We start from the raw sequence: 60,058 nt of genomic DNA on the forward strand, positions 1-60,058 counted from the left end.
GTAGTTCATACAGAAAGTAAATAAAAAAGATACAGTAAAAAAGACGACTTGTTGAACTCAATAACGAAAATACAGCTGCAAAAAGGAAATATTTATAACAGCTTTAACTTAAAAACAACTTATTAAAAATGCTTACGACACCGTCCTTCCATTTATATAAAATAAAGAGATTATAAAAACGTAAAGAGCGTACAGGCCCCGCGCCCACTTAATTTACAAACCGCACAAAGCGAACCGTACCGTACCGTACACAAAACGAACCGTTCCGTGCAAGAAGCGTACCGTACCGTACACAAAACGAAACGAACCGAACCGTGCATGATGTGGAGTAGTAGCACGTTTTAGGGTCTGTAATAATAATAAAAAACCTTAGAGGTATTCCGTAGACGACAGAAGACCTTGATAATAATAATGACCAAAAAAAAAAAAAAAAAAAAAAAAAAACCAAGAGTAAAAGCAATAACAAACCAATAGCTGTAATCTCATTCAAGTACTCTTGCTCTATCGGGTAAACTTACATGTATCGTTTTTCCTTATACGATTTTAGAAAAATTGAAAATAAAAAAAAAGTTTTTACGAAAATTATCATATGGTTCATTTAGATCTGGTACAATTGTGAAAATATTCTAGAGAAGAATCGAGACAAACTTACAGATGATTTGAGAAACATAATAAAGAAAAGCATTGACCAGCAAATTTCAGCAGACCTTTCGGGAACTTTATCAAGGTAGGTACTCGATCCATGTCGTAGCTTCTATGTATTTTAACAGTTTGTCATGATGTCTATATTTACTCCAGAAAAAAAAATTATTATTCATGTTTTTTTATTCTTACAATATCAATAAATATGACGAAAAGTTTCAATGTTTTGAATGATTTTCCATTCTTTTCTGAATAATTGTGACTAGTCATGATATAGTTCTTTTTTTTTTTTTTTGCTTAGTTATTATCGTGTCAAAAATGAATGATAAACACAAAAGATATATTTGTTCAACCCTGGGATAAGAAATCGAAGGGGCAGATAATTCTTGTCTTTCATACAGATGTTTTTTTGCAGATAAATGTTTTCATATGAAAGATGAAAGTAGAATATTTGGACAGCAAATGCATAGACATTCATATGTTTGCTAATAAATATATGACAAATTATCATTCTAGAAACCATAATGGTCCCAGAAGAAAGTCAAAGACTGCTCTTGACACTTACAAGGTATAATGTTTATATTTTTTCACTGCACATTCTAGATGTAATTTTCAATATCAACAGAAAACGCATTGCATGGTTTGCTTGTGTTCACATGTTTTTATCATTAGTATTAATGAAATATGAAGTTAAAAAAAATAAATCATAATATATCGTGGGAGTGAATTTAATGGATTTCTTTTAATAAAAAGGATTTATCAATTTCCTCAGGATACATGTATTTGAATGTCCATAAAAAAGCTACATCTAGGAAATTTTAAAAAAATGAGAAATCCCGAATAAATGACTGTTGCAAATTTATTGACCTAATAGTATGCAAGTTATATTTTTTCTGTTTAATAACCAGCTTTCTGGTATATAAAAGATCTAATATTGAAGTGACTTTTAATTTTCAAAATGTATTACAATAAGATAATAGTTACGAAGACTTTAGTACACAATTCCTTTTTTTTTCAAGGAGTCATTGAATGAGCTTATGAAGGAACTGGAACGTTCAACGCCTCACTTCGTAAGGTAGAGATCCATAGTCTACGCTTAACATATACGCATGAAGAAAGTACATGCGGTTTTCCTTTCCAAAACTGTTTATTGCTAATTTAGCGCAGTCCTTTTTATTTTGAACGTGTAGGTGCATAAAACCAAAGGAAGAACCGAACAGCTGTTCCTATGACAAAAGGGTTGTTGGAAAGCAATTGATGTACAATGGAATTTTGCAGATAGCAAAACTTCGAAATCACGGATTTTCTGTTCAGTTAACAGTGACGGATTTCATTAAAAGGTATGTTAGGTAATTAACTAAGTAGGAAAACATTAAACATAGCGTAAAACATGGCGACATATTATTGAATGTGAACCAAAAATTGACGGCTTTGCTTGTTTGTTTGTTTCTTGTTTAATGGCTCTTTCGAGAAATTTTCACTCATATGGAGACTCCGCCACTTGCCGGTGGAGGGCTGCAAATTTATACCTTTACTCGGCACTCCCGGCCATTGAGGAGTGAGGGATCTTTTTTGTTCCACGACTACCTCGTACCTCAACAGGGGACCTCGGTTTATACGGTCTCATCTGAAGGACCGGTCTCCACTTCCCGCAGTGGATTGAAATCAGCGACCTAAGGATAAGCTTCTTACTCTGCGACGCACTAACCACTGCCCCATGCGGGAGACCCAAAACCGATGGCAGTTATTTCTCATCATTTTTAATTTTGTCTGCCTTCTTGCCTTTTTGCAAGATCTTAGAAATATCAAACGGTCACGGTGGCCAAGTCGGTAGAGTACTCGCTCCGTGATCGGAAGGTCGTACTTTTAAATTCTAGCTGCGACTGACCTAAGTCGATGAAAAATAGATAGCAACTGTTCTTCGACAAGCGCTCAGAACGCTGGAGTAAAAGATTCGGGTATTTAGATGAGACTTTAAAAAACTGAAGTCCCCGTTTCACGACAGGCCTTGGCATGATAAAGTTCCCTCACTGCCCAGTAACCCTGAGTGCCGAGTATAGTTCTAAATGTTGGCATAGGGTGACGTCTCTTTATGAGTGAAAAAAATATCGAACGGGACGTGAAACAACATAAAATCAATCAATTAGAAATATCAATATACACTTAAGGTTGAAATATTTGGTATTTCCCATACGTGGGAGCTAAGTAAATGCAATTCTCCTTTTATCAACACTTGCATATATATACATGTACATATCAAAGAAAGGACTGGACGCTGAGTAGAATATCTAGGTTGATAAAAGTAATTGTGTGGAAAATAAATATTTCTTTCTGATGTTTTTTTTATTATTTCTTACTGGGGTCAATGTATAGGAAAAATGCTCAATAGGCTTTATCTTTTTTCTTTCATTTCACCAAACCCCTTTTATGTATTTTTTATTCAGGAATTTTCTTTCTATGTGTTCAACTTTGAACAGAATTTTGAACGTTCAATTCAGTTATTTATAATTTGCCTAGGTACAACATCCTCTTTCCGGAACTGCATGCAGGGTCTACTAAAGAAGATTTAGAATCTATTATCGAAAATTTACTTCCCTCTGAAATGAAAGATTGCTTTCAACTTGGACAACACATGGTATAAACCTTTAGATTTTACACAGCCTATGGTCCTGCGAAAAAAAAAAAATCGTACACAAATTTTCTAACAGCTAAACAGATTTATTGGTATGTCCAATAAATATTTTGCAAAGTTTTTAAATATTTTGCTAGATTTTCTTGAAAGAGGAGGTAGACATATACATTGAGAAGAAATTATTTGAGAAAAAAAGGAATGATGAGGAAAATCCAGGTCAAATGAGAAAAAGAAAAAGACAATCAAAGATAACAATTGAAGAGGACAAAGTGAAGGCACCAGGAAGTGTATGATTACTTGCTCAGTACAAAATATGTTTCATTAAAATAATGTTTTGAGAATTTATTGGAAGCTCGATTTTACCCGCTTTTATTACGTCACTTATTACGCCACTTAAACGCGAGGTCATTTCCCTCGTGCAGATCTGACAAAATATTTACCCTCTTCATTTCCTAAGCTTGTTGATTTGTAATATTTTGAAATATCCGCAGATATGGGTTGCAAACATTGGTTTACCATTTTTGAAAAAAAAAATCCTAAAAGAAAAAATGCCTTTGAAGCGAATTTAGAATTCTCACAAATCTTGCAGTGAATGATATACACTGTATCATTTACTTGAAGTTATTTTTACGAAATATCAGTATTTGCATCAAACATACATTGTATACTGGAATATTATTCTATTTTAAGCTCACCTTAGCCAATGGATCAAGTGAACATTTCTGATCACATTTTGTCTGCCGTCCGTCAGTCTGTCTGTCCGTCTGTCTGTAAACCTTTCACATTTTCAACTTCTTCTTAAGAACCACTGGGCCAATTTCAACCAAACTTGCCACAAAACATTCTTTGGTTAAGGGGATTCAAGTTTGGTCAAATGAAGGGTCAACTCCCTTTTCAAGAGGAGATAATATCCAATCAATGAAAAATCTATTGCATCTGTTAAAATATCTACTTCTCAAGAACCACAAGGCCGGGGAAAATGAGTGGGCTCACAATGGGTGAACAAAGTTTACATAAAAATACATAGGAAAAATCTTTAAAGATCTTCTTCTAAAGAACAGAAAAGCCACGATTTGTCATATTTATGCAGAAGCATCCTCAGGTAGGGTAGATTCAAGGTTCTTCAAATCATAACCCCCCCCCCCCCCCCCAGGGAGGAAGGTTGGGCCACAGTGGGCTATCATTATTTATATACAGGGGAAAAAAGATTTTCTTCTCAAAAAATAGCAAAGCCTTGATTAGTCATAGTAATTCAGAAGTATCCTGCGGTAGTGAAAATTCAAATCTGTTTAAATCATGACCCACTGGGGTAGGGTGGGACCACAATGGGTGATTAATATTTATATTTTAATATTTTGGAAATATCTTTAAAAATCTTCTTCTCAAGAACAGCAAAGCAATGATTAGTCATTATTATGGAAATTTCCTCAGGTAGTGTAGATTCAAATTTGTCCAAATCATGACCCCGGGGGTAGGGTGGGGTCACAATGGATGATCAAAGTTTTACATGCACATAGGAATACACGGGAAAATACATGTATTTAGATATTCTGAAGAACTGAAAAACAATGATTAATCATATTAATTCAGCACTATCTTAGTATAGATTCAAATCTTGTGTATTTTTTTTTTTTTTATCAAATCTTGACCCCTGGGGGGGGGGGGGATGGGGCCAAAATGTTGATCAAATTTTTGAATTGGTAAATTAAAGGAAATATATTTAAAAATCTTCTTCTCAAGTACAGGAGAAAAACATTTGTCAATAAAATTTGGAAGCATCCTCCATATAGTTTCAAGTTTGTTGAATCATTTCCCTTCCCGCACCACCCTGGATAATAGGTCGGGAACACGCATAAATTTTTATCAATGTTGAACTTTTTTTTTTGCCAAAATGCTCAGGTGAGCGATGTGGCCCATGGGCCTCTTGTTTATATAAGGATTTAGAAAATGAAGACAATGATCAGACGAATGTCAAACAATACCAGTCAAACTCTCTAGCAAAAGACAACGAAAACATAAATACGGTAAATGAGGTATATCAGTACCCGTGTTAATATAATTTTTAAATTGTGTTATTTTTCTGACCATTATAATATACAAAAATATACCACTAAGAGTGGAATTTTTTAAAGGGGATAGCTTGCATCCACGTGTTTCATTGACGGAAAGGGATTAAATGAAATTTGAATAAATGAACCAGGATGATACATTTTGAGTAAAGTTATTTTTTAGCACTAACTATTGCAAAATGAATTAACAAGGTTCATTTTTTAAGGCAAAATTAAAACACGTTTAATATATTTTAGCTCACTTGAGTCGTAGGCTCGAGTGAGCTTTTCTGGTCAAAATTAGTGCGTTGTCTGTCGTCGTCTTTCTTGTCGTTGTCGTCGTAAACTTTTCACATTTTCATCCTCTTGGTGAAGGGAATACAAATTTCTTCAAAAGAAGGGCCACATTTTCTTTCAAAGGGTGATAATTAAGAATAAACTAGGATTTAATGGCATCATAAAAAAAATATTCTTTCTAAAAATCACTAAGCGAGAAAAGTTGAGATTTACTAGCAAGGTTCATTACATAGCGTAGATTCGAAATTTGTTTAAATCATGATTCTCCGGGTTAATTAGGGCCACAGCAGGTGATCAACATAGGAATAATTAGGAATATCTTTAAAATTATTTCTGTAAAAACATCGAACCATCGATTAGTCATATTTATACAGTAACGTCCTCAAAAATTATAGATTCATTTTTTCTTTCAAATCAGGATCTCTGTGGTAGGGTTGAGCCACAGCAGGGGATCAAAGTTTATATAGGAATGTATAAATAAAAAAGTCATTAAAATCCTCTGAAGAACAGCGTGTATATTCATATTAATATGGAGGCAAATTTGTTAGAATCATCATCCCCCATTGGATATAGTTGGGCCAACTGTGTTTCGTAAACTTTTCAATTATGAACTTATTTCTAATTTTCATCAACCAGAGTGCTCAGGTGAGCGATGTGTCCCAATTGTATATTGTTAGTAGGATTGAATGAAAGAAAATAAACTTTTTTTCCATTAGGAATCATCTGAACAGAACGATGACATGACATCTTACAATTTGAAGGCAAAGTAAGTAAGAATTTAAGCATTCTTATCAAATATGCATTAAATAGACATGAATATTCGTCAGTTTGTTTATAAAATTTCAAACTTTATGAATTTGCATGATTTCAGTATGTCATATTTATTTCTTTTCAAAGTAACTTTATCGATCTTTAGTTTTATTATTTGAAATTAAGCCCCATTATTTTTCATCTATATTAGAGGTTATGTTTTTCAACAAATTTTGAACATCATAAGTTACTATGGATGATAATACAAACACATTGATTTGCTATCAGAGTCCCTTGTTACAACGCGAAATGTAATATAACAACGCAAAATGTAATAATTTGGGATTATTACATTTTGCGTCGAAATCAACGCAAAATGTAATAATCCCAAATTTTTAGATAATTACATTTTGCGTTATTAAAATTTGCGTTGGGACTAACGCAAAATGTAATAACGTACTTTTTTCGTTGTTACATTTTACGTTATTTAATTTTTGCGCCGAGGACAACGCAAAATGTAATAAAACAAAATGTAATAAAACAAAACATATTTTTTTCGGGGGGATTGGGTTCAACGCAAAACATCATAAAATTGATTTAAACATATAACCATGGGGAAAATCTTTTTACAAAATAGTCAGACAGAACTATGACAATGAGGCAAACGTAACGGATTTTACGGACATTACTGAATCTAAACGACAGGATCTTTTTTCTAGCTCTGTTATATATATATATATATATATATATATATATATATATATATATATATATATATATATATTGAATACGTATGAAAAAATAACTTCACTTTGATTGACATGTCTATTCATAAATCAATCTGTATTATACATCCAATCAATGACATTTTTAATTTCCAAAGATTGACAGTGGGTCCATTTGAAGTTCTCAATATGCATGCATGACATGCATAGTACATTGGTTAGGAAATAAGAAGTTTATGTGTGTGTGTCTGCCGAGTAGAGGCAGGGATGGGGTGGGGTGTTTACTTAGTATGTTGATTATTGAATTTCTATGCACATGCAGAAACCATCCATTTTATTGTTGGAGAGAGAGAGAGAGAGAGAGAGAGAGAGAGAGAGAGAGAGAGAGAGAGAATTTTATCTTTGCTGGTCTGCACTGTACGTGATTTGCAAAAGACTATAAAATCATAATTGCTAATAAACCCCCTCCCCGCTATATTTACACCTGTCAGTACAAATTAATAGATCTTTTTCTAAATTCAATGCATGTGTCTATCAAAAAGCAAAAGTACACTGTTCAACGAAATTACATGTACCCCCACCCTCGCCCTTGCAAGCACGTTTCTAATTTTCAACACCTATGACTTGAAGATTAAACTGATTCTAAATAGTTAATGAAATCCAGCATATTATAAAATCCGATCTTATGGAAGAAAGGCATTTGTTTATTTTTTGTTTTGTTTTATTTTCTTTCCGTTTCTTTTTTTTTCATCCACTACTCAATTGAAAATTATTCTCAACCTGACTGACCAAACGTGTGCTATTACATTTTGCATTCTTGCCTTTTGCTAAATCTCGACGCAAAATGTAACAACGCAAAATGAAATTATCCCAAAAGTGTGTTATTACATTTTGCGGTGTTACATTTTGCGTTGATCTCGACGCAAAATGTAATAACGCAAAATGTAATACTCCTAAAGAGTCAGTTGTTACATTTTGCGTTATTACATTCTGCCTTGATCTCGATGCAAAATGTAATAACGGAAAATGCAATAATCCTGGTTTATTACATTTTGCGTTGTTATTACATTTCGCGTTGTAACAGTGCCTATAGGTTTCAAAAACTATGGAATGTATTTAAAAATTGTCTTAACTTTTGCCTAAAAGATTTTTTTTTATCTTTTAACTTTTAAAAAACATTTTTTTTCAAATTGCTTCTCAAAAATAAATAAATATATAAATAAATAAATAAATGCTTACAGATAGCTATACAATCATTTTATAAATAACTGTGTACGTAGTCCACTTTCTAGATGCCGTTACATGTACCCAATTTCTACATTTTTGTACTATTCACTTGTACAGTCTTGCATCATTTCAATTTCAAATGTATCTAATCATGTCTCATACATTTCATCAACAATGTTTTGATTTGGCCAAAAATTATGAAGCTCTTACGTAAAACAAATCTCTGCTGCGCAATAGATGTAAATAATGAAGATCGAATGAGCCTTAAATATACCCCTAATTTTCCTTTATTTTTAATAATATCACTTTGTTTTCGGGACAAATTTAAAGGAAATTTTGAATCAAATGTATTTATTCCGGGATGTATTTATAGATATTATCGGAAAAACAACTAATGAAAGATTTGAAGTCATCCAAAATGTTAAATGTCAGAATCATTTCTAGCATATACACCTTTTTGTATTCCTTATCTTTCCCCTTGTATTAAAAATGTCTCGATACCTTGATATAAAGATGTGTTTCTGATTTTGTAATCGGCCTCTTTCTCTGTACATTGAATAATTCTTATGATTCTTATAATTCTTAATAATGAAAAATATTTACAGTGTCAAGATATATTATATATTAATATTATATATATATATATATATATATATATATATATATATATATATATATATATATATATATATATATATATATATATATATATATATATATCACTACTGGATTTATTATCCCCTGATATTCTGATTTTACTCTGAAAATCGCTGTCAACCTTTGTACTTTCACTGCACATTACTGTACTTACCTCTGTACTTCACAGTACATAACAGTACAACTCTGTACAGAGGCACAGCATTTCACAGCAACTCCCTGAACTTCACAGTACACTTCCTCTGTACATCACAGTACCCCACAATACTCCACAGTACGCAGCCACTGCTTACCACTGTACGTCACAGATACTAGCTGTACAGATAACTGATCTTCACAGTACATTGCTTGTTATTCCCTGAACCCTCATACTGTACATCACAGTACATCAAAACATTCTACAGTTTATTCAGTATATACCAATGTACAACCAGTTTTACTCTGTCCTACCCTGAAAAGCTTTGTATCCTAGGAAATTTATTTAATATTTAAAAAAAATCTTATTTTATTTCATGGTTCCTTTTGAATACATGTATTTCTGAGAGATTAATTTTCAAAATGGATAGAGGGCCCTTGATTCTAGATATAACTGAAAATGTTTTATTTAAATGTTCTATTTTCTTTTTTTTAAATACTTTTGTAAAAGTATTTTAAATGAGTTTCCATTTAACATCTGAGAAATGAGTAAACGGACATTTTAAAGAGTTTTACAATTCTTTTTAATTTATAGTTAATTAATTATATTAATCTTTTCTCCACATAGTATTGCATGTTTTTTAATTCTACATAATTGTGTACACTGAAAAGCAGGTTAAAGTCCATGTCATGATTAAGATTTCTGATCTTCAATTAATTCAACTTTTCATTTTCCCTGAATTATCTTATATGTACGGCGTACATCTACTGATAATTTTCTCTTTATATTCGTTATGAAAACAACTAGAATTAATTAATCCCTAATCGCCGTCAAACGTACTAATACCCAGCCCCCCCCCCCCCTTTTTCTCGACAAACTGAGAGAAATTATTGAAAATGTACCGTCTTTACTGCAATAAGTCGATAATCCTACGGCCATGTAATAAATTTAATTCAAGAATTAATTATCATTATATTCTATTCAATACAATGGGTACGTATATCCGTATGCATGTTGCTTGCTTTATATCCTTTTACTATTGATTAGAAAAACATGTTTTTAAATATTTCTCAACAAGACAAGCGCCTCTGAATCTTTTTCTCTATGTACAATTTTTTTAATGTAAAATTATAAAGACTTGGTTTAAAATTAAGGAGTAATTGTACATGTAATTTAAATATCCCAGCTAACCCCTTTTAAGATTTCCTCGTATCCTCAGACAGATTTCTGAAATGGGTAGGAATAATGATCGTATGACGTTTGTCAGCTGTTTGTTACAGCTGATGTGGAAACACACCTCCCGCCAACCCCAACCCCGCTTTCCACCCCCACCCTTTTCAAAAAACACTAGACACTTGGTATCAATACTTCATAATAAACGAGGTCCTTACTAAGCTTCCTTGCTGATCGAAAATAGTTCTTGAATTTTTAAATACTATATCAAACAATTGTGTCCTTATTAGTCTCTAAACCATTACATATAAGAAAACCTTTAAACGCTTAAAATATGAATAGAATTCCCCGAATTACATAAAAACCCTAAATATCTGGTATGCATCAAAGAGATCCAATTTTATGTGTCGTTTACTTTAAATTTCGTTGACCACTTGGCACAAACATATTTATCATATCATTTTGTCTCAGTTTCATATCTCATTCACTGGCCCAAACGATAATCAGCGCAAAGTTTTACCGTCATCTCTCTCTCTCTCTCTCTCTAAAAATAAAGTTTTACATGTATATACAGTGCGTATGATTCCGACTGAAATTTGAGTTTTTTTTTTAATTTCTTCTGAACATTTTGCATGTAATTTATTTTCAAATTATGAATTTATTGAATTATTTAAATAATAATTGCAAGTTCACACAATGTACCCCATGCACATAAGAACAAGGTGTGTATTAAGGTCTTTCGTCACAACGGAAGACCTTCTACTGATTCTGATGGTTAAGATTATTATTCTTTTTTTTTCTTCTCCTTTCTAGACGCCAACTTTGAGGCCTCATATCTCGCTCATTTCTCAACGGATTTTGCTCAAATTTGCAGGGTTTATAGACGTTACAAAACTCCATCAGAATGCTGTCAAACATGTCAAAAATCCACTTCCGCTTTTGGGTTATCTCCCTTTAAATGAAAATTTCGGGGGTTTCGTTTCCAGACAAAGGCTCAGAGACTAAAAAAGCTGGAGCAGAAATACTTCTGAATTTGAATAATAGAAGCATTGAAGTTGTGCACATCTATTTTTGTTTTTTGATTTCTGCGTTCAAAATGGTGCTAGATAGGGGTCAAAAATTAGAACGCCTAAAAGCGCGAAAATTTACATATATTTTCCTATGTATCTTTTAAACTAAAAATATTTTGTTAAGACATGTTGAATAAAAGTTGTGCACAATTTTAAGGTCTTTCATTTGGCACTACCAAAAAGGGACTGGTCCCTAAAATTAGGGATCTAGGGTCCTTGAAAGTTTTCGTTTTATAACTCAAAAACGGTAAATATTTCGAGATAGCTGTCGCTTAAAAGTTGTTCTTTAACATATTATTGATCTCATGAACTTGTTATTTTGTTCGAGTCTTGTTTAATAAATGAGCTAGAAGCTTGACCCATATACAGGTAACTAATTTTATTAGACAAGTGAAGGTGAAATCTTTATGCGCATAACTGAAATAAACTTGCTTTTATAATGATAAACCTATCCAAAATAAATACTAATATTACTTTGTAATAAGTTTTTACGTGTTCTGTGTCTTCATTCCAAATTATTGAGTCACACATTTTCAATACGTCTCGGGATTTGTTTTTGTTTATAATTACGTAACCGATCACGCGTGACCTAGATCCAGTGATCAGTGGCCATACCCTAAACAGGCAATGCCGTTCTAAATCTATTTTGCAAACTCAACGATGCACGGATAATTGTGTTTTTTAATCATATCGGATCTTTCAAATTATCTCATTTTATCTATGTTGGTCAAGTTGGTGATATACTTATTAAATTATTGTGGCGGAAATCACAAGAGATCCATTGCATGTGAACCAGCGACCTGCGTCCGTAAACAAAACATCTTTTCGTCGTTTAATGTTGAAACATACACAATATTAAATTTTAAAAAAAGTTAGCAAAAAATAAATCAGTCTTTAACAGCATTTAACCGCATTTCACAAACACCCCGGGTTTTGTGTTTGTTTACAATTACGTAACCTTTCCCTCGATAGCATATGGCCGAGGAAGCAGCTATTAGTGCTCAAACACAAAACATTGTCGTTCTATATTCATTTTGCTAACACAATGATTTACAGAAAATTATTTTTTAAATCATATCGGATCATTCAATTAAATTATTTAATCTTATCTTAATTTGATTTAATTTAAATCCAAAACATTTTATTAAGGGCGTATAAAGGTCCCCGATTTCATGAATCCTAATCTTAAAACTGCATACATGTACATGTATTTAATAATTTCTCAGTTATGTGTTATTGTGTGTTTAATTTCGGAGATTCATTGTGGTTAATTCTGCAGATAATTCTAACTTCACACACAAGGTTTGTAGACAAAGAATTCAAAAGAGATATATTTTGAAAACAATAAGACGCATTGCTTAACACTCTGACATATATTTTCATTTTAAAATGGCTGTCTTTATGATTACACCAGCTCTGAACATGCTATGTGAAAAACTCTGTCGACTAAAGTTTTGTAACTCCAGCATATGGCAAGTACCTGTGCTTTTATTAAACACCCAATTTTCCATTAACGCCCACGAAATCTACCTAGCTTAAGATCGATAATATACCGCCCGTCAATCATACAAAAATTAAACAATAGCTGCTGATTTGATTGACAGGCCAGCAACCTGTGCTACCTGATAGTCTGAGTTTGCATGCTTTGAAAGCAATTACATGTACCTGGTCACGCGTCAAAGCTTTCATGTACCGCTTGAAAAGTCGCGGTAAAGTAGTTTTTTATACACTCCGGTAAAATGAAAACTTATATATTGGTTGGTAATTATATTTCAAAAAATAATTGAGAGAAGAGAATTAAACTTTGAGTTCATTATTTTTATTTTCACTGCTGTTTTGTACTCTGTTCTTGTACGAGATTTGTCGTCCAAGATAATTGTACAGCTCTCCGAAGAAGAAAAAAAAAACTGGCGGCTATTCGAACCCCTTTTCGCCTTCAATGTCTACCTGTTTACAGAGAAGAGATCGTCATTTTTCAATAAAATATTTCATATTATATGTAATTTGATTTGTATGTATAAGTATCTGAAAGGCTATATTGTGCTGATTTTTTTAAAATTCATGTTTTATGTTATACATATTTTTTAGCATACGATAAAATATCGGCAACACTATAAGCTTATTTATTTCTAATGTCCAGAACTGTGTAACGTAAATGTCATGCATTTAAGAACTATGTTAACTTTTACAACTTCATTTCAATGATGAGTTACTCTAAAACTTTACTTCAAATGTCAGAAAGGCCAGTACAGCCAAACTACTCTTAATTGTCTCTGTTTTAATTACAATGTCAATCACAATAACTCTTTTCTTTAGATCCCTTCATTTCTTTTTGGTACATAGTTACATGAAATTCGTGCACGGCGCTTCACCTGTCAATCAAAATTGTAAACTTCTGGTGCCACTGCTTTATAAACACGTGCTTTATACGACCACGTCGCCCGCGTGGCGCAGTGGTTTGAGCGTTTGCTCTAGAGTCGCGGAGTAAGGAGTTAATCTTTACGTCGCGGATTCGACTCCCTCTGCGGGACGTGGAGACCGGTCCTTTGCATGAGACCGTATAAACCGAGATCCCCTGTAGCAGTAGATGCTGGCACGGAAAAGATCCCTCACTGCTCAATGGCCTTGAGTGTCGAGTATAGGTCTGAATTTGCAGCCCTCCACCGGCAAGTAGTGGCGTTTCCATATGAGTGAAAAATCTCGAGAAGGACGTTAAACAACACACAAACAAACAATTCCACTACAGAAAGTGGAGTATGGCCCTTCGGATTAGACCGTATAAACGACGTCCTGTGTAGCAGTAGGTTCTGGCATGAAAAAAGATCCCTCACTGCTCAAAGGCCGTAAGTTCCGAGTACAGGCCTAAATTTGCAGCCCTCCACTGGCAAATGCTGGCAGCTCAATGGACGTTAAACAACAAACAGACAATCAAACAAACACTTTTGTGTCGCCTGCAGAGCAGAGCAGCACTTAGCGATCAATTTGCCTGGCGTCTGTCTGTCTGTCTTGCTGTCCGTCCGTCTGTCCGTCTGTCTGTCACACCTTATATCTCGAGAGCTGTAAGAGGTATGGATTTGATAATTTGCACATATAGCTTGACACTATGGCTTTTGTATTTTACCATGGCTTCCGACCTAGATATCCGTGAACTTGACCTTAGACCTACTTTTCAAAATAACCAATAATGCCGATATACAACTCCTTTTTGATATTTTTAAAAGAGGTAAGTCTGTGCTATTTAGAATGTGCAATGTTTGTCATAAAACATTTTGAAAAATACCAGCGTTACAGTCCACTTGACCTTGGACCTATTTTGCAAAATATACTGCGGAGGGTTAAATTTAACTTAAGTCTTTTGAAATTAGAGAGGCAGGGGTTTGATAATTAATATTTATACATGTTTATGAGCTCATGACAATGTATTTTGACACTATATGAAATAAAGAAACCACAAAAACTGAAATTTAAGTACTATGAAAATACAACGGGATCGGTATTCCAAAATGGATGGTGTAGACTGACAACTGCGGATATGATAGACTGAAGTCTCTTTTGAAGGATTGTTGAAATCACGTACTTAATTAATTTATAAATATTTATTTATAATAAATTTATTCAAATTTCATTACCGGTAATATCCATTTTAGCTTTGAGGGATTAAGGATTTGTATTTTTATTTGATTGTTAGGTTCTATCGCAGTCTTACTACCCCTGGATTTTTTTTTTGCATGAACAATATGCCATGCCGTAGCAAATAAATAGATGATCACTTTTAGACTTAGTTACATCTTTAATGAAGCTAAAAGCAGGCAACACATGCGTTCCTTGGAACACTCTTAGATCTAGTTCTGTAAGAAATCGACAAAGATAATTATGCAGAGATTTTTAATGAATAAAATGGTTGTTTTTTTTTTACCTTTTTATAACGCTGACTATATACTCATGTATGGTCTGCGTTATAAAACATGGTGTGATAGGGTTACGTAATGCACATTGTACACATACTTAAAGACGTCGACGTTTTTTAATATCGAAATAGGACATAAAACATATTTACAATAAAATTTGAAGCCAGCGAGTTAAACGTAATAAATTACAACTATATGGAAATGAAATGAAAAAAAATATGTGTAAACTTGTCAAGTCGGAAACACTCAGAAGGGTATTGTTGGTATCATACAGGCTGTGTCATGGCCTTGACTCAAGTTCAAGGTCACTAAGAACAAGATGCGTTTACTGGATGTGTGGTCTGAAAGAACATGTGTAAACTTGCCAAGTCGGTAACACAGATACGTTTGCGTCATAAGCAGAGTGTGTCATGGCTTGACGCAAGGTCATCTGGACAAGTTCAAGGTCACAAAATAGAAAGTGTACATTATTTTATTGTCTTTCTACTGGCGGAAGATTGCCAGTTGATAGGTCCCTTACAAGATTATTTATCATCTTAGAATATGGCATGACCTTAACTCAAGGTCACTGCTCCAACGGAAGACCTATTCGTTGCTCTGCAACGAGCTCGGCTCTAGTTTAAACTATACTCATGAAAAAAAGACTTTATTAGACTCTGTTATACCACTCTTTTTGTTGCTTGATATTGCCCACCCAAACAAAAAATTTATGGACATGCCCTGTCGAACCAAGTAAACAGGTTTTTCGCGGGACTGCACTTGTTTTATTTTATTAAAGTTTATATCCACACTTAAAGTTCGTTTTCTTTTATATGTTTATAGACCTATAATTAATGTAGTTCAGACGACATCACAATAACTTATTATTGTGCGATCTGTCACTTTTCAGTCCCGTAAAATGCGCATCGCACACTAAACCGATCTACCAGAAAACGGGGGGGGGGGATGCTAAAATAATTTTCTTTTTTCCCTTAAATGAGGTTCACATTATCAGAAATCATTTCTTTTAATATATATATCTATTGTGAAGGAAAGTGATTGATTATAAATATTTCAATTGATAATGTGTTCAATGGCTCAAACTTGTGTCCTTAACCTCGCTGTGGCCGTAATGTTGCGTAACTAACTTCATGTGAACTCCGGCGAGTGCCTTTCTGTATAATGCAGCAGTGACACCTATTGTCTTAGTGTCTCGCTACCGTACACACTCGCATCACCTCAGTCGATTCTATCTACACAAATAGTAACATCACAGACTTTCCGATTGTTTGTTTGATAATTCCGGTATTCAACAGACTCGAAACATTTCGTAATTAGTATTACTGAAAATGAAACTTGTTTATATACATAACGAAGATTCCGACTGGACTATGAAACATCAATTAAATTTTTTATAAAAATTTTGGTGTAAACCTTTATGAAATTAAAACTAATAACCGTAATAATTGAAATAAATAGGAACGTTTTATCATGTTAAAAAAAGAAAATATACAAATGTTACAAATCATGCCACGTAAAATAAAATGAATTCTTCTCTACATTTTAGTATAAAATATAGTATGTACACTATTTAATTCACTATATTTAGATTAGCGTACAAAATGTGGTCACATTAATACGACTACAATATTTTGCTGTTAAATCAGGCGAGAAATTATAAATTAAAATTATGATACAATACCGTAGCTATTGGGGGTCAGTCGCTCACACACACAGTAAAAAAAAAATGCATGATTGTCTGTGTGTCAAAGTTTTGAGAGATCTGAAAAGTTTTCGCCTTAGATAGTAATTAGACACTTGTTCATTATACTTCCCCGTCCATGTATTTTATTTTTCAATTAAATCAATAACAAAATGGCACATGCACTTAACGTTACGTATTTTTTTTAATTATTTGTTATCTTCTTAATCTCGCTGGGCTTTACGCACGAATGAAAATGGACGACTAATTTTTTTTTCATACTTCCCGGTAATTGCTAGCTATTCTTTTTTTAAACAAATAAATAACTTATATGGTTTTTCTAAGATAGCCAGGTCTCTAAACTTTCATTATAACTTTTACATCATACATGGAATCCTCAATGATCAAAATGTTATTTTTAATTCCGAAATCATTGATGGCTTGTTCGAGTTGTCTGGAAGATGTCCTTGAAACTTCACGTTTTTTAGTCACATTTCTCTCCTCCTCTAGTTGAAGATTGTTAAGTGCGGAAAACGATCTCGATTTTTATTTCATATATTGAATGCCAAGTGCTATCGTATTCTGTATACGGATCTGCACATAGATGTATTCTTACCTGTTTGACCGATGAAGCATTTCTTTAAATGTGAATGCATTTTCTTATGAATATATATATAAATCGTAAATTATATTAGCTTAGGGTCATATTATTGATAGTGAAACATTTGGTTTGTACAGCTGATCATGAATAAATGAACTGAATTTTCATGCATAGTGTACGATTTTAAGGTATATGTCATAATATGTCCACTAGATTGATGTCAGACCCCCCCCCCCTTTTTTTCCCATTGAACTGAGTTGCCGATGGGGACATATTACTTTTAAAAATTCACTAAATGTAGTAATTATAAAATTTCAAAAATTAATTTTATTTGTATTTTGGGAAAAGAAACAAACAAAAATTCATCCAACACTTGATCTGCGGTTTGCATTTTTCGACTTACAATAACCCAAGAAAAATTATGATAAATATAGTATGTCAGCTTTTCAAATTAATCTTGGATATATTTTTCCTCTACATATATGGTCATGAAATTGACAATGATCAACTAATAGCAATGGCCTTAAATGTATATTTACAGGCTCAAAGTGCTAAAAATGTGTTTGAAGCAACTAAAAATAACTAATTAAAGAATATATTAAAAAAAATATGCGAATTCAACCTTTAAAAAATGGAATAAATAGCAATACAGCAAAATACCCTAAATAAATTTCATATTTCACGGCACTTGCAGCAAAACATAAATTAATTCATCTTTCCTTTAAAATTTAATTATAAATATTAAGCTTAATGGAACCAGTGGGGAAGGGGGGGGGGTCCTTCCTTTTTTTTTTGGCTCGCTAAGGAATTCGAGCAGCACGGTGTCCCTCAAACTAAAGAAAAAATATTTGTTTGCCCCCGGCAGATCAGGGGCTGTCTATCTGATTTCTCTGTCCCACGGAGCTACATGTACAGTTCTAGTTTCCGTATAAGTATAATAACATTGTTAGTGAAATTAGGCCTTCCAATGTAATATTCTAAGGGTATGCAAAGTGTATATTGTATATGAAACACAACTTAAAGTTTGGAAACACAAACTTATTTAACACTGATTGATTACTCTTGCAATTAAATTGGCTTATCCCCCCTCTCTCTCTCTTTTACAGAGAGGTTCTGTATACTTTTATCTGAAGTTCACTTAGTCTACTATTTACACAGCAAATAACACATCAGTTGCATGTTACTTTTTTCGTCCTAATTTAATACTATAATTACAATAATTATTATCAATATTAAATTTTCAAATAACTCCCTTTGTTGTTTGTTGCTATTATATTTGAAGACTTAGAGAAAGAGAAAAAAATACAATCCGAATGATAAGTAAAAATAAATAAATTAATATATATATATATATATATATATATATATATATATATATATATATATATATATATATATATATATATAATTTTTCATAAATAATTAAAATAATGAAAATATTCAGAAGATGTTTTTTTGATATCTAATTATTTGATTATGGATATCAAAATAAACGTCTCAATACGTACAATCTAAATCTGTGTTTGTATTTGCGTTTCTTTTAATTCAAAAATATCTTAAGTTTGAAGCTCTCAAGAAATTATAAATATATTGCTTCCTGTCGTTGTGTAACCACCCCTTGTTGATATATCAGGACACTCAGTCTTGACACCAATTGTTTAAATCTCTGGCTACTGTCCGCTGTTTAACCCACCGTTTTCCTGTTTGGTATACATTTTCTGTTGAGTGTACACGTTAACCCACAACCATGATAAGCCACCCTACCCACCGAATCATTCTTTTCATTTTTTGATATTTTATTTGTATTGAAAAAGTCAATTCAAACAATAATTAGTTTTTTTTTTAATCACAAGCCGTGTTAAAAAAAATAATTATAGTGACAGGGTAAATGTATGAGTGAGAGAAAGAGAGACTTAATTTTTTGAGAAAAAATATTTTAAAAATATACAATATATTTAATGTTTCAAAATTTTTCTTAACATGTAACTTTGCCTACCAAATCAGGTTGTTAACCGCATTATCGAACTATGGAAAATGACAATGTGACGTTAAAATTGTTCAATGCTATGAATGAAAAATATTATATATAATTTAATTGCTCAGTAAATAAAAAACTTTAAGACTAGAGGAATCATAATTATCAATTAAATGATCTTAAATATAATTTATAGGATTTATTTTTTTATTTTTTATATATGGTGCTAGTGTGTGTTCAGTGTACCAACAGCACATATCACTCTTGAAATAAATATTTTATTCGCTTAAATCTAAAATACTTAAGGCTTCTGAACAATTAGAGAAGTTAAAAGAGAAGAATAAAATTTAGAAAATTCAAAATTTAGTTTCATTCATTTAATAAGTGTAAAATATTCGCAGTATGGTTCAGTGATGTACAGTGCCAAACTGGGATGCGTACATTGAACTTCAGTGATGTACAGTGCCAGTCTGGGACGCGTACAGTGAGCAACAGTAGTGTACTGTGCTGTACAGAAGTTGAGTACTGTACACGTCTGTGATGTACAGTAGTGTACTGTGGAGGCGTACAAGGACAGACAGTAGTGTACTGGGCCGTACAGGGGGGACGTACAGTAAAGTACAGGGAGGTATAGAAAATAACAGTGGGTTTGTACTGTGATGTACTGGGGATTACAGTAGGAACAGTTATTTTGTACAGTGACTGTACAGTGTTTATACAGAGAAAAGCAGTACTTAAACAGTGGATATCAGAGTTTATGAGAGTTTTTTCAGAATATCAGGGAATTTTAAGTCCAGTAGTGTATATATATATATATATATATATATATATATATATATATATATATATATATATATATATATATAATCAGCATATTATTGTAATATTTTTAAGTCATCGTGAAATCCTTGAAATAAGTTCAATAATAATTTTTTTGAGTCATTCAGGTGAACTTTTGCTTTCTGTTTTCGTCTAGCGTCGTCCATTGTTCGTAAACTTTTGACTTTGATTTTTTCTTGTTCTCTTGAACTATTGAAGAATTAAACCAATTATTGCATATAGGATCAATTGATGAAATTGTATAACAAAGGTGAAGGTGTGAATTTCATGGTCCTTAACCCCTTCCGGCCAGAGGATTTGGGCTTAAACCATCAAAATTAGTGATATCTTTAAAAATCTTAATTAGTGATATCTTTAAAAATCCCTTTCTTTACTCCTGTACATCAAGGAAGACAAATTGCTTGCATGATTGTAATAAGCATTGAACCCTCTACCAAATTTGTGAAATTCCTGGCCCCAGGATCAGGGACTCTTGAGTTAGGGTGTGGCTCTGATCTCTCCCCCTGTATATTTAGAAGAAAAACTAGATGGTAATAATGAGCATGGGTGCTTCTTTCAAAATTGTGAATTTTATGGCACCTGGGTCAGGGTGTTCTGCAGTTAGGGGGCGTGGAAAAATTCCCTGTGCCCTTTCTTTTAAGTAAATAAACTGAATGCAATAAAATAAATGTAAATATTTAAATATAAGTAAACGTGCCTTTTCTCTGATTGTGAGGATGTAGGAGGCAAACAGAGTACAAAACTGCAAAACTGCAACGCAGGTATGTTAAGGCAGTACCCAGATCATATTTCGGCTAATTTAGACTTTTTCCGTAAAAGGTAACATTGATAAATCGCAAAAATCATAGATAAAACATTTACTATTATTATCCCTTGTATAGACGTCATTGAGTCTTAGGCTAAAAGAAGCACTCCACTACGACGTCATCACGTGACGTCTATAAATAGAAAAATTGCCTTAATGAAAAAGTGAAAAGTTCAACACTACCCCGGAGCTAATTAATTCCTTTTAGTGAAAATAATTATGTAAAAACATCACTGGGCCATGAAAAGTGCTGCTAGAATCCTACTCTCCCGACACAGAAAAAAATATTTCAAAGTTTCACATGAAACCTTACCAAAATTTTTACATTTTATACATACGATCAAGGAATTGTTATCAATTCATGTTAACCACACGATTCTAGCAGCACTTTCCAAGTACTATAGAATACAAGCTTTCGATACAAACATAAAATTTGTTTCAAAGTATGCGGCGTAGTGTTGAACTTTTGCATCTTTGTTGTTATAGAACGACAGAGGAAAGACTGATCGGGATTTCAAAGCACTGCCTGTGTTCATTATAAGAAAACATGATAAGAATATATCAGCGTACCTGATTCTTAATCTTTAATTCCTTATGAATCACACATAACATTCACGGTATATGCTTTAAAACTTCCATTTCATCTATTTGATTCCATGAATTCTCGTCACGTTTAACTTCACCCGGCAGATATTTGATCAATAGTTATGACTTCATGGGTTTGGTATTTAACCCCCTTGCTAAATACTTAGCTATTTATACCACCCAAAAACGACAAGATTTAGTTTATATTAAGTTTTGAATGATTCCATTCATTTCTTTGATCTGAAATTAAACTTTAAATATAGATATTAAGAAATCATTATTTCTAAAGTTCACGTCATACAGCTTACTATGACGTCATATAATAAAGGCAAGTAGGATATTTCTGGGTGTAGCCTTAACATACCCGCGAAAAAAAAAATGAAGCCAAAAAGTTTACTCCTCTTTGTTATTTTGCATTAATCATGAAATCCTTTATAAAATTCAATTAACAGGTTATTTGATTTATTGAAAATACATGTACAGGACAGTGTGTCCTATATCTAGAAACAAAATAATTATTTTTAAAGAGCAACGCATGCTCAAAGTCTGACTCTTGCATGCAAATCGGTATAAATTATTGGCATAAAGGTTAAATGTATTTATGTAGCAAAATCGCCAAGTGTATCAATTGTGTGTACATTGTGGAGTCCTGCTTGATTATTGAAAAGTTATTGTCAGGTAAAGATATGGTGCTCGTAATGCATTTTGGTAAGAGACTGCACGAAGTTGTTATGTATTATAACAAAGTGAAGAAGGATCATAGAGAGCCAAGGTGACTAGGGGACTTGTTGTAGTTTGTGACATTGGCAGATAGCCATGTAGTATAGCCAAGTGACAGGTACTGGTAACAATTATATGTATTACCAAGTTGTTTCTAAAGCAAAGAGGCAAGTGTTGCGATCAAGTGTAACCAAGCAGTTAAGTTATTTATGTAGCCAAAATGCGTCACCTCGAGTAAATATACAGGCATAAGAGATTTCTCTTTCTATACCTAATAGAGATTGTTCTATCTGACGTATCCGTATAAGTATCCGTATACGTATCGAGGTATGAGAGGCATCTCGATCCCGATGTCTAAACCAGAATTTGGTAACATTTTCATCGTTTCGTGTTTGGTTTTAACCTTATTCATTGGGAAATAAGATATAGTAATAATTCTAATAAAAACATTTCCTGTACAGGCCTATCATTTTATGGAAATAAAAATAAAAAACGCTATAAAATAAAATCAGAAACAATATTACAAGTATGCATTTTCGTTCAATTGTTTAAATATTCAAAAAAAAATGTTCAAAAATATTTTTAGACTCTCTCTCTCTATCTCTCTATCTCAGGATATTTTATTGTTTCATTCTTTACCAGTACAAGACATATCTCCCATAGTATAAAAACAGCCAAACCTCATTATCTCATACTTGATGGGACAAAAAAAAATCTTCGAAATATCCGAGGATTTGAGTTGATAAAGTTTAACTGTACACGTAAATTACACTTTGTTGTAGTTTAGTTTGTTGAAGTGTCAGAGATCAAACATTTTAGATGAGTATTGTAAGATAAGTAGATAAGTTTGTATCCATCAGGCAGAGACTTAAAATGGTTTTATAAAGTGGAAAGGGCATGGGGTGGGTGGGCGAGGCAGGAAAAAAGCAAAAAATGACAAGTAACCTAAACAAAACTTTGACAACAAAACTTTGCAGAAATTGAACAAATTCTAAAAACCTTATTGGGGGGAGGGGGTTATTAAGTTCAGTGTTTCTCTTTTCCACAGAGGGGGGAGGGGGGTTCACTGAAAATTTTATCATCGTCTACATCATTTAATATCGAGTGTTTGATGCTCATAATTCTCCAGGGAAGCTTTGGATAGCTTGGGATTCCGGGGCGGTTTGAAGACCTGAAATTCTCTCTGAATTGTTAGTCGACAGCCGTACCCGGGGTATCAGAGGACTTGAGAATGGACTACAGTTTCCGAAAGTTCCGCAGTTTTTGTCGGGTCCGAGTGATTTAACACTTGTCGATAAAGGAAGATAAACGGAGAAAAAAAGTTGCATGGACATGTAGATAATTTTTTTTTCCATATTTTATTTTTATTTCTTAATAAAAACAAACAAAGAAATAAATATATAACATACTTAGAACAAGTTACATTACGAACTTAAGATAATATGACAATATTGACTTAATACAATGTAAAGCAATTGAAACATGTATTCAAAAATATTTTAGGCAAAATCTTTAAAAAGCCTGTAGTCTACAAGAAAGTTCAAATTTTTCAGAATGGAAGCATAGAAAATTATTGAAGATTTAACATGATTAAAAATGTTGTAGCTAGTTTCATCCGAGGAATGTAGCCGACAGTACATCTTATATTTGTAAATTCTATAGGCAACATAAGAGATGAGTGTATTGAGTGATACAATTTTTCTATTACGCTCAGAACTAAATCCAATCATTACATGTTTCCATTTGATATCTATTTTCAGGTAAGAACTTAATCTGTTCCATACTTCAATAACATTTTTACATTCAAAAATGAGATGTTTTGAAGTTTCGTTCACATGGCATAATTTGCAATGGCTGTTCGTTTCTTTTTTCCATTTACTGAGATAGAAATTATTACAGAGAATATTGTTTAAAAGTTTATAGTTGAATTCTGTAAGTTATCTATCGGGTATGTCGTATAATTTACATTGATATATATTTTTCCATTCTACAGGTTCAACACTGAACTCTTTGTTTAAAACTGTTTGATAGCACGGTTTACAAAATTTTTTGTGTACAAAATTTTCATAGAAAAATCTGCATCTTTGATCTAAGACATTAACATATCCTGTGTAGAAGAGAAAATAATTTCTGTAGCGTATGTTCACAAACTTACAATTTGCAAAATCATACTTTCGTAGTAAAGGTTTGAAAACAGAAGTAAGAATTTTATATTCACACAACCAGTTTGACTTGTTTTTTATACACTTCGAAAAATCTAACAATGATTTGAAATTACCATCATCGTCAAACAAATCTTTAACATGCAAAATCCCACTGACTATCCAATTTAAAAAATAATATATTTCCTCTATAAACAAAGTTACAATTGTTCCATATCGGCTGTTGAAGAATATTATCGGAAGACATTTTGTTCAAAGAACAAGGCTTACAATCATTGAAGCAACATAACATTTGTTGATAGAAAATAGGTAGTTTCTCTAGTTTCTCTATATTTTCTTTCTTTCTATCGGAGAAACTTAACGCATAAGGAGCATCAAAATTTAATTTTTTACAATAGCCATCAAAAATGTTGTACAAAATACCTTTTTTCTTAACAACCTAGGTACCCAAGCCGCTTTTAAAGCTTTTAATTTACATTCAATATCAACAATTGAGAGGCCACCTTTTGAAATTCTACCGATTAGCGTGTTTCGTTTAATTCGTTCATTTTTATCCCAAATAAAGTTATAAATTAGACGTTGTATTTTTTTCATGTAAGCAATATCAGGAAGACTAAGTATTGAAGCAACATATGTAAGTTTAGATAATGTACATGTAAATAATGATACATCTATGTCTTATAAATTACTCTACAGCAACTGGAGAGGGGGGAGACACACATTTGTCAAGTGGTTCATTGAAAAAAAAAATGAATGAAAGTCAACTGACGTTATCAAAATTTGCATGTGTGCCGGGGAGGGGGTATTACACTGGCATTTTTAAGCATATACTGGTAAGGGTCTAGAAGCGAATAATGTAATTAATTTGAAGGATCTTTCTAAAAAAAAAAACGGCTACTCGGTTTTATTGATCGTGTTGATATTAACGTCTTCTGTATTTCAGGGGGGGGGGGGATTATGTCATGCAATGGTATATGTAAATTATAGAATGGGAGATATAAGAAGAGGGGGGGGGGCGATAAATGATTTGAAACAAAGTTGCAATGGAATTTTTAAGCAATATATTTAACATAAATACAAATTTACTTAATTTCATTTCTATTTTTATATTAAAAAAAAAAAAAAAAAAATTCCACGAAATGATAGGGGCTTACAGCAGCTTAATACATTTTTTTTCATTAGAAAAAATACCATACGCTACTTTTCAATGAATGGGGCCGCTTTAAAACCAAACAAATAACGATGGAAATTTTATTAAATAGTTTAGACATCGGAATCGAGATGCCTCGCATACCTCGATACGTATACGGATACGTATACTTATACGGATACGTAAGATAGAACAATCTCTAATTGTAGCATTACGCAAATGACAAAATCAAATCTGTGTATATTGAATACCACAAACACTAATCGAGTGTCCATTGTATTCTGTCTTCATTATCATCCTTGTAGGACCTGGGCAAACCAAGTTTGATCCAAAGGATATCGTTTGGTTCTCGCACATTACAAAATGCCATGACATTTTTACCAAACTTTCGAAATTCTTTGGCAACATAGGTTCATCTCTCAGCAAATTTTGTCATACTTCTTTGGATCCTTTACAGTGTTGTAATATACTCAGGTGACCTTAAACCCCTGGTCCTCTTCTTTTTCATAGGAGCTCTCTCTCTCTCTCTCTATATATATATATGCTCAAACATTTAAGAAAGATAGCAAATAAGTCACATAATGAAAATAATTACATTGAAACTCTTATCTTACAGGTCTTGGGATAGATTTAAAGTACTGGACAGGGAACAAAAACAGAATGATGTCCATTCCCATACGAGTTTTCGAATTATCAAAGTTCTTGTGTATTTTTGTTTGTTCATAATTTTACTGTCTTCCATGGTAATTCAAAAAATCAGTCTTGTAATTGCTACTTCAAAACTGAGAAATTACACAGAAATTACCAACAATTCTACTGGAACTGTGGATGAAGTGGTACTTCTAGCTTTAATACAGCATATCCTATTTTGAAAGTTAATTTAACTTATGACATGTACACCAATGTATAGTTTCTTACAACATATATATATATATATTATTTTTGTTGCAGATTTCAGATTACGGTGTACACAGTCTTCTTTTAGTGTTTGCTATATGCACTCCATATATTCTCAACTTCTTTGCAAGTTGTTGGAAAGTCTTTTTTGGAAATATGAATCGACCAAGTTTTGCAAGTGTTCTAATGGTAAACTGATTTAAACAATTGTAATATATTGTAATTCTTTTTAGTAGTCATTATATACATTTATATATATTTGCTGGGAAAGTCGTATTGTAGTATTTTGCCTTCCTTAAAAAACACAACTATGTATCTGTAAGAAGATATCCATTTTCAAGAATTTTAAACAGAACCTCGTAATTGTATCATTGCAGTGTATCATAATTGAAGCCTTTCATTCCATTGGACTATGCATACTGGTATTTCAACTTATGCCTGATCTTGGAGCTGTTCAAAGAATATGCGTACTAAGTGCTATTGCTATTATTCCCAGTGTCTTGAAACCATTTACATTTACAGAACAGAGACTGGTGGGAAAACAAATGCAAATATGTAGAAAAGTAACAATTATTATTTTTGATGTGCTTTCAGTCATCATTCAGGCTTCTGTAATTCCAATTCTGGTGCTTCCAGAAACAAACTTTTTGCCTGAAATAGCTGAAATTAACATAACTGAGAACAAGAGGGATATGCCGGGAATATTGAAAGGAATTTCCTACAATACTTTTATGTATATCAAAGTTTTTGCAGTTTTCATATTCACTTCATTATCTTGGTGGGAAAATTTTGCTCCCGACAAAGGATACTTTTGTAAGATTTTTCAGCCAGGCATAAAAAAAGTAAAATACGAGTTGCAAGAAAGCAGACCGTATTTTGGTATTATTGTTTCAATAACAAAGATAGGAATGACGGTTTTATCCGCACGCCTTCTGGTTGGAGAGGGCTTGGGACTCCTCAGTTCTGAGTTTTGGTCAGCAGTTGCCAAATATAACAACATAAACCTTTTTTCGGACATAATTGCTCTAACCATATCCAGTTTCGTCGGTTATTACGTCGCATATACCGCCTGTAAACTACAAATGCAAATATTTTCGTTTTCCATTCCTTGTCTGATTTCTACTCCGATTTTCATCACAAGTATGCTTTATTACTGTGATGACAGTGACAGCTTTCTTTCTGTGATATCCTCGAGTAACTTAGATATTGCATGTGACCATAATCATGGGTTTGCGAAGAATTGGTTTCAAATTTCAGTTTTTGCTATCTGACTTATATCTCTGTACTGGGTCGGACAGCACATTTGGTTTCCCTCGCAAGAGCGACTTGCTAAGATGAAACGGTAAGAGATTGACAGTAAATAGGTTATAGATTTTATTGAAACTTAATAGCAAATAAACCATTATTATTGATAGAATTTTGTTATGAATATGAATTTGTGTTTTGTCAGCCTGTTTGTCAATCCCCTATATTGTGGAATTCTAATGGAGCAACATTTGGTAATGAATAGAAGGCGAATATTAAAAGACATATCAAATACGGAAAAGACAAAACCAAAGAAGGAGAAAGACAATAATAGCAAAAGCAGGTTAAGCAATGGTCAAGAAGAGAATAATTTAAAGGAAGATGGGTATGGTTATCATTTAATAATCTTAAGTTTATCACAGCTATTTGACTAGTACGCTTTTCTATCAATCTATTGTTCGGCATACCCTCGTCTGTAATATTCAACTTATATAATTAAACCTGCCACATAGCACTCCCGTATTTTAGAATTTACATTTGATGAACCGAAAGACAATGCACCCTTCCAAGGAAAGATATTCAAGAAAGGGCAAAATACTTTCTGTTCACGTAGAAATCTTTGATCAGGACAATCTTTTCAAATACAAAAGTAAATGAATCAAAATGAAATCTTTATTTGATAGACATGTACGTACATTACGTTTCGTGTGTATATGAAAAGAATGAAATAGAATCCTATTTAATTATGTATAAGAAGGTATAATTATTGTATTCAAGGGGTGGTTCTAAGAAATTATTTTTTATAAATAAAAAGACCTAATTGTATTAGAAATGATGTAAATTTCGTGAACGACTCTAAGATACTGTGAAATCTGCTTTTTTTTCAAAATACATGTATGATCCCTAGGGATAGAGCAGGGAAAGATCACAATAAGGGTTAAAAGACTTACATGGAATTGAGAAGGAATACCCTTTATTACTACCCAAAAAAGGTCCATGGTATTCATATTTAAGCATCGCCAGATTGTATAGATTCAACTGTTCTCAAATCAAAGTCTTACGGGAGATGAGGGTAATGAGATCATCGTTACATAGAGGAATGTATCGGGATTCATAAAAAAGATATATTCTCAAGATCAGCAAGACACTCATTAGAAGCATGTGTTTATTAATATACAGACATCTTCAGGTTGTGAAAATCCCAGATAATATGAATAATCCCTCCGTGATGGAAGGATGGGGCCACCAAAACGGTTTCAAAAGTTACATAAAATGATATGGATTAAAAAAAAAAATAATAATTTCCCCCTAAAGAATAATAAATCATCAAGTAGTGTTGGTTGAAGTGCATTTCAATGTGTGTAAAGAGGCTCAAAAGAGGGGATGGGGTGGATTGAGCCAAAACAGGAAATCAAATTTTGAATTGAAATAAAAAAAAATATCAAGCACTCTGCTTTTTGAGTGCTAGAGCTCAAATAGTGGTTAATCAAAGGTATGTTACAGTGCTTTCCTATGCTAGAACATCTTTAAGCTAGTTTTTTTTCAATAAAAACATCCAGAAGATCATTATATTTTCTTCTAATTTTTCTCGAATTTTAGTGGACGGAAAGAAAATATACATCCTCGTGTCTTTGCATGTGCAACTTTATGGCACGAAACTGTACACGAAATGAAGCAGTTACTAAAATCTTTGTATAGGTAAGTAACAAAGGTAACCAAATGTTATTGTTTTGGGAAAAAATACATCAAAGAAGTATCCCATATTTAGTATTGCGTCTTTGACATTTTTTTCCCTAAAATTTATTATGAAAGCAACTTTCTACACAATGTCATATAACGTTAGAGACTTAACAAATCGGATGGAATAATGTTTAAGTACCTTGCCTCGTGCCTTCTTATAGAAAGAAACTTAGATTCATTCATCTGATAAACAAGAGTCCTCAAAAAATATAAAGGAAAAAACTCGACAGTAGTTACTATAATTGTATAGAGATGTATGTACTGTGGCGAGTGGGGAGCTACTAAAAACATCCCCCCAAAATAGGAATTTAGATTTAAGACTACAGTCATTGTGTTATACATTTAAACCTTTATAAAGATATCATCACTTTAAACTCTGAAATCTGGTAACGCTCATGTATTTTTTTTATTATTTGCAGAGTCGACAAGGATCAGTCTGAGAGAAATGATAGAGACCAAGATTTTTACGAATTTGAAGGTTTTCTGTTAAAACAGGAATATATTTATAGTGATTTATTCAAGAAACAATTATTTTAGATATTAATTAAGTATGTATCATTGTCTTTTGCACATTTTTATATTCTTAAAATCATATCAATGAGCACACGGCGGGTGTGACCGATCGGTAGGAGATGATCAGTCCCCCATAACACCTGATCCCACCTCTGATGTTTTTGGAGGTCCATGTTTTTTCTTCTCCCGATTTGTATTCTTTTAATGAACTTTGAGCTTGAATACTGTTCGTTATCCCCAATATTTCATCAGAGTAAAAAGGGAATAGTTTGCCTTTACCAAATTTTACACCTTTTCAATATTTGTTATTCAGATATGTTTTAATTTTTTTTAATCTTTATATAGCACATATTCTTTTTGACGACGCCTTCCAGAAAAATAATCTTAACGATTTTGTACGAAATTTTGCGTCTGTAATGAATGAAACTGCAAGGTATGTATCAAGTTTTGCCATAACAAAGTCAAAAAGAAAAAAAAAAGAGGATTAATTCAGAATCTCCAATGGTTCAAGAGTTAATATGACTTTGATTTAATCGATCTTTTCTGAACATATATATCTTTAGAACATCTGTCGGGAGGGGACTTCATATTGCTTAAAAAGAACTAAGAATCCTTTTATTTCACCTCTTAATTTTTTATACCAAGTCTTCGATTTTATAAAGATTCTTCTACATTTAGAGAGCCATTCTCTGTAATGATTTGCTGCTGCAATCACAATGCTACAATTTTTCTAAAGTTTCATTCACAAAGGTTTTGAAACCCTAAACTTAAATAAAGCATAACTTGGCTGATATGTGTCATGGTTTCCATGGTAATATGCTCTACATGTGAAAAATGGTATTTTTTGAACATGTTAAGTGTCCCATGGTTAGCAGGGAAGTTACAATAACTGTTTCCAAATGTTGATGGCGTGAAGTCATAAATGCTTGATAAAAATATCTCGGATCACAACCATTACAAACGTTACTATAAAAACAAACTATACAAAAGTCATAATTTTACTCATTTTTTCATAACCGTACACTACAATATCAAAGCAATTATAAATTAAGACCTATTCTCTGAAATAACGATTTTAATATAGGAGCTGTGGCACGCAAAGTCTCAGAATTTCTCCAAACTCTCTATGATGAAAGCCTTCCATACGGTAAACTCAAATCCTGCAAAATTGGTTGCTATGCGTCATGGGTACCATAGCAACATGCCCTAAAGTTTGAAAAATAACATTTTTCAACCTGTTCAGAGTCCCAAAGTTAACAGTTCAGAAATGAAAACAAGTGACAATGGCTGTTTTCAAAGTTTGAAAGCCTGATATCTTGAAATCATGATACATGTAAACATATCTGGGAAATCAACTATTGCATATGTTACATTTGTACAATGGAAAGAAAGTTTTCAAAAGTAATAATTTTATTCTTTCATTTGTAATGAAATTATAAACTAAAATATAAAAGCAATTATAGGATGAAATACAACCAAATTACAAAGATCCTTATAATATATAACAAAACGAAATATGGTATTTTTTATTGATTGGCCATAACTTTAATACCGAAAAGGAATTTCAGTTTTACTCTGTGTATCATTTAATCTGATCCTATCCTTTTGATACAAAAAAAGTTGCAAAATATTCGTTTCCGTGGATACCCACCTTGTAAATAGATTCCCAAGACGTTTTGATTGATATTGATAAACAACTAACCTGACTTTCAATTTTGACTGCCACACAATCTTTTACTGGATACAAAAAGCTATTCCATAGGCTATCATATTGCTATAAAGTTAACAAAATCTAATATTTTTTCCCTTCTTGGTAACCATAGCAAGAGTGTTATTTTCTTCAACAAACTTTATCAATATGAGATATTCAACTTTAGTTTTATCAGATAGGTACTATTCAAAATAAGTCATTCAATATATTTCTTGATTGAAATGTTATTAAATATTTAGAGGAAGAAAAAAATGTCACTTTCAACCACTGGAACGTGCACAAGATGAAACACTTCCTTTAAACTTGGCTTAGGATGGCTTAATGGTTGTCTTTAAGTCACCATTAAGCACCATTAAGCTATCTTTAAGTAATAAATACACCACCATTAAGTTACCATTAAGTCATTTCAAAGTCCTTAATGGGTGCTTAAAGGTAGCTTAAAGGTAGCTTAATGGTGACTTATAGGTGCTTAATGGTAGCTTCTAGACAATCTTTAAGTCACCATTAAGCCACCATTAAGCCAAACTTATAGGTGCTTAATGTCCAAACTCCATTAAGCTACCATTAAGCCACCATTAAGTCACCATTACGCAGTCGATAAAACTGCTTTTATAGGTAAAATATTATGTTTATAATGATTTACTCTCACAAAATATAAATGTGGAGTTTACACATTTATTAATTTGGCAAAAATAATGTAAAAGAGAGAAAAGTAAAAAAATAAATAAATAAATAAAATAAAAAAAAGCGGTCCAGCAAGGATTCGATCTCGCGACCTTTGGTTTATGGGGCGAACGCATTAACCACTAGACTATCTGGGCTGTTGAAATTCATTGGAAATATAACACCTTTATTGTTAACAAAATTTATATGGAGTGAAGTTGTATATTTTAATGTTTTTAATTTTATTTTTATAATCAATAATATAAATAAATATATTTATATATGTTAAAGTTAATTTTTATATTACGTTCATATGTCCTACCGTGGAGTTCGGTGTAAAACAACTTTTTGATTTATGTTATGATTTCTTCGCTCTGTTATTCGCAGTTTTATTAGCATGATTAAAAGATTGAAATTCAACAGATATAACACAATTTTGTTATAAAAAAGGAATATATTCTCGAAAGAGAACGAAGGAAAAACAGATTATAGTTCTTTTGAATACATGTATGCTGTGGATAATTACGGTTTTTTGTATCTAAATAATTGACAATCTTTGCGTAACACTTAGGCTTATAAAATATTTTTTTAACATATCAACTTCAGTTTGAACTCTTTTTATATCACAATGGGTATCAAAATAATTGTCTTTTTGCCTAGAATCATAATGTTTAATTTGTTATATGCTTGCGTTTAATTTCAAGCTTTGTAAAAATAATTCATCATCAAAATCTATCACTGTACGTCGTGTATAGTTTCCTGTTAGCTGACCGGGGACTGATAGGGAAACCTAACTAAGGTCTATTGTCTAACCAGTCGATATACTGTACACTGTTTATATTTTACCCCGCTTCCATATGTGTATAAATCTGGTCGGATGTCATGTTTAATCTGATCGACTGTTCTGAAAATCGATTTTGAAATAACAATCATTGAAGATCGACTATATTTTGATAAATTCTTACTTCTGCATCATTTTAAAAGGGGGAAAATAATGGCATTTAACCACGGATTAATTCAAATTATTCATAATAGAATTCAATGATTGGCAATGTAAACTATACCTTTATTTATATATTTATATCTTAAATATTTCTCTACTCAAAGAAAAATTAAGAGACTTAGAGATAATTTTTTTTTCAGAAGAAAATGACTGTATATTACAATAGTTCCTATGAATTCGGCAGCGGAACGTGGCTCTCCAGACACGAAAGAAAAATACAGCTTGATTGTTTTAAAAACTAATATTTATTGTGTGTTTATGGATAAAAATAATTTTAAAACAAGATTTAAACAAACGTATTCTTGATAGCGAAAATTTTAAGGCCGCGGCACTTACTGAAGCTGTTTTCAGTGCCGAATTTATACGCATTGACAAAGATGTTAGAAATAGCGAGACAAAATTATGAATAGAATAAGATTTTGCGTAAATAATTTATTGAAACAGCTTTAAACTTAGCAAGTTAGTTTAAAGACTTGATAAAGGATGTGTTAACATGGTTTAATTAAGTTTGGACATTAAGCCACCATTAAGCTGCAGCTTAAAGGTGGCTTAATGGTAGCTTAATGAAGTTTGGACATTAAGCACCTAGAAGCTGCAGCTTAATGGTGGCGTAATGGTAGCTTAAAGTAATTAACTTCTATAAGCCACCATTAAGCTACCATTAAGCCACCATTAAGCGATTGCTTAAAGATGGTCTTTCGTCCTGTGGTGGTTTTCATTTTTACTCTGCAAATTAGTAATTAATCTAAATTTTCATTGGTAACCTAGGATACAGTGCTATCTTCTTCATCAAATTTACAGTTAATGATATTCAATTATGTAAAAGTAACTAAAATTCTTAAGGAGAATAATTATCACTTTAAACCTCTCTAACATGTTTCCATGATTTATATACAATGTTGAAATATACCAGTTTCTCTTGTGCCATCTGCAAGTCAATGTCCTATCTATGTAAATTTGCCAATCTTGATTTTCTATGTTTTCCTTAAGTAGTATCAGTCAAACATAGTTTCAATGAAAATTTCGTTTTGCTAAACTGTGTTACCATGGAAGCCGTGAAGCTTATTATTAGAATAACATTTCCAATACCTTATTACGTAAGTTCAAATATTTTTATAGTTTTTCATTAGTAAAATTAAGCAGTTTTCGGTTCAACTGTACTCATGCTTACCTTTTTCTTCATCTAAATACTTTCTCGATAGCATAAGTAGCAACAAGGTGTAATGTTTTAGTACTCTTCATTACTCTTTCTTAAGGATCAATAAAGATTAAAAGTAGCTGAAAACTTCAAAGACATATAGTAACCAAGTTTTATTTGATATGTCTTTGTAATAATAGGCAAAATCTGATTAAAATATGTGACTATGTGCCAAAGGTTATGTGGTTACACCGAAAAGCTCTTAATTGTTTTCAAGATTTAACCAGGATTGCAGCACTTTTCAAACAGCTAAATACTTAAACATGTAAATTCTGTGTGTGTATGCCTATGCACTAGAATTAGCATTACTTGTGATTATTAGAATCCTTATGTTATCATATGTATATATAAATGTATACAGCAATACCAGATTGTTAGGGAATTTACGGAAATAAATATTAATATATTAATAAATTCATAAAAAGACATTGCGTCTTAGTTAATGGCCTTTTGAATATGATCAAAAACATTTTTGTACATAATAAAATACAGTTTTCTTTTTGGAAATATTACTTGATCCGCCACCCATAACAACTGCGTCATATTTTACTGAATAATGTCACATCGACAAGTGCCTCGCTATCAGTGACATGCCTTTACCATGTAATGTTTGAGTTAATTAACGACAAAATAGCATGAAAATGTAAGTTTCGATGTAGTTCGATGGTCACCTACAGATTAAAATTGCACGTCATATTATTTTGTGGTATTCTTAAGAAGTGTTAGTGTTGTATGATACCATTGTTAATATTTATTGTCATTTTATTTTGTGGTATTCCTATAAGAATTGTAAGTGCTTTGTGATATCATTGTTGATATTTTTCGTATAAATTAGACTACGCCCCTTTTTGATGGCTGTGACTGTACATATTGTCGTTTTGTACATATTGTCGCCGGCTACAATATGTTTCTAACATCACTGCACATATTGTGTTCCATCGGTTCATATTGTCACTGGCTGAAAAGTTGCACATGTACACATTGTCGCAGGCGACATTATGTACCTTACCCTCACTGTACATATTGTACATGTAGAAGTGTAGATATTTTTGCTTAAAGATTTATTTTTTGTTGTTTTTTGGTTGTTTTGTGCATGCAATTGTGTGTAAATCACATTGAAGTGTCTCGAATGCTATTTCATGCAATGTAATTGTGATGGTACATTTTGTCGCCTTCTTCATATTGTCTTCGGAAACAATGTGTACCTACCCTCATTTCGCATAGTGTCGTCCATTAGTATATGTCACATAACTATGTAAGGCAATCGTACAATTTAAGAAACATTTATGACATGAAAACCTATGTTTACACAGATATAGATATACTTTGCCTAAATAGTGTAACATAAAAGAAAAAAATGCATATGTAAATATATAAAAATGACTAATCATCGCTTTGCTGTTTTGAGAAGAAGAAAAATTTTAAAGAATTGTCCTATATATTTCTATATTGTGGCCGCACAAGATTTGAAGATTCCATATAAGCATCACTAATCACGGGGTACTGCTGTTCTCAGTGGTGGATCCAGAAATTTCAGAAATGGGAGGGGTAATGCGCCGGTTCAAAATATTCAAAATATTTTTGACAAGCAAAAAATTTAAGAAGAATTGAAAATATATACAAGTAAAACAAACAGAAATTACAAAAACAAAAAAAAAAAAAAAAAAAAAAGGAAGAAAAAAAAATGGGGAGTGGGGCGTGTTTGGGGTGGAGGGGTGCGCCGGTGCAAGATCCGCCTTTGGTTCGGGAGAAAATTTTTAAAGATTTTTTATGTATATATTCCTATGTAAAACTTTGATTATCCATTGTGGCCGAATCCTTCCCCTTGGGGTCCTGATTGGAGCAAAATTGATATTCTTTTTGTTTTGTGTTACTTTAGCGTCCCTCTCAAGATTTTTCACTCATACACGTATGGAGACACCACCACTTGCCGGTGGAGAGCTGCAAATTTAGACCTTTATGCGGTGGGACTCAGGGCCTTGAGCAGTGAGGGATTTTTTTTCGTGACATTACCTACAGAACTGAACTTACACTATATGTAATGAAGCTTTCACATAAGTATCATCTCTTACCCAGTAGCTCTTGAGACGAATATATTGTTAGAAATTAGCTATATATTCTATGAAAAACTTCGAACACCTGTTGTAGCCCCATCCTTCCCCCGAGGGACATAATCTGAATAAAACTAAATCTACATCTTAAAATGAAGCTTTCACATAAGTTACAACTTTTCTCACAAAAAAAGTTTTTTGAGAAGATTTTTTAAAAGAACTAAATCTTTAATAATTCTTAACTACTTTTTTTAAAAGAAGACATGGCCCTTCATTTGAACAAACTTGAATGTCCTTTATCCACGGATGCATACAAACGACAAACAGAATGTGATCAGAAAGGATCCGGTGAGGTGAAAAAGAGAATATGTACAGATGAGCGACAATGTGTGCAGTGAGGGAAGGTACATATTGTTGCCGACGACAGTATGTACAGAACAATATGTACCATCACATTGGCATTAACTGTGCCTTTCTTCTTTTTATTTCTTTTTACAATTCACTTACATGTATGAGTTTTCTTATACAGTGCAGTCCACGCAAAGGCGACTAAACTGGAAAAGCCATTGATTATTTGTACAGTTTATGGAGCGCAAATCGTTTATAGAATGCCTGGGAAAAACCTTATGTTTATTCATCTGAAAGATAAAACTAAGATACGAAACAAGAAGAGATGGTCACAGGTAAAGTTGATACAATGTGCTACCAAATTACACGTTCAGATTGTATGGATAAAATATTGCAATAAATAAATATATTCAAGCACATACGTATGATACATAAAAAGATATAGAGTAAATAGCCTTTTTATATTCATGTATCATATTTTTTTTCCTTAAGCGAGATTATTTACAATGATTTAATATATCAAGTAAACAAATATTCAAACTTCCAGGTAATGTACATGTATTATTTGCTCGGTTATCGCTTAACTATCGAAGTGCAATCCCTGAAAAGAAGAACAGAAACATTTGACGAACTTCTAAAACCGAGGGTAGATTTTTTTTCTTTATCTAATCTATAACGTATCTAAAATATGCTGCAAGATCTTATTTTATACTCATTTATAGTAGAATATTTTCATATGAATTTATTTGTCTAGGTTAATCTTTAATGGCTTGACATTAAAGTTTTGAATTACGTGGATCTATAAAAGCAGGCAAATTTAAATAAAAGTACAATAACATTATCAAACAACTGACTACCTTAACGTAGGCAAACAACACATTTCTCCTTGCTTTGGATGGAGATGTAGATTTTTCACCAGGGTCGCTGAGGATTCTTGTTGACAGAATGAGAAAGGACGAAAGAGTTGGAGCTACATGTGGCCGTATTCACCCAATCGGAAGTGGTATTCATCATTAATATTCTAATTCATTATGAAAATTTATACGTTGAGTAGAAAATGCAATCTAACTATATTTATTTATTTTTTGTTGCATCAGATTAGGACTCTCTACATCATTTCAAATAAAAAAAATCTTTTTTTTAATGCGACTAGTCAGAATTGTCATTTTCTATTTTGAATGGCTTCTGTTAATCTTTTACTTCCATTTCCATTTTCTAAATTACCAGTGACAATTTCACCAACACAGTTTCACCTTTGTTGAGTGAAATGCCCTTCAGTAGCAAGTAAATCACAATTGGTATCAATTTCAGGTCCGATTGTTTGGTATCAAAAATTCGAGTATGCAGTTGCTCATTGGCTTCAAAAGGCGACGGAACACGTATTAGGATGTGTACTGTGTTCTCCTGGATGTTTCAGCCTGTTCAGAGGTTTCGCCTTAATGGATGATAATGTGATGAAAAAATATACACAACTACCAACAGAAGCATCACATCATCTCATGTATGATCAGGGTAGGACTTATATTTGCAGTTGTAGTTGTACTGTTCTTAACAAATATATCACCCAGAAACTGATTTCTCATTTCATTCGTTTGTCTTCTGAATAAAAGTACTGAAAATATACCTTTGGTTTTTCTAGTGAAGAACATTTAGTATTAAAATAACATTATCTGGAAGAAATTATTTTTAAACTAAGCACTAAAGTATTATTCGAAATATATTGCTTGTTATTTGACATGAATGTAAAACAAAAAGAAAGTACTTGTTAATAAAAGACAAGAGCGAGTAGACTTGCAGTTTTTCTTCAATTTGTGTGCCATTTAGTTTTTTTTGATCAAGAACAAAAACAAGATGGGTCTAAAGCAATCCCATGTAATTTGGATAAGATAAGGTTTGTTGCTCCTATCTAAAAATATTTTCTGTTCCTTTTCTTGAACTTGGTGAAAAAAAGATATTGCTTACAATAAACGACAAGATTTTTTTTAAAACCAGGAGAGGACAGATGGCTGTGTACTTTACTTTTACAACAAGGCTACAGAGTTGATTATGCAGCGGGAGCAGATGCTTTTACATACGCACCAGAGGGATTTAATGAATATTTCAAGCAAAGAAAAAGATGGGGTCCTTCAACTCTTGCAAACATTATGTCTCTTCTGCAAGATTGTAGAAATACAGTTCAGGCTAATGCAAATATAAGCTGGCTGTACATTTTGTATCAAGGTTTGTTTACCTAATTTGATTGGAACTCAAAGGATGAGAGAGAGAGAGAGAGAGAGAGAGAGAGAGAGAGAGAGAGAGAGAGAGAGAGTATGTATATGTTAACCTCTGGAAGCATTTTTAATATGAAACGTACATAAATCTTATAGTCTTTAATCTTTTTCATGAAGAAGTGATATTTGTAATTTGTATTCACAACATTTTCCCCAACCGCAGGGTCACTGATGGTTGCAACTATAATAGGACCAGCCACAATTTTGATGATGATTGCTGGAGCTTTTGTAGCAGTATTCAACGTTGATCTGCTTACATCATACCTTGCATCTCTTGCTCCTGTGATCCTGTATTTCATAATTTGCGTGACTTGTAACTCAAACATCCAGCTTCTGGTAGCACAGATTCTGAGTGGAATATACGTTATAATCATGATCGTTGTCCTTGTTGGTGTTATCATTACCGCTGTCACCGAATCGCCATTTCATCCTAGTGTGGTATTTCTTTGTGGAATCATAGCTATTTTTGTGATAGCTGCTTTATTTCATCCTAGAGAGTGGGACAATCTTCTGTTTGGGTTACTATATTTCGTTTTGGTACCATGCGGCTTTCTTGTTTTGATAATTTATTCATTATGCAATTTAAATGATGTTTCTTGGGGAACAAGAGAAAGTGGGAAAGCAAATACCAAAGCAAAAGAAAAGAAAAATATATTTTCTATGATACTCTCACCGTTTCGGAAGATTACAGATACTCCTTCAAAGCAAATTATGTCTGAGGATGATGTTAAATTACTGGTTAGAGAAATAATGAAAGAAAAGAATGATACCTTAGACAAAGCATCCGGAGGTGAGCTAAAAGAAGTTATTGTTTGCACAGAAACAAAAAGGAATACCCAAGAAACAAAACAAGTACGTGATTCTTTTCTTTCAGATACAAAAAAAATATTTCAAATAAGAAATTGGTCCTGTTATTCACCATTTTGAAGGATCACAGATTTTTTGACGAGTTCTTTTTTTCAATTGATGACGTAAAAAAAACTCTGATAGATGCTGATAATTATCATTATTAAATTTAGAATAGTATTGAACTAAAAAGAACTCCACAGAGTGATATTGTATCAGAACCAGAATGGATTAGCACAGGTACATTTAAAGGGAAACGTGTAGAGATGACTGGAAAAGAAGAGGAATTCTGGAAAAGATTCATTGACAAGTAAGTCAGTTAAATATTTGTGTAATTGCTAAAACCTCAGTGTTCCAAAGTCTTGTAGTGATAAAATGTGAAGATTAGTACAATATCCTAGAAACAAATGAAAAATATATAATTGTTATGTTAATCTTTGAAATCATGAATTATTCTCTCAGTATTTATTTGTGTGCATTACTGTTTATGAAGTATACGCCAACATCGCTGTTTTTGGAAGATATCTTAATGTATGCACTAGTACACTATCCTTTATAAAGGTATCTTAAACCCCCTCAAAGAGACGAAGCAAAAGAAAAAGAAGACAGAGAAAAGTTAAAGGAATTAAGAAACAATGTCTGCGCTGGGATGGCTGTTCTGAATTTAATCTGGGTTTCCATAAATTTTATGTTTCAATTGAGGAGACCAACAATTGTCACTTTAACAACGCTTGTGAGTACATTTTATGTTTGATTGAGCTGTTATCTTTCAAAATACAATAGAAACAGTAAGTTTCGTTCTGTACATTATCATTTATATTCTTGAAGTATAAAAGCAGACAGGCATCATAAAAACGAGCTACAAATTATGTCCAAACAGATTGCAAAATTATTGCAAATTACTTTTCAACTCTTTAATTATACTTTTTTTTCAAATCAAGGTTCTTTATAGTCCCTGAGCCAGGCCATGAATTTTTCGGTATAGGTACCATCTTTGGTGAATAATTTTCATAGTCATATTTTGAAGGACATGTATCTCTACCTTTAGAAAATGTATGATAGCATTCAATTGATTGTGGCTTTAATAGTGAATCAACCGTTTATATACACCCAATATGTTCGTTCTCTCAACTGTGTCTATGAAAGGAGAAGGTGGGTTTATTAAATGCGCAATTTCTATCTTATTTCGATTGATATTTTCTTGGAAATTCTTTCAGATGCAGACCATGCTATTAACCTTTTCAATAATTATTCAATATTGGCTCTGTAATGAGCCCTCATAAATATGTAGGTATATAGTCTTACCCATGATCATAAAGTGGAACATGCAGTTTTGGAATTATAATAAGCTGAAAAAAATTACTTCTGTGACAATTTTCACATCAAAACATATTGCACGGTCATTTTATTTAAGGAATTTTATTCACTAATTGGCAATTCAAAACATATTTTCAGTAACAAATATATATCACTTGATTTCATAGTAAATCTTTATCCCTACCCTAAAAATGAAAATTGACGAAAATTTCCCTTGATTTATTCTGTGCGCATATTCTTTACTTACATGTAACATAGATATATTATATTATTACAACATTTGAATAAAAAATATTTCTAGGGGTATTTATGAAAAGAATATGTGAAACAGACCCATCACGACAATATGTCATAAGGTCGAGGTCAAAAGGTAACAACGTTTTTCTAAAAGAGTATCCTGATAATCTCTGTATTTCATGTGTCACAAATCAAATATGCTTTTGTCACAGGTTTGATGGAAGAAACAACATGGCAGAGGACAAGCCCAAATGCATTATACACATGAACAAATCAATAGATGATGATGAACACTTAATAAGTCCTGTCAACTTTGAATCTTGGCTTACATTATTAGAAGCAGCTAAAATTAGAAATCATGAACCAGTTTAAAACTTTCAGAAAAACTCGAAGAAGACGAAATCCCTAAAATCTACTACCACCGGAAATGCCGAAGCATCTTCACTATGAAGAGAGATTTGGAAACTTTGAAAAGGAAAGCAGCAGAAAGCCCATCTGACGAGGCAGGCAGCAGCGGTAGAAAGGAGGAAAAAAGTTTATGAATGCATGCACTTAGTCGACATAACATATTGCATTGAATGCTTAATGGTCTAATTTATTCTCATTTTCCCTTTCAGAATTTCGCTTTGTAGATACATAGTAAATTTTATTTTCGGCAAGTTTTCTCATTACATTACAGGAAGAACATCAAAAAGACCAAGCAGAAAATCATCCATAGAGGCAAGGGTGTATGAACAGAAATGTATTTTTGTGGCCAAGAGAAAAGGGTAAAGAACACGCGATCACGAGAAAAACTTGTCCAAGCAGTACAGCTAAGAGCAGACAAAACATTAAGAGAATGTGCTATTCAGAGAGGTGATGACAAAATCCTTGCAGTTACAAGTAGGGATATCGTTGCTGCTGAAGCTCATTATCATATTTCTAGCTACAAGAAGTACACCAAGGTCAAGAAATTTGAACTAAAAGGTATAGATGGAACAAACACTGAATCTGATGGTGATGAACAATATCAAAAGATCTTAAGGGAGGCATATGAGGAACTTTCTGAATTTATCAGAAGTGATGTTCTTAATAGCAAAAATATTGTACCCGTAGCATTTTTGACACAAAAGCTAGAATCTATTATGCTGTCCCTAGGAGTTAAGCATATGCAAGACACAACAAGGAAACACATTCGAAGGAAACTGGAGACAGAGCTTGGCGAATCGGTTGATATCTTCCCAGACAACAAAGGAAAGCTTCTCATGGTTCCTGATAGTGTTTTATTGAGGGATGTTGTTGTAGAAAATCAAATTCTTCATCGAGAGCTGACGATTTGGAAAGCAAAATCTACTGACATCAATAGAACAATAGATAAGGAATCTTCCCATATCAGATCGATCATAAGGCAAGAAATGCAATCAACACCTTGGCAATTGCACCAAGCAGGTATGAAAAGTGCTCATGTTGCCATTCCGAATACACTGGAGAGATTTCTTTGTGGAGTTTTAGCTGGAGACCCTGACAGTAATCATCAAACAGAAAGAAGTAATACTCTTGTCCAGTCGTTCAGCCAAAATATCATTTATGCAGTATCATGTGGCCAATACAAGCCGCCAAAACACCTTCTCCTACCAAACGTAGTGAAAACACTCACAGGAAATGTTGAGCTCATTCGGATATTAAATAAACTTGGACACGGTATATCTTACTCACAGCTGGAAGAAAATGAGACAGCACTTTGTCTTCAGAAGTTGGCAGCTGGCTTGAACCGCAGGGTTGTCATACCAGCCTCCATAAAACTCTATGTATTCACAAATTTGGCATGGAACAACATAGATAGACTGGAAGAAACTCTAACTGGAAAGGGCACTTCTCATCGTGTCAGTGGAATAGCAATACAGCCTACTATTTATGGTCCACTTCCACAACCAGTTGAACTGCCGCATATTGAGAAGCAAAAACAGAGATCTGTGACTGTTGGAGATCAGGAACTGGAAGTCTAGGTAGCTGGTACACGACTGGGTCCACAACCACTTTCAACAGCAGAGGATAACCCAGAAACAAAGCAGGCTTGCCAAATAACCCGTAAGACAAACTTACTATGGATGCTTGCAAGACTCTCTGACTCAGACAATCAGTCAGTACCAAGTTGGACTGTGTTTCACATCTGCATAAGAGATCAAGAAGTCAACTCGGATGATATTGTTGGATACTTACCTACAATCAATGCCCCTGCAACTGATTTGTCTACAGTATTTGAGATTTTGAATCAGTCAGAACTGATTAGACTAGAACTACATCTGGAAACAATAATTGTGGTAATGGATCAAGCACTTTATGCCAAAACTTCCGAAATAGTTTGGAAACACAAAGAGCGCTTTTCACTCTTTTTGCTTAGGATGGGAACATTCCATTCTATTTGTAACGCGTTATCTATTCTTGGAAAGCGATTTAGAGATGCCGGTTTAAAGGATATATGCATAGAGTACGGGGTAGTTGCTGAGGGGTTCATAAATGGTGTTCTTGATGGTAAACATTACAACCGTGCTGTTAGGGTACACAAGTGTATCTATGAGGCGCTCCTGAGATTGGCTTGGTCCGAGTCCATACCTTGGGTGGAGGAAAATTATCCAGACAAGACTGCTGACAGAAGAACATTCCTGGATCAAGTGAATGACATGGCCAGTGACATCAACCAACAAAATTACAATGTTTTGCTGCAAAGTCAATTCTTCCAGGGCCTTGTACTTTTGTGGCAAGAATTTCTCGAACATCTTATGCATCTGTATGCAAACTTATCCCACGGTGTTTTGCATACGATAAACTGAGTTATATCTTTCCCCATATTTTTCTCAGATGACAAATCTAAAGGAATGTCATCACTGTGTGTATGAAGCCTTCCAAAGTAGACAATTTACAATGCAAATTTCTGGCAAAAACTCTTTTGGACGAATTCCTGTGGATCAAACCACTGAGATCACCGTAAATAAGGACACACAGACACCTGGTGGAACAGCTCGATTCAGTTTAAAAGCAGCAGCTATTAATCGCTACTATATAACTGCAGAGTATCGAAGTTCCTTTTTAGGACTTCTAAGGCACATGGTTGGAAAAAAAATCATCAGTAGTATCTCATACAGAATTACAACGTCCAAGATTTCAGAGGGACGAACAGACTGTGTCAGCAATTGTCGATTTGATAAAGGAATGGGTCAACCCTTTTGCAGAGAAGCAGGATCTTGTTAGCATATCAACTGCCAGGGTTGCACCAAGAGAAATAACAGCGGACTTGTTGAATGCATATCAGATTGGTGAAGAAGCTTACATAACCTTCAGAAATGAAAGACTGGAGGCAGATTCACCGGATATAAAGTTCCATGACCCGATTAAGGCTCAAAGACTTAAGACATTCAGCAATGTGAGCCAAAAGCGGGAAGTGAAATCAAGTGGACGCGTAGCAATTTTAAAAGCTGACAGAACCTTGTTTGGTCGCATAATAGTGATGGCACAAGGTCGTAATTTGCAGATGGAAAATATTCTTCCGTATCCACTAGGACCGTTACCGTGGGCTCTATCCACACCAGATGGGATGCTGCGAAAGACAAATAATAACAGCAGCGTTACAAAAAAATGTGTCAGTAGCTGAACTGCCAGAGAACTCTGCATCAGTGATTGACGGGATGAGTTTAGTTCAGAAGATGAAAGGTAATCAAATTACATTTGGAGATATTGCAAACACAGTGTTTTCAATGGTACTAAGGGCCGGGGTGAACAGTGATAGGATAGATGTATTATTAAACACTTATATAGAGAACTCAATCAAGAACAGCGAGAGATCACTTCGAGGAGGAGTAAATAGTCATCAACTTCAGAATATTACCAGCACTCAAATAGTCAGGCAGTGGAGGAGTTTCCTGAGCACGATTAACAACAAAAACAGCATCATTAAGATTTTGGTGAACGAATGGATGAAGCCAGAATTTACAGAAAGGCTGCATGGAAAGGTTCTCTATGCAGACGTGATAGAAAAATGTTACAGAATAACATCTCCAGCCCACGAGGAGATAGCAGATCTCCAGAGCCTGCAAGAAGAGGCAGATGGACGCCTACTTCTTCATGCAGCAAGACAGGGCTATAGTGCCATACAAATTTGCTCAGAGGACGCTGATGTTTTCATCATGGCATTGGCTTTCAGTGACAAGGTTGGAGTTCCGATGTTCTTGAAATGTGGGAGTAAAACTTGGACTAGACTAGTTGACATAAACAAAGTTGCCACCAGCATCGGAACTGAACTTGTTGGGTTGCACTCCTTCACTGGGTGCGATACTGTAAGTGCATTTGCTTGGAAAGGAAAAGCAAGTGCACTGAAACTTATGACCGGTAGCAAAGATATACAAGAAATGTTCCAAGAGCTAGGGAAGGAATGGGAACTCTCTGTGAAGATTTAATGACCAAGTTAGGAGCATTTACTTGCCGTCTTTATGCTCCAAAGGCATCATCCAGAAAAGTTAATGACCTAATTAAGATACAACCTATTCTGTGCTAAAAAGGGCGAGATAGAGAGCCACCAGCTTCCACCTTGCTTAGACTGTTTGAAGAAGCATTGCCTGAGAGCAAATTACCAGGCAGCAATATGGCAAAGGTGTCTTTGGCAGGATCCTGAGGTACCTGTTCCAGTTAGGAGAGGTTGGAAGATGGAAAAGGAAGAGGGTGTACAGCAATTAGTTATACACTGGATAGACCTTCAGCCAGCTCCTGAGACAGTGCTTGATTTGTTAGCCTGCAATTGTATAAGAAAGATGTACTTTGCCGAAATGTGTGTGTATGATAAATGGACTTAATTGCACTGATATATGTAAACTTGCTGAATGTGAAAATCGAAAATCACTTCACGAATCAGACAATGAACTAAATGAGGATGAAAACACAGAAGACAATGATAATGAAAATGATTGGTAATGATGATGATGATATTGTGAAAATGTCAATTCAGGTCTCCAGTAGAGCCTTCATCCAAAATGCTTTATTTATATAATTTCAAAGTAAACCATGATGCTAATGGCCACTTTTATGTTTTTCTAAGTAAGGACGATAATTTATTTTACATTTTGGACATCAAAAATTGAGCAACACATGTGCATAAACATTTGCCTCATTATATATATGAATACTGGTATTTAACTGGTTCTACTTTATGAAGATTTACGAGGTAATAGTTGAACAAAAGTGAAAAAAAAATGCAATTTTTGTTAGAATCAGGGCCTTTAAGTCAGTTTATGCTCTTTTAATATGGTCATTCTCATATCTATAACTAATTGCACATTCTAGTCAAACTTTCTATCACGGTTGGCAACTGTGTGACAAATACTTTCGAGGTAGCAAATGTATTCAGATCAAAATACCAAATTTGAACAAATCAAGGGCAATAACTCTGTCTCCAGCATGGAAACCACGACGGATTTGATGCTATCATACAGTTCCTAAATACTTAGGGGTATACCTTACCAAATATCACTATAAGGTTTATTCACTCAAAATGGTACCGACCACCCCCAGTGGCTCATGGACTATTAGGAAGAAATACAAAAAAATAGATTTTTATGCTTCTTCTGTGAGGGAGATAAGGGATTATGTTTCTGGTATAAATCTTTTAATGTAAATAAACAGATTTACAATGGATTTATTTTATTTCAACGCTGCAATTGCAGGAAAATGGAGACAAAATAGACATAGATGTCCTGGGATTGCTGTTTATCATTTTCTTTACTCTGATTCTCGTCCTCCAGTTTTGTGGTATGGTGATGCATAGGTTGGTACAATTGTGTGTGTGTGTGTGGTCATGCATATAAGCATAGTTGTATGGGTTTGAGAAGCGCAGTTGCATGTAGGTACAAGTTTGCGGTTTGTTGGTACTCTATTTAATGCACTGAATTATTTCTTGATATTATTTCTTTTACACAGCGATCATGCTTGAAATCTTTACGAAAACAAAGTTACATTGAAAATATTTATAATAAATGCAATTATTCTCAATCAATGTACATTCGCTTTAAAGGTTTTTTTTTCTTTTCATTCACCTGCCGAAAGTTCAAATGAGGCTTTCTGACTACATTTTTCTCGGCGTCCAACTGTATGTCTGTCTGTCTAGCTGTCCATTTTCACATTCTCACTTTCACGTTGTTGCCTTTTTTCTCAAGAGTCATTAGACCAATATCAACCAAACTTTGGATAAACGGAATTGAAGTTTCTTTTTGGTTTTGTTTTGTGTGTGTTTTTAAATGAAGGACCAAGCCTTCTTCAAAGGGGAGATAAATAATTACTAATAAGTGAAAAAGATAATGACATCTGTAATAAAATATTCTTCGCAAGAAGCACTAGGCCAGAAAAGAAGACACTAATGTGGAAACACCCATAGGTGGTATAGATTTCTGTACAAATTACAAATTATCACCGTCCCATCACACCCCACCAACCGGATGAGGATGGGGACAAATTGGAAGAGAGGAATACACACACACACACACAAATATATATATATATATATATATATATATATATATATATATATATATATATATATGTGTGTGTGTGTGTGTGTGTGTGTGTGTGTTTGTGTATGTATGTATGTATGTATGTATGGAAAATCTTTAGAAATCTTCCTTTAAGAATAGAAAAACCAAGCATGATTGGTCATAAACATCTGGAAGTATCCAAAGATAGTTTGAATTCATCTTTATTCAAATCATGACCCCGGGGGGGGGGGGGGGTAAAGTTGGGCCACAAAAGGTGATCAAGTTTTGCATAGGATTACATAGGAAAAATCTTCAGAATTTTTTTTTCTAAGGAACAGGATAGTCATGATTGGTCATAATTATACGGAAGCATCCTTAGGCAGTGGAAATTCAGGTCTGCTTAAATCATGGCCTCCGGATATGGGGTGGGGCCACAATGGGTGACAAAAATTTTACATAATACATAGGAACATTTGTAAAATTCTCTTTTTTCTTTTCAAGAACTGGAAAACCATGATTTGTCATATAAATACAGAAGCATCTCTTGGTAGTGTTGATTCAAGTATTTTTAAATCATTCTCCGGATAAGGTGTGGCCTCAATAGATGATAAAATATGTAGGCCAAAATCTTAAATTCAAAAGTCATGATAAGTCAAAGATATGGGAGCATCCAAAGTAATTGTAGATTAAAGGCTTTTTTTTTTCAAATCATGTGCCCCATCTCTCTGGCCGGAGGTCGATGGGGGAGGTACCTGTAGATTTAACCACTTATATATTTATATTTTTCTTTAAAATACCGAACTGATTTCTGCTTTCTCTTAGCCGAAGTTCTGAGGTGAGGGATGTGGCCCAAGGCCCTCCTGTTTTAAATTTGACAGAATAAAGTCTGGATATTAATTATAAAACGGACTAGATCTAGACAGCATTAAAAATATGAATTATTGTTTTTTAATTATTTGCTTTTTGTTTATTTTTGAAATATAAAAATAATTTACGTAGCCTTTCCCTGTTTGAAATGTGTACATTGTTTAAACACGTGTGACTAAAATAACGAAAAAAAGCATTCTTTGTTATTTACGTAATATGAGTCTCATTTTTGTATTTTTTTTTCTTGAAATTTGTTTGCAGTATTAAGGGCAAATTTCACTTTGTTTCAATCATATATAATATTTGTATTAAATTTATGAAATTGAGTAAGATAAATGTATATAGAAGTTTATTTCTTTGCTACAAAGATAAACGTGACGGATTTCATGAGTATATGTTTGAAACATTGCTAAATGGTTCATATTTTTTTTATTAAACAATTTTAGATGGGGAACATTTCTTCATTTAGTGGCAATAACAGAGATCCCTAACCCTTTTCTTAAAAAGGACGAGACTCCACTAAACAAAGATCAGTCAATTCCGGAAGAGGAAATTGAGGAAAATTTTGAGAAGCAAATCGAAAATCTATCTCTCATAGGTATGTATATTCTGATTATCATTTTTCTTTGGCAAACAGCAATAGAAAAAAAATAAGAATGCATTTGTGTCCTTTTTATCAGTTACTTGCAAGATTTGATTTACAGGCTCCATAAAAGTGCATGAAACAAGACGCAAATATTGAAATTAAACCATCTCTTAATTTCTGTTTTTACTGCTTTTTAGTTTTCATCAAATAAAGACATATCTCTATACAAGATGGATTCGTTAGTTTTCTCCATAGTATCTGAAAAAAAAACACAACTTTTAACCAATTTTTCAAAGAAAATATACTTATTTTTTACTTATCTTTTTTCCTACAATACATTTATTATGTAAAATTTAACAAGTCAGGAATTAAACGAAAAATGTTTTGGCAACATTGACTATCGCCAATTCTCAACACTTCTCGGACGTCAAAATAGTACATTTCAAGATATAACCACTCTTCTTAGATTAATGATTTAAAAAAAAAAGTTGGCAAATGATGAAATCATGCCGAGATTGTTACAGTTATGGTATACAAGTATTGATAATGCTTAAGGAAATAGATATGTTGAATATTTTCATTTACCATTAACATACAAAGTATGATTGACTTTATCAACAGGGAGACGTCAAAAAGGAACAGAGGAAGAATTTATGGATAGAATGAGAGGTCGCTTTGGAAAAATTAGACAAAGGAGGCTGACGCAACCCATGTTGTCTTCCAATTCAGACTGAGATACATAATAGAATGTATAGAATTATGTATAAAGCTAATTATATAGTTTAAAACTGTGATATTCAAACTGATTCATAAATGACGAATGATCATAATGATATTCTTTCCATTTATCAAGATTATATTATGATCATATATACATATATATTTGGAGGAAAACAAATACTACAATATAAAACATTAAATGTTATAACAGCTTTCAATGTTTTCCAAAAAGAAATGCAAATTTACAAAAAAAAAATATCTTGAAGTTTTTCGTATAATCAATTATTTTATTAGTATTGTGGGAAGAAGGATAGTATAATTACTCCACCGTCCACCCCCACAGCACTTTCTTGAAAGCGCTGGTACATTAAATCGTATGAAGGTCTGTCTTCCCGTCTGTCTGTTCGTCTGACCGTCACTGAAATTTGATCAGTTCTCATAACTTGTAAATGAGAAAAGGTAGTGCTTGTAATTTACTTGTGAAAAGAAATTTCAGAATGCAACTTTGCTTTCGCATATTGACCTTGAAATTGGAGTTTAAGCTACTTTTTAATAATTTACACCTTCGAAATAACTTTTGTTTGATTCATTACTTTTTTTTAAAGATGTTACCCAATTAGATTTTTTTTCTCTTTTGTGTAGAGACATCACCATATACCCGCGGAGGACATAGAACGTATATATATATATATATATATATATATATATATATATATATATATATATATATATATATATATATATATATATATATATACAGATGTACTAGGCACATAGTATCATTTGGCAGTGGTGGTTCTTTATCATGCCTACGCCTACCTTGATATGGGACCTCGGTTTATAAGGTCTCGTCATAAAAACCTGTCAGTGACTTTCACTTTTAGTGCCGGGTGCTTAGCGAAGGAATAGTCATTAACTATATGTACGTCTTATGACTGACGCGGCACAGCGAACAAAACTCGAACCGGGCCTCCCAATCACATTTCAAAAATGCATTTTTCTTGTGTGCAATTCCACGGAAAATACCCTTCTTACGCTTTATTGTGTTTGATCTTGACCTTGAAGTTTGAAATATTTTTCAAATATTAAACTTTGGCTGTAGCTTTTTTTTTTTTTTATCTGAAAAAGGCTTTCCTTTATTATCATGTGCATTGTCTTTTGTCAAAATCTCAACACTCGAAAGTGTTTTGACTTGTTACGATACAAATTCGTTCTGTACATATTGTCACCAACGACAATACATGTATGTACCTACATGTACCCTCACTGCACATATTTTCGTCCATCGGTATATATATATATATAATGAGAAAAAGAATACCTTTTCTGATCAAACAAGTTTTCTACATATAGTACCGTACAATGCTCTCTGTCTATCTGTCTCACTCTATGTCATGTGTCTGTCAATCTCTCTCTCTCTCTCTCTTCAGGACCCAAATAGATATTAGTCAAAACAATGTATCGGCGACAATATGTAGTTACGCTCACTGCACTCGTTGTCTCCGACGATAATAAGTGCCGATGCATGACTTACATTTTATTGTCCATTTTGCTAAAGGAAAGCAAGGTCGTTTCGGCATATATTGCAGTCGGCGACAATATGTATGTACCGTTAGACGACAATATGTGCAGAGAGGGTAGGCACATATTGTCGCCGAAAAAACATGTACTGAACGACAATATGTACCGTCAGATGAATTTTCACTTCATGGCCTTGAAGACGTACTTATTTTTTTTGTTACTTTTATTTTACTTGGCTGTAATGTTTACACCAGAACATGTAACCTGAAAAATATAAATCTATTTTCTAGCGTGATTGACAGACAAAAAAGTCACAATATGCCAATTGATTCATTAAAAAAAAAAAAAAAAAAAACCGAGAATGGAGGAGACGGTCCGACTATATATCAATGTTTTCTAATGGATGTGTTGTGGTTTAAAAATGTATATAAAAATAAGGTTCATGAATATTTCTATGTTGTTATGTTTTCTTGATTATTAAAACAGTTTTACGAATATTGTTAAGTATGTGAACTTTTGTATTATTTAAAATATCACTGAGTCGTATTTTGGCTGTTGTGTTCAGACAAATTGTGTGGCCGGTTAACGGGGATGCTTACTACTGTAAGGCACCTGATCCCACCTCTGGAATTCCCAGAGTTCTGTGTTTTATATACTGTCCTCAATTTGTATTGTTTGCAATTTTTTTTTGAGATCGATCATTACCTTGTCATTACAATTATTATCAAATGTTATTCCAACGATTCAACTAAATGACAGCATGAAACATACACTTATTTCAATATGAAATTGGAACCATCACATTCAAGCAGGCAGACAATAAACGTCCCTTAACGTAGAATAGTATTTAATCGCAAATTCCACCGAAGAATTGTAAGAATCACTAATTAAATGTGTTCATTAATTAGCCAATAATAATAGAGGCCAAGCATGCCAATACTGTCAATACAGGAAGCGTGTTTCTTTTCTTTTTTTTTTTTTTTTTTTACATACAGTAACATACTATTGTGTAATAAAATTGTTTTATAAACTCTTTTTAACTACGGTAAACTAAGACCGCGGAACATTAACTGGCAAAATTGGAAATATGCAGCTTACGTCATTTCCATCTGTCGCAGTTAAACAATTATTGATATTCAATGAAATGGGCGGGTACAATTTGACACGGACGTCTGCGCAAACATTTTATTGAAATTGCAATTCGAAATTCATTTTCAATCCACCTGAGCTATTTTTGGCAAATTGATAGTGTACGATCCAAACGACAAGTAATTTCAGTTCCCAAATACGTATAGTTTGAAATTAATGAACAACAATTTTCTATCTAATATTTTGAGGACAACACAACAGTTATATCTAGTAGCTATATTTTTTTAGGGGACAGCCATTTGATTCTAGAAGGGGGGGGGGGGGGCTGGCAATTTTTTTTGAATCAGATTATTTATGGTTATGCCTCACATAAAAGAATATATTTATTATTTGTAAGATAACAAAAAACATTATTTATTATCTTCTTCAGTGAAAAAAAAAATTGAAATTCAATTTCAATCCACCTGAGCTGTTTTCAAACCTTAAGTGTGAATGTATGATCCAAAAGACAAATAAATTCAATTTCCAAATACATGTTGTTTGAAATTCTTATTTATATGAGTTAATTTAGCCTATAATTTAAAGGACACATCAAAGTCATAGAAGACAGAGATTATTTTTTCAGGGAACAGCCATTTAAATCTAGAAGAAGGGGGGGGGGGCTGTCAAAAAATGTCGAGTCAGATAATGCCTTCACATGAAGAATATATTAATGTCTAGGATAACAAGGGCTTTTTTTTTTTAGCTTTTTTTTTGTCTGAAAAATTTTAGACAAACAAAACAGGGAGGGGTTGTCAAAACTAAAAGAAAACTTTCTTATTCATTTCCAAGATTGTTCAGCCCCCTCCACCCCACCCCCCAGCACACACATACACATACCAAACAGAAACCACATATTTGTCCGTTTATATTTCTTTAAAAACATAGGTAGAAAATGCTGATTTATATAAATTTCAAATTATTTGTCTTCTGGGTCAATCAGTAACGCCGTGCGTTCTAGCGTTGTAACACAATGAGCGTACAAATTATAATTTTAATTGATATATTAATCTTGTACATAGCGTTTATTAATATTTTAAATATTGTGTTTTGAATTATAATTGATACTATCAGTGTGTAGAGCGACGGACAATAACCTCTTAATTATGAACTTGGTTACAAACTCTGGGAGATTGGATACAATAAGTGAGCGTCTTCATTTGACGGACAATTAGTTTTTACGATGTGGTGTTCTCTTACATTGACACTTCCAATCAGACTTTGTGCAAAGCTGCAACCATCTAATAAACTGAAGAATGTGCAAGATACACAATGTTAATGTAAACAGAGGACATTGCCGTATCCTATAAGGAGATGAGAGACAGTTCTTCAGTGAGGGGCGGACTATACCAATATTAATGAAGTGTCACTCTAACTAATTGTTGTTACCAAATATGTGATCCTTATGATGCAGCTTCTTGTACAAAAGATGTGCGCGCTGAGTATCAATAGCTTTTAACATCTTAGCTCTAAGACTGCCTACGAGAGCTTTTTACCATCTTAGCTCCTAGACTGAATATGTGAGTTTTCACCGTCTTGGCTCCGACACCTGCAGTCATTGAACTTTTTTAATGTACAATTGTTTTGCCTTTGCTGTGATTTTATAATAAAACTATAAACTTACAAAAGTCTTCTTAATCCAAACACATTGAGTAATTGTGTTATAGCGTAGCTGAGGTGGATTAAAAATGAATTTCAAACTCGAATTTCAATCCAATGTTTTCTCGGACGTCCGTGTCGAATTGAACCCGTCCATTTCATTGTCTATCACTAAATGTTTTGACTGTAACAGATGGAAATTACGTAAGCTGCATATTTCCAATTTTGCCAGTTAATGTTCAGCGGTCTTATATTTTTCTATTAAAAAAATGATTTCTTTATTAGTAAGTCGAAACACCAAGCTTTACCCCTTGCAAACCAAAGTTTTTCCCTTTGAAAGAGGGTGTTAGGAATTTTTTTTTTAATTTTCAAATAAGGTACAATTCATTGTTTCCAACAATGGTATTTCCCTAGCAACTTATATCATTAGGAAGTTTAATTTTCTTTGAACCGGGGGGGGGGGGGGGGGGGACTATCGCCATTTATTAAACTCCATACAGTTTATGTAATAAGTGAATAAGAATTCTGTCTTATAAAGTTAAGTAACGTGGTAGATTAAAGTATCAATTAAAACAAAGTGTAAATAAGTCAAAATAAATTCAAAGTGTGAAAATAATAATGCACATGCATGATAATACATCATATACACAATATTTATTTCAATAAAACTAAAGTATATAAAAAGAAATAAAACGAGAAGCATAAAACATATTTGAATTAATTGCTACTTATAAACAGTGAATTTGGGAGGAAACGAAGTAAATAAAACTTTTTTTTCTTAAAAAAAAAAAACCCTACTAGTTGGAACTTCCAGAAAGATGCAAATAGGATATTTCATATTAAGGTCTCCTTGCTTACAAATGCCTCTATTCCTAAGATACACCGCCTGGTCTAAGATTAGATATCGATTAAGAAGGCAGAGTTCATTAACAGTGCTCTTGAAGTATTTTTTATCGTGTCAAGAGACTGAGATATCACTTAAATAAAACCTTTTGACAATATTAACCTAGTCCCTGCAATGTCTCGGATACTTTTATTCCTGTTAATTGCAACAGGTAAGAAACTATTCTTAGAATATTTAAGTTCACTGCAGATTTTCTCAATTATTTATAATGAGAACCACTTGTTACATAAATCAGAAAACGATAATTGACTATATATTCTCTGTGAAATCCTCATTAAAATTTACCTAGAAGTATAGAAGTGCTTGCGGATAAGGGATGATAATCACAAATCATAAGGGACGTGCAGACGCAAGCATGGACATACGGATGGACGAACACCGCCATCACAATATATTACCCCCCCCCCCCAGCTTCTTCAAGCGGGAGTATGAAAAAATGTCAGCATGCGTTCCTTCTGAAGAAGAATATTCCATTTTTTTCCAACACTAAGTGTAGGATGTTTAATGTTTCCCTACTAAATCGTGTGGCCCATATAAGTTTTAAAGAGTATTAGGGCCCTTCCACTACCCCTTCTTTTAGGTTTTGTTCAAATTGTTTTATATTGTTTACACTACATATGGAAGCTCAAGTATTGGTAGGAATAATTGTAATGTTATAAAACGTAAGATATTTTTTTTGGATTTTTTTTATTCCAATATATTCCTAGGTCTTTGTACCAAGGGGTTTGACAAGAAGAAACTTGAATATAACTTCAATATATGGGAAACTTGACCTACTAATATGTTGACTAATAGCACCTGTGTTTTTGATAAGAAAATCTTTCTTCTCGATAATTAATCCAGTGTTAAACTTAATCCCATTTTCTGATCCCATCCGACCCAGGACCATGCAATTATGCTGTTGCTAATATGGATTAACATGTTTTTTTTTTATCCTTGGATTGATTTCATTTGCTGCTTTTATTCACTGGCGTGCCTTAAATTTATAGATAACACGAATACGGTGTTGCACAAAATAATATCTTTTTTTTTAATTTTTATCATTGATGTTTACTTTGGCAAAACATACTGGTAAAGATTACATCTTATCTTATGCACCTTACTGTACTCATGAGAAAATTATTAGATCACCTATAAAAAATGAAGTATACATATGTATATATTTAGGAGTTAAATTTTATCGAGTATTAACTCAGGAGTATCGGTCTCGGTCACTTTATTTTATCCTAAACAATTTATGTCAGTTTTGAATATTTTTTTTATATTCTCGACACCCAGTTGATTTTAAATCACCATATCTGTACAGGATTCACATTTTACATAAAAAATCCTTGCAAAGAAACATATAATATACGAAGCGGGTTCCAGTAAATGGTCTACTAAGCCTCTTTCTTTACTCCTCACTAAGATTTTAACATCAATGAAGGAGAAACTTCAAGAGTACCATACAGCAATATTTACACCAAGAAGTGATGTAAATTAGATGTAGTTACTAAGAAAAAAACTCTTAGAAACTTATAGATTTGAAATTGCAAACTTTTAACAAAATCGATAACATCAAAACATACGTCTTTTCAACACTTTATACCACATTTCCCACGATAACTTAAGTCCAGGCTTTTTTTTGACATCGTAGACAGTTGCCTCTTCAATAAAAATGGAACTCGTAAATTTACTCACCTTGCTATTGGTCATATACAAAATTATTCTGTTAAAAACATTCTGATCGTACACACACATACTCTGAAGCAGATATTAATAAGATGTGTGAGTTTACGATTGACGATATCTTTATAGTTTTTGGGGATCAAGTCTTCTAACAATCTGTCAGAATTCCTATGGAAAAAATTGCGCCACGTGTTTAGCATACCTATTCTTATATTCGTATGAAGCAAAATTATATAAAAACTTATACATGAAAAGAAGACATTTGCTGTGACCGTTAACTCGACATTTAGATGTATCGACGACGTATTATCAAGTAACAATAGCTACTTCCATTTATATGTCGACGCGATATATTCCAGTGAACTTGATATAAAACACATCACAGAGTCTGACACATCTTTTCGTACAGTATTTAGATATTTACCAGAAAAGACGTTACTGGTAAATTTACAACAAAACTTTATGATAAACGTGATGACTTCAACTTTTCCATCGTCAGCTTCCCTTTCTTTTGTAGCAATAAACCCTTATCACCTGCATATGGGGTTTACATCTCCCTATTGATTCCATACGCAAGAGAATGCTGCATGTGCGAATAATATCGAAAACGAGGCAAGCTATTGATAATCAAGTTGGTAAAACAAGGATATCAACAGTCTCGTTTAAAGTCAACATTTCGCAAGTTCTATGGTCGACACAATGACCTTGTCAGCAAATACAGTCTATCTTTAAGTCGAATGGTGACTGACGTTTTTCACACTAATTGTTAGGCCATTTTTTAAACACTCAATTGTCTACGATTTTTTTTCCTGTTTTTCTGATCATGACGATGAACAAGCGGCGGGTGTGATTAATCGACAAGGGATGCTTACTCCCCCATGGCACCTGCACCCATCTCTGACATTTTAGAGGTCCTTGTTTCTTCTTCTCCAATTTTGTATTGTTTCAATGGACTATTGAGATTGATTACTGTTTGTTATTTTCATGTTTCATTCAGTCACTTGTTATGTTTAAAATAGTTTCGTGATTTTTTTTACTTCGATATCTTTAAGAAAATTTCTTTTATTTATATTTTGTGCATATAAATTATCAAATTGTTTTTTTTTTAAGTATAACGAATATACAAAGTATAAAAACGTCAGTCTTCTTAATACAACTACCCCTGTGTGTTGCTACTTTGTGATTTATAATCTATACATCATCATTTTCTACATCTTCCTTTAAATATGACTAACATGTAAGTATACAATTGTTATATGTTATAATTTTAAACAATGACTTATTTTTTCTCTCTAAATTTCAAGTGAAAATCTTCCAAGCTCACAATAAACCATATTTTAAAAGTACTTTTCCTAACCTTTAAAATTCTTCATCTATATCAGGTCTCTCATGAAAATCCCACACTTCTGATGCATAGCATAACACACTCTTTACATAAATATCAAAAAGAGCTATTTGAGTTTCAACATTTCATTTTGTTAAACAAACTGTACGTAACCTTTTTTCTTGTTCAGAAAATGTTTTTGTGTTTGGATAAATTAACCATTATAGTTGAACATCATACCAAGATATTGAAATTGATACACGATATCTATTGTAACGCCAAGTTCCTCATGTATGACAATTTCCTGCCATTTCTAAACACAATTTGGGAGGGGGGGGGGGTTGTTGTTATCTACATTTAGTTTACTTCCATTCTACAGACCGTTCACGGTAGCTCAGTCGGTAGAGCGCTCGCTCCGTGATCGGGAGGTCGTGAGTTCGAATCTCGGCCGCGACAGACCTAGGTAGCAACTGTTCCTTCGCCACGCGCTCGGCACTTTGGAGTGAAAGTTGCGGGTCTTTCGGATGAGACCTTAAAAACCGAGGTACCATGTCACGGCAGGTGTTGGCACGATAAAGATCCCTCACTGCTCAATGGCCCTGAGTGCCGAGTAAAGGTCAAAATTTGAAGCCCTTCACCGGTATATGGTGACGTCTCTATATAAGTGAAAAATTCTCGAATGGGACGTAAAACAATATACAATCAATCAATCCATTCTACAGTATATGAATGCAGTAAATTTCACAGCTGACGACCACTCCGGAAAACAATAAAATCAACTAGTTAAAATTGTAACGGGAACCGTTACAGATGTTCCCCAAACGCTCCCCAACACCCTTTTGGTGTCTTATTTTCTGTAAGCTTCATAAAATAAGGCAATGAAGTATATTAGTCGTTTTTCGCATTTCACGCGCGCGCACGTGCATGCATGTGCAGGATGACCATGTCATCCAATCTATACTATTAATGCATCTTTATATTCTCAATATCAAAACATTTCATCAAAAATATATAAGTTCCAGCTATATCAAGTATATTGGTCATCTTACCATTGCGCGCACGCGCACCTGCATGCATGTTCATAATGACCATGCCATCTTGTCTACACTTATAATTTGTCTGTTTATTCTTAGTATCAAAGCTTTTCATCAAAAAATATAAATGTTACGGCTATATTAAGTATATTGGTCATTTAACATATTGCACGCGCGCGCATGCGCATGTATGTGCATGATGTCCACATTATCTTGTCTACACTTTTATTATATCTGTATATTCTTAATATCAAAGCTTTTCATCAAAAAATATAAAAATTACGGCTATATTAAGTATATTGGTCATGTAACACATTGCACGCGCGCGCACGTGCATGCAATGCATGCATGTGCATGATGAACATGTCATCTTGTCTACACTTCTAATAT

General features: G+C 33.1%; 2 protein-coding genes across 2 annotated transcripts in view; both read left to right on the forward strand.

Annotated features, from left to right (window-relative positions):
* The window catches only part of LOC133197836 (myosin-IIIa-like), a 24,779-nt gene extending 21,212 nt beyond the window's left edge, over positions 1 to 3,567 (forward strand). Inside the window, exons 10-15 of the mRNA XM_061334025.1 lie at positions 603 to 727; positions 1,159 to 1,210; positions 1,662 to 1,717; positions 1,833 to 1,982; positions 3,160 to 3,277; positions 3,412 to 3,567. Of these exons, the coding sequence (XP_061190009.1) occupies positions 603 to 727; positions 1,159 to 1,210; positions 1,662 to 1,717; positions 1,833 to 1,982; positions 3,160 to 3,277; positions 3,412 to 3,567 (657 nt within the window). The remainder of the gene's footprint in view (positions 1 to 602; positions 728 to 1,158; positions 1,211 to 1,661; positions 1,718 to 1,832; positions 1,983 to 3,159; positions 3,278 to 3,411) is intronic.
* A 22,798-nt stretch (positions 3,568 to 26,365) lies between these two features.
* On the forward strand, positions 26,366 to 50,583 carry LOC133197837 (chitin synthase-like). Its single transcript, XM_061334026.1, is given in 18 exon segments — positions 26,366 to 26,617; positions 26,736 to 26,870; positions 27,059 to 28,023; positions 28,132 to 28,256; positions 29,546 to 29,624; positions 30,086 to 30,144; positions 30,525 to 30,612; positions 37,335 to 37,488; positions 37,701 to 37,799; positions 38,021 to 38,156; positions 38,465 to 38,665; positions 39,146 to 39,373; positions 39,587 to 40,275; positions 40,443 to 40,579; positions 40,831 to 41,002; positions 47,514 to 47,614; positions 49,631 to 49,782; positions 50,392 to 50,583. Coding segments are annotated over 18 exon segments (3,885 nt in total). The 3' UTR covers positions 50,505 to 50,583.
* Positions 50,584 to 60,058: the final 9,475 nt, after the last annotated feature.

Source organism: Saccostrea echinata, unplaced genomic scaffold (assembly GCF_033153115.1).
Source record: "Saccostrea echinata isolate AGI-Se365-2 ecotype Australia unplaced genomic scaffold, CSIRO_AGI_Sech_v1 ptg000032l, whole genome shotgun sequence".
NCBI classification, from domain to species: domain Eukaryota; kingdom Metazoa; phylum Mollusca; class Bivalvia; order Ostreida; family Ostreidae; genus Saccostrea; species Saccostrea echinata.